The 61853-nt window shown below is 38.1% G+C and overlaps 1 pseudogene; it reads right to left on the bottom strand.

The window, feature by feature from the left end:
- Positions 1-52284: 52284 nt before the first annotated feature.
- On the bottom strand, positions 52285-57342 carry LOC116106451 (annotated as a pseudogene).
- Positions 57343-61853: the final 4511 nt, after the last annotated feature.

Raw genomic sequence — 61853 nt, forward strand, 5'->3', positions numbered from 1 at the left:
CTAGATTGAATCTTTAGCGCTTGTCTAGGGTTGTTTAGTAGTAAGGTTAATTAGATCGCTTGTTTCTTAATTAATTACAAATAAGGAGAGATAGGAAAATTGTTCCAAAGGTGAATATTCAGGGTATGAATTGATTTATTTTTGTATCAATGATCAGTTGTAAGATTCCGATGGTGGATGTTGACCTAGACCAAGTTTCGTTATTTGATTGATTTCAATAGTTTAATTTGAATTGTTTTTCCTGAAATTATTTCTTTTTTACTCAAAACCCCCCAGCCTTGTTCACATAACATTAAACTCGGCTAGACATTCTTTGTGGGAACGATCCCTACTCACACTACTATGTGTATTTTTTAGGGTTTTAATTCTGGGTGCCTACGACAGCACGCCAGATTTTGGCGCCGTTGCTGGGGAGTGATTCTAGTTGATTTTTATTTTGTTCTTGTTTTTTTTTTATTTTCCACAAAAAAAAAAAAAAAAATTGGCAGTATTGTTCACGGCAGGATTTTTGGTGGAATTAGGAGTGGTGTGAGTACCCGTTTCGAAGAAAACGAAATTCTGCATAGGACCCTAAACCCTAAATCTTTAGGATTCACTAGCCTCATCCTCTCGAGGCCAAAAAACAACGTTTGATAGGGTTTTTGGCCAGTTTTGTGTTTTTGGTCATAATTTTTTTTTTTTTCTAGTCGGTTTTCATTATTTGTCATTTATATTTCCTATTTCTTTTATGGATTTTTTGTTTTATGACCAGGTCCTCTCATCTTGGTGATTTAACATTCGACCCAGAATTATAAAGCACTTTGCGCAGGTTAAGGAAGGAAGCTCGAAGAAATTCTGAGGAAAGCAATTTGGCTTTTGATTCCCAATTTCTTAGCAACTCTGATTTAAAGGAGGAGGATGTCATGGCTGGAAATCAAACTTTGAAAAAGCTTCCTGCCCCTGATTTGAATCAAGCACCTTTATGCATAACGTTTCCTGTTTTAGATGTTGCTATTACTTTTGAATTAAAATCTGGACTAATACATCTCTTGCCCACTTTTCATGGCCTTGCAGGTGAATATCCTCACAAGCATTTAAAGGAGCTTCATGTGGTTTGCACGAGTATGAAACCTACAGGGGTGACCGAGGAGCAAATTAAATTAAGAGCTTTTCCATACTCATTGAAGGATTCAGCTAAGGATTGGCTCTATTATCTACCCTCCAGGACTATAACCACATGGTACGAGATGAAGAGATTGTTTTTGGAGAAATATTTCCCAGCTTCGAGGGCGGCCAACATTCGAAAAGAAATTTGTGGTGTAAGGCAGCACAATGGAGAGTCCCTACACGAATACTGGGAACATTTTAAGAAATTATGTGCAAGTTGCCCCCATCATCAGATCAGTGAGCAGCCACTTATCCAGTATTTCTATGAGGGCCTTACATACACTGATAGGAGCATGATTGATGCTGCAAATGGAAGAGCTTTGGTGGATAAAGCTCCCGAGGCCGTGAGAAACTTGATTGCAAATATGGCGGCCAATTCTCAACAATTTGGCACTAGGCTTGACCTTCCTTCTAGGCATGATAATGAGGTAAATATTTCTTCCCTTGAACAACAAATTGCGAGTCTAAATTCTCTTGTTCATCAAATGGTTACAAGTAACATGCAAACAATGAAGGCTTGCAGGATTTGTTCGGTAGTAGGGCATCTAACTGGTATGTGCCTAACTCTTCAAGAGGAGCCTATTGAGCAAGTAAATGCAGCAGGTGGTTTTCCTGGACAACCACAAGGGAAGTATGATCCCTATTCGAGCACATATAACTCAGGATGGAGGGATCATCTCGATCTTAGCTATGGGAATCCATAAGTGAATCAATTGATGACTCAAAGCCACCCAAGTTACCAGTAATATAAGCAGTCATATCCCCCTAGACAACAACCGGGCCAAACTTCTAATTCTGGTATGTCTTTAGAAGATACTGTTAAGTCTCTTGCCACTAATACTTTCCAATTTCAATAGGAGACGAAGGCCAGTGTTCAAAGTTTAGAGGATCAGATGGGATAGATGGCAACCGCAATAAGTAAGCTGGAGGCGCAAAGTTCGGGGAAATTACCCTCTCAAACGGTGGTGAATCCAAGAGAAAATGTAAGTGCAATCGTTTTGAGAAGTGGTAAAGAGGTGGAGATTCCAATAAAGGCAACCCTTGCATTATCGAAAGAAGAAAATGAGAAAAATGTCCTTGTAGACAGGAACATTCCCAATGACAATGGTGTTCCTAAGAGTAAGTTTCTGCCTCTTTCTAATTATAAACTGGTACCTCCTTTTCCTTAAGCTTTGGCAGAATCTAGAAAAGATGTGCAATATAGAGATTTTTATGAGACTTTTAGTAGATGCGAGGTAAATATTCCACTTATAGATGCTATTAAACAAGTACCTCATTATGCTAAGTTCTTGAAAGAATTGTGTACAATTAAGAGGAAACAAAAACTTAAGGGGTGTGAAAAGGTGAGAGTAGGAGAGAATGTTTCTGTAGTGATTCAGAGAAAACTCCCAGCGAAGTGCAAAGATCCACGTATGTTTACTATCCCTTGTATGATAGGGAACACTATGTTTGAGAAGGCCATGATAGATTTAGGAACTTCTATAAATGTCATGCCATATTCTATATATGCTTCTTTGAAACTTGGACCTTTGAATAAAACTGGTGTTGTGATTAAATTGGCTGATAAATCTAATGCCTATCCTAAGGGTGTAGTTGAGGATATTCTGGTACAAGTTAATGACTTAGTTTTCCTTACTGATTTTTATGTGCTTGATATGGAAAATGGTGATTAAACTACTTCTATTTTGTTAGGAAGACCCTTCCTAAAAAAATCCAAGACTAAGATAGATGTTCACAGTGGCATACCTACCATGGAATTTGATGGTGAAATTGTTAAGTTTAATATTTATGATGCCATGAAATATCCTGATGATGATGATGATAATCCTATTTATTCTATTGATGTGGTTGATTCTTTAGCATAGAAGGTTTTTGAACTTGATGGAAAAGATGGAATGGGAGTTGCCATTAGTAAGCATCTTGAGGAAGAGAATGAGGAGTTAGCTTTGAGTACTGATTTGCAGGAAATTGTTGCAACGTTGAATGATTCTCCAAAGTTATAGCAGCAGTCGGGTAACCTTCCTTATATTGCATTACCAATTTCTAATGAGCAGCCTTTACCCTCTGTTTTGCAGGCCTCCGTTCCATATTTGAAGCCTCTCCCTAGTTACCTCAAGTACGTGTTCCTTCCTTGGAGATGGGGGAACGTTACTGGTGATCTTCTCAAGTAAACTCAATGCATTGCAAGAAGAAAAGCCTTGAGTCAAGCCAACGACAATAAACAAAGGCGCTGCTTATGAGGCAACCCAAGGGGAGTTTGTTTTCTTATTCTCGCATTTTAAATTTTGGTTATTTTTGCCTTTTCTTTGCATTTCATCTTACATTGGGGACAATGTTAGTTTTAAGTGTGGGGACGGGATTTAGGTTGTGTTTATTTGTAAAAAAAAAAAAAAAAAAAAAAAAAAAAATGTTTTTTGTTTTTAAGAAGGTATAAGCTTTAAGTCATGTCTTTGAACGTCTAATGATGCATGAAATAGTAACTTGACTTTGTTATTGAGCATGTTCCTTGACTTAGGATGTTAGCAATATTTCATAAAATAGAGTTAATCAGTTTGAATCTTTGTAGTTTGAAACGATATGTCTTGATTAAGTTGTGCGAACTTGTTGACGAAGCAGATTGAGGAGTGTATAACAAACCTTAAAAGAAAAAAAAGATTGTTTCTCTTAAGCTATCCTAAATTTGGGTTTAAACAAATAGGAAAAGAAAAGAAAGGTATGTGGTGAGTCGAGATGGAGCATAAAACGCACTCACTCATAAACACAACCATGAAATGAGATGGAGCATAAAATGCACTCATTCTTTTCAAAACAGAAAAAAAAAAAATATCCCTAGTTTGCTAACCAGTTTGTAGTAGTAAAGAGAATAGTGAGAAAAAGTTGAGAGGTGAGTTGTACATGAATTGGTTGTGCTTAGTTTCTTGTTTGCATGACTGATTGAGAGTACTTGTGGAAAATGATGAAGAGAGATGATGTCATTAGCTCTACTTTATTTATTTTGCTGCTTCCTAAGTTAGGTATGAATATGCATGATTAAATACTGTTTCTATGCCATCATGATGTATTCTTGATATGACTTGAGTGGTATGTTGTTTGAATTAGTTTGCCCGAGGATGTGCAAAGCTAAGCGTGGGGGAATTTGATGAGAATGCAAAATGTCATATTTACCCCCTTAATGTCTAGTCTTTTATACTTATTTATTGCCTAATGTAATCATTATTATTCTATTTTGATTAGGATACAAATGGAGGCGTAAATGCAAAAGAACTAATTAGGTGAATTCGGACGTTTTGACATCAATTATAATCTAGACATAAACTCTCTCATCCGAGATCCGATTGCGATGATTCAAAATGCTGTGGAACCCAAAGAAACAGATCTACAACTTTTATGTTCTGAGTTTGGAGAGAAACTGTAACGCCCCACTTGAGGTACGTAGCTAACGTTTCTTTTTGTCTTATTTGAGTTGGGTATTAGATTATGTTTGGTTGACCTTTGTTGAGTGGTGTGTTCAATACTTGCCCTGAAATTGGTTGAAATAGAAGAAGTTCAGTGTTCCGTGCTTCACCGGGCGAAGAAGAATTTGCCACGGCGAAGAGGTGTTGAAGCCATGGGAGCTGCTGGACAGTTTCGCCGCACGACAGAAGCTTCCTCGCCCGCGGCGACGTGCCAACCAAAATGTTTGTTAAGTTTTAGATATTTTCTTCCCTAAGGGCAATTTGACCATTCCACCCCTAATTAGCAGGAAAAGTGGGGAGTAAAATGTAAGGAATTTTCATGGGAATATGTTGTTATGGGGGTGTGTTTGTAATGAATCAAAGGATATAGATAGAATTCCCAAAGAAGAGTAAGGGCAAAAGGGAATGCTTGTGATAAATTTCATTAAAAGGAATAAGTCATTGCAAAAACTCTTCATTCTTTCTCCATGCGCACTCTCCTTCTTGCTTCCTCTCAATTTCTTTCTTTTGTTCAAGGAGTTTTAAAGGGCTTTTGGAGTGATTTGGGGAGAAAATCAATCTAAGGATCCTAAGGTATGGATTCTTGCTTTGGTTGTGAAGTTTTGTGAGTTTTGGTATATTGAATATTGAGGGTTTTGTTCATTTGTTTAAGAGTAGAGAGAAAGTCAAGGAAACAAGTGAAGAAGAGCTAGTGAAATTCTCCATAACAAGGTAAGTAATCCAACCCAAGTTGAGATTTTAGAATTTTCTTGATTAGGGTTTTTGATAGCATTATGTATGTATGTTATATACAATGTTAATGCCATGTTATTGAGTCTTAAATGGAGATTATTAGTGCTTTGTGATTGTTTATACATTTCAAGTATAAGAAGTGAGATGGGTTGGGAAGGTAGTTTGAGATGGAATTAAAGGATATTGAGAAATCCTTTTTGGAAGTGTCTTTCTTTGGCAGGAATTATGGCTGTGTGAGGGAGTTTCTCCCCATGTTGGATGGATAGAGAAAGACAGAGATATTATTATAGTAGAGTTTTATTCTGCACTTGAGTTGTTTGATGAAATGCTAATGAGGTTTGAGTATGAGTAGTGAACCTTAATTCTTGCAACATTGCATGTTGGCATTCATAAGTGCATAGTGGAGATGAATCATCCATAAGGCATTAATTGTGATTAGAAGTGACCTAAGAAAGAGTAGAAAAGCTTTGTGTATGCACTTCTCTATGAGTAGAGAACTTTGTGGATGCAACTAATCTAAGGGTAGAGAGAATGAGAGTGCTAGAGTAGAATGAATGAGAAGAGTATTAGAATGGGTCATGCTGTGAGTCCTCACCCGACAGTTATGAGAATCGGGTTGATGCTTGTGATCATCACCCGAATAGCTATTAGAAATGGGTTGATGCTTTGTGATCATCACCCATAGTATTAGAAACGGTGGATGCTTTGTGATCATCCCCGATAGTTATTAGAAAGGGGTTGATGCTTTGTGATCATCAACCACATTATTAGAAGTGGGTTGATGTTGTGATCATCACCCAACAGTGATTAGGAACGGTTGTGCTTCGTGATCATCACCCGACAAGATTAGGAACGGTTAGTGCTTTGTGATCGTCACCGAAAGTCATGAGAAAAGGGTAGGTGCTTTGTGGTCTCCACCCGATAGTACGAAAACCGGGTAGGTGCTTGTGATCCCACTCGGTAGTTACTAAGAACGGGTTGGTGCTGTGTGAACCACCCGACAGTATGAAGAGTGAGATGGTGCTGTGTGAACGCCATCCGGCCGTACCCTGGTAAGATTAGTCCATGACGTTTAGTAGAAAACAAAAGAAAAGTGAGGAAAGAATTAAGAGAATTACATACGGGAGAAACAGATAGAGGGTTTATTACTGAGCATTATTTTGTGCTCACCCATTATTTTCCTTTGTGGATGGCAGGATCTAGGTGATGATGCAGTCGGAGGGGCGTCGCAAGCAAGGAGCATAGCTACACTGTTTCTCCTGTTTTTGTCTTTTAAAAGGCTTTTTGTAAATGATGCTCTTTGTGTATAAAGGACGTATTACTTATAATAAAAAGAAAAGTTTGGGCCCATTTTCTATTATTATGCATGCATGTACAGTTTACAGCAGGTGTTACATTTTTGGTATCAGAGCAAAGATTTTGGGATTGAACAGTGTACTATTCTCATCGCCACAGACGTCCTATAGAGTTAATTCTTTCTACAGTAATTGTTTCTCGAGTTCATTGGTGGATTATTTTGTAGATGAGGCGTAGTTATCGGAATCGTGGTAAGGGTGTGGTGAATGAGGAGAACCTTTTACCCACCAGAGTCGATGCCCCCTCCCTTGGATGAAGCTAGAATCGGGGAATTATACAGCAAGTCATGGCAGACACCCAAGGGAGAGTTGAAACCCCCGAAGGTACGCCAGTTGCGATGTCGAAAGAGGACACCAGTACCCCAGTAAGAGCAGAGTTGAACCGATTTACGGTCTTCAATCAACATCAACCCTCAGAGTTTAAGGGTACTACGGATCCAGTAATAGCAGAAGACTGTTTGGGTCCGTAGAAACGAGCCAGGGTTTATTTCCATGTCAGACTGGGAGAAGACGGTATGCAGTTTCTTGTTTCGGGGTGATGCCCGAATTTGGTGGGAATAATGGAAGAAAAAATCATGATGTGACAGTGATGACTTGGAAGAGTTCAGGCAGAGTTTGAGGCCGAGTATAGAACAGAGGACCAAGTTCATGAGAAGGTCAAGAATTTATCAGCTTACAAGCAAGGGATAGTGCCGTGAAAGAGTTTCGGTGAAATTCAATTCTCTGCAAGGTTTGCACCCAGAAGTTAGTACTCCGCGCTTGGACGAAGGGATAAGTTTGTGCACGGTTGAAGCCGGAGATAGCCCGGGATATAATGACAAGTTCCAACCCTCCTCGAAATTATAGTGAGGCTTTGAGCGGGCAATGAAGGCGGAGATTTTTGAGAATAAAATTTCCCGTAGGTTCCTCGACAGGAGGACCAAGGGAGCACCCTCGCCCCCGGAGAGAGAAGAACATAAGGGTGTATAAAGGTAAAGACATGAAGAATCAGAAGAAGAAGTTTAGTATAGACAGAATAGAAGAGAGTGGAAGGATAAGCGGCCCAGACGGAAGGGTTTCCCTTTGCCCTAAATGTGGGAGGAATCACCCAGGAGAATGTCTGAGGAGCACAGAGAGTGTGTTATAGGTGCCGACAGCCAGGGCACATGATGAGAGATTGTAAAGCTCCTCTTCACCAACCACACAGAGTTCAGGAGTACTGCGAATGCCAGAGTGTTTACTATGGACACAGGGGGAAGCAGAGGCCAGTCCATCAGCCGTTACTGGTCAGATTATTTCATTCAGTTCCCTTATATGCTTAATTGATTCAGGCACCACTCATCGTTTATATTTATGGGATGATTGATAGATTAGGTTGAAACCTATTAGAGTGACTCAACCCCACAAGATAGAGTTACTTGAGGGTTAGTGTTCTGGCTCAAGAGATTTGTAAGAGAGTCCATGGTGATCCAGGGTTGAGAGTTATAGTTGACTTAATAGTTTTTGATATCCTAACTTTGATGTGATATTGGGCATGGATTTCTAGCGAGATATAGAGTAGAGATTGACTGTTGGAAAAAGAAGCGAGATTATCTCGATAGTGGAGATAAGTTTAGTTTTGGAGAGGGTCATCAGTTGAGCATGCTGATTAGTAGTGTGAAAGCTAGGAAGATGTTGAGAAAGGGGTTTCAGGATATTTACCCATGTAGTGCAGAGTGGTGATGTTCCACAGCTAGAGATTAAGAGGGTGCTAGTAGTTCGAGATTTATAGATGTGTTTCAAGAAGATTACGGGTTTGCCTAGAAAGGAGGTACGAATTGTAGTATCTAAACTAGCACCAGGGTAGCACCATATCTAAAGCCCTTATCGAATGGCCCAGCTGAGCTTCAAGAATTAAATAAGCAACTCCAAGAGCTTTTAGATAAGGTTTTATCTGACCGAGTCATTCTCTTGGGAAGCTCCAATCCTGTTTGTGAAAAAGAAGAGGATTACTAAGGATGTGTATGATTATAGGGAGTGAATAAAGTTACAGTGAAGAATAAGTACCCACTCCCAGATAGATGACCTTTCGATCAGTTGAAAGGAGTGCAGTGTTCTCCAAAATTGATTTGAGGTGGGTCATCATCAGGTAAGAGTGGTTGAGCAAGATGTGGCTAAGACTGGCTTTCATATAAGATATGGGCATTTGAATTTGTAGTGATGCCTTTTGGATTGACTAATGCCCCAAGCGTTTTTAGGACTTGATGAACAGGGTATTCCATGAGTATTTGGATCAGTTTATTGTTGTCTTCATTAACGACATCCTGATTTATTCAAAGTCAAGGGAAGAACATGAGAAACACTTGAGATTAGTAGTGCAGCGACTGAGAGAAAAGAAGTTGGGCACAATTTTCTAAGTGTGAGTTTTGGCTTAATCAATGTGATTTCCTAGGTCATACCGTGTCGAAGGAAGGGATTTCGGTAGATCCGAGTAAAGTGCAGCAATCCTTCATGGCAAAAGCCGAGAACAGTGAAAGAAATCAGGATTTCTTAGGTTTTAGCAGGTTACTACCGGCGATTTGTAGCGGATTCGCCCAATGGCTAAAACGTTGACAGCTCTTACCAAACAGAAAACTCCTTTTGCTGGTCAGCAGCATGTGAAGAAAGCTTCCAAGAGTTGAAGAAGAGGTTAACAACAGCTCCTGTATTAGTGTTACCACGGAGGGTGTAGTGATTTGACATTTTACAGATGCCTCTCGATCAGGACTTGGCGCCGTGCTGATGTAATTAGGTAGGGTATAGCTGTATGCTTCTCGCAACTGAGGAGTACGAGACCAGATACCCTAGCATGACTAGAATTGGCAGGTGTGGTCTTTGCCTTAAAGATTTGGAGGCATTACCTATGGTGTAAAGAGTAATATCTACACCGATCATAAGAGTTTAAGTACTTCTTCACTCAAAAGGAGTTGAATATGAGGCAGAGAAGGTGGTTAGAACTGGTTAAGGATTATGAATGTGAGATCAAGTATCAACCAGGAAAAGCCAATGTAGTAGCCGATGCTCGAGTAGAAAAGCCTATTTATTCCAGCTTAACAAGCAGAAAGAGTTAATAGAAGAATTATCTAAGGAACAGATGAAGTGGTTCCAGGAAGATTGCCAGTCTGGAGGTACAGTTTTCTTTACTGAAGGAAATCAGAGAGAAGCAAGTGGCCGATGAGTGGTGTCAGAAAACAGTTCAGCAAGGCTTGAGGGCAAGACATCCGAGTTCTTTGTGAGAGAGGCGTCCTATTTCAGGAAGCGGTTATGCATTCCTCCGAATGAGAGTTGAAACAGAAAATTCTTATGGAGGCTCTGACACACCGTACACCGCTCATCCAGGAGCAACCAAGATGTATCAAGATGTAAAGAAAGGCTATTGGTGGTCAGGTATGAAGAAAAGACATATGCAGAGTTTGTAGCTAAATGTCTAACTTGTCAACAAGTGGAAAGCGGAACACCAACGGCTGTCAGGGTTGCTTCAAAATGAGTATTTAGAGTGGAAATGGGAGAGCATTTTGATGGATTTTATCACGGGTCTCCCTAGAGTACAGAAAGGGTATAGACTATATGGGTGATTGGGGATAGATTAACCAAATCAGCTCATTTCCTTCCGTAAAGGAGAGCACCAATGCAGATCAGTTGGCTCAGATTTACCTCAAGGAGATAGTCAGATTGCATGGTGGGCCCAAGACTATAGTGTCAGAAAGAGATTCAGATTTGTTTAGCCTTTTGGATGAGGTTACAGAGGAGTTTGGGTGCCCGTTTAGCTTTCAGTACTGCCTATCATCCTCAGAAGGATGGCTAAAACAAGAGAATGAATCAGGTGCTCGAGGTATGTTGAGAGCCTGTTGCATGGATCATAGAGTATCATGGCATGAGATGTTACCCTTAGTGGAATTTGCCTACAACAATGTTATCAGTCTACAATTAGAATGGCACCTTACGAGGCTCTATATGGTAGACGGTGTAGGTCTCCACTCCATCGGGATGAAGTAGGCGAAAAAGATGAGTTGAGTACCGCTCTTGGGCCAGAGATGACTCAAAACAATGGTTAGAAGATGTGAGGTTAATCAGAAATAGAATGAAACAAGCCAGGATCGTAGAAGAGTTATGCCGACTTGAGAGGAAAAGGTGGAATTCCAGTGGGCGACAAGTGTTTTGAAAGTTTCCCCTTACAAACGAGTAATGTGCTTCGAAAGCAAAGGGAAGTTAGCACCGAGATATGTAGGTCCATTTGAGGTCTTGCAACGAGGGGGAAAGGTGGCCTACGATTGGCAATACACACCAGCATGGACAGGGGGCATGATGTCTTCCATGTCTCTATGCTACGGAAATATGTAAGCGATCCCCTCCACATCCTGAGTGTAGAAGGACGTTGAAGGAATAGAGAATCTAGTATATGAAGAACGTCCAGTTTAGATTTTAGATCGAAGGGTTAAAGAGCTTCGGAACAAGAGTGTTCCGTTAGTGAAGATCCTTTGGAGGAATCACAAAGTGGAAGAGGCCACTTGGGAAGTAGACGGGACATGCAGAATCACTTTCTAGAGTTATTTGTATGAATTTCGGGGACGAAATCTTTTAAGGGGGGGAAGAATGTAACGCCCCATTGAGGTACGTAGCAACGTTTCTTCTTTTGCTTTATTTGAGTTGGTTTATTAGTATTATTGTTTGGTTGACCTTTTTGAGTGGTGTGTTCAATACTTGCCCTGAAATTGGTTGAAATAGAAGAAGTCAGTGTCTCTGCTTCACCGGGGCGAAGAAGAATCTTCGCCACAGCGAAGAGGTGTTGAGCCATGGGAAGCTGCTGGATAGTTTCGCCCAGCGACAGAAGCTTCCTCGTGCGGCGTTCATGCCAACAAAAGTTTGTTAAGTTGTAGATATTTTCTTCCTAAGGGCAATTTGACCATTCTACCCCTAATTAGCAGGAAAAGTGGGGAGTAAAATGTAAGGAATTTTCATGGAGAATATGTTGTATGGGGGTGTGTTTGTAATGAATCAAAGGATATAGATAGAATTCCTAAAGAAGAGTAAGGGCAAAATGGGAATGCTTGTGTATAAATTTCATTAAAAGGAATTTAGTAATGCAAACCTTCATTCTTCTTCTCATCGCCACTCTCTCTCTTGCTTCCTCTCAATTTCCTTTCTTTTGTTCAAGGAGTTTTAAAGGGCTTTGGAGTGATTTGGGGTAGAAATCAAACTAAGGCATCCTAAGGTATGGATTCTTGCTTTGGTTGTGAAGTTTTGTGAGTTTTTAGGTATATTGAATATTGAGGGTTTGTTCATTTGTTTAAGAGTAGAGAGAAAGTCAAGCAAACACAGTGAAGGAAGAGCTAGGAAATCTCTCCATAACAAGGTAAGTAAATCCAACCCAAGTTGAGATTTGAGAATTTTCTGATTAGGGTTTTTGATAGCAATTTTGTATGTATTTATATACATGTTACATGCCATGTTATTGAGTCTTAAATGGGATTATTAGTGCTTTGTGGATTGTTTATACATTTAAGTATAAGAAGTGAGATGTGGGTTGGGAAGGTAGTTTGAGATGGAATTAAAGGATATTGAGAAATCCTTTTTGGAAGTGTCTTTCTTTGGCAGGAAATTATGGCTGTGTGAGGGAGTTTCTCCCCATGTTGGATGGATAGAGAGAAAGACATAGAATTATTATTATAGTAGAGTTTTATTCTGCACTTGAGTTGTTTGATGAAATGCCTAATAGAGGTTTGAGTATGAGTAGTGAACCTTAATTCTTGCAACATTGCAGTTGGCATTTCATAAGTGCATTAGTGGAGATGAATCATCCATAGGCATAATTGTGCATTAAGAAGTGACCTAGAAAGAGTAGAAAGCTTTGTGTATGCACTTACTCTATGAGTAGAGAACTTTGTGGATGCAACTACTCTAAGGGTAGAGAGAATGAGAAGTGCTAGAGTAGAATGAATGAGAGAGTATTAGAAATGGGTCAATGCTTTGTGATCATCACCCGACAGTTATGAGAATCGGGTTGATGCTTGTGATCATCACCCGAAAGCTATAGAAATGGGTTGATGCTTTGTGATCATCACCATAGTTATAGAAAGGGTGGATGCTTTGTGATCATCACCCGATTAGTTATTAGAAAGGGGGTGTGCTTTGTGTCATCACCCGAATTTATTAGAAGTGGGTTGATGCTTTGTGATCATCAGCCGACAGTGATTAGGAAGGGTTAGTGCTTCATGATCATCACCCGACAATGATTAGGAACAGGTTAGTGCTTGTGATCGTCACCCGAAAGTCATGAGAAACGGGTAGGTGCTTTGTGGTCTCCACCCGATAGATACGAAAACGGTAGGTGCTTCGTGATCCCCACTCGTAGTTCTCTAGAACGGGTTGGTGCTGGGTGAAGTCCACCCGACAGCATGAAGAGTGAGATGGTGCTGTGTGAACGCCATCCGGCCGTACCTCCGGTAAGATGAGGCCATGACGTTTAGTAGAAAACAACAGAAAATGTGAGGAAAGAATTAAGAGAATTACATACGAGGATAAACAGATAGAGGGTTTACTTACTGAGCATTATTTTGTGCTCACCCCATTATTTTCCTTTGTGGATGTAGGATCTAGGTGATGATGCAGTCGGAGGGGCGTCGGCAAGCAAGGAGCAATGGCTACACTGTTTCTCCTGTTTTTGTCTTTTAAAATGGCTTTTTGTAAATGATGCTCTTTGTGTATAAAGGACGTATTACTTATAATAAAAAGAAAAGTTTTGGGCCCATTTTCTATTGTTATTATGCATGCACTGTACTAGTTTACAGCAGTTGTTACAGATACTCGCTGAATCAAGGTTATAATTGGGCTTGAATTTGATGCACCTGCACTGCCGATGTTCTGGAACATTCCGCCTTGTCATGCAAGTTAAAGAGGCAGTTTATTATTGGAAGATTTGAAGACCTGTTGCACGCAAGTTACAGCTAGAATCACCACTTTCCTATTTTGTATTAAGACTTTATTTTATTTTCAATTACTCAGATTAGGATAAAGGTTATTTTGGGATTTTAGAATATTTTCAGGAGATCTAAATTTAGTAGAATTAAAATTCGAATTGGATATTTAGAGAGATCAGATTAGGGATTACACAGAGACACACACGCCTCTCCCTCTCATCTTCTTGAACTTTTCCTTTGAATTTTGTGATGGCCATGAGTGGCTAATTTTTATAACTTGGTCGAAGGAAACAAGACCTTGGAATCAATAAACTGTGAGATCAATCTGGTCTTTTTCTTTAAGTGTTCAATTTATGTTTGAGTATTGGATGTTCTTCTATGCAGATTTTCATGATTGTTGCGTTTAATTACTAGGAGGCCTACTAGTTTATTAATTGTTGCAATCTACTACTAAGTTAGATATCAAATCCGTAATTGTTTGATCCCTCTAACTTGTAAAGTAATTAGGGTTTAAGAATTTGTTGCATCAGGAATTATTAAGTCTTAAGAAGAACATTTGATTGAATTAAATGCAACCGCTTGAGTTTGTATTGTTTAGCTTCATCGATCTCTCTAGGTCTTACGACTGCCACTAGATTAAATCTTTAGCGCTTGTCTAGGGTTGTTTAGTAGTAAGATTAATTAGATCGCTTGTTTCTTAATTAATTACAACTAAGGAAAGATAGGAAAATAGTTTCAAATGTGAATATTCAGGGTATGAATTGATTTATTTTTGTATCGATGATCAGTTGTAAGATTCCAATGGTGGATGTTGACCTAGACCAAGTTTCGTTATTTGATTGATTTCGATAGTTTAATTTGAATTGTTTTTCCTAAAATTATTTCTGTTTTACTCAAAACCCCCCAACCTTGTTCACGTAATATTAAACTCGGCTAGACACTCTTCGTGGCAACGATCCCTACTCACACTACTACGTGTATTTTTTAGGGTTTTAATTATGGGTGCTTACGATAGCACACCAGTGCTATAGCACGGTTGATTCTAGACTAAGTGAGCTGCAACATGGTGATAACTTCCTCTTCTTTAGTTCAAATCTCACATCATTCCTCAAAAGTCCAGAGATAGTGATTTTTTAGCACAATAACGATGAAATCTGGAGAAATGGTAAACATATGAAATGTAGCCCTTTGAATCAGCTTTCCAATAGTCGAAGTATCTTTTTAAGGTCTACAGTTCAAGTTATTGTCGGAACACCAAGGCTTGCTCAAACTAAAGCGTAACATAGAATCTCCACTTAACTTATTTAATTCAACTCTGATTCTTGATCCATTTGTTTCTACTCATCAATCATTTTGTTGCCAATATGATTCTTCATCCGAGCATAACATTTAGCACTAATAACCTAAAAAACATTCAAACACACCCGTGATCCCATAAAAGACAATTAGGAAAGTATTGAGCAACTTTACCAAATTAAGCCTAATTTCTCACAAATAATCCCCATAAACCACTAAGTAAACGTGTATTTTCAAGCTCTTATTAGCAAATAAAAATGATACATTCAAATCATTCTTGCCATTGATTAGGAAATTGTAAAACCAATTAGGCTATGCATTTACTTGCATTAGAAGTGATCATGGAAAAGAATTTAAAAACATATTGTTTGAATCATATTGCAATGAGCATGGCATTGAGTATAATTTCTTGTCACCTAGGACTCCTTAACAAAATGGAGTTGTTGAGAGGAGAAATAGAGTTTTGGTAGAAATGGCTAGGACCATGTTGTTTGAGCATGACATACCTAGATACTTTTGGACCTAAGCGGTTAATACTTCTTGCTACATCATTAATAGAGCTATGATTAGACCAATCCTCAAGAAAACTCCCTATGAGCTATTCAAAGGGAAAAGACCAAATATTGCATATTTTCATCATTTTGGTTGCGAATGCTTTGAGCTTAATAATGGTAAGGACAACCTTGGAAAATTCAATGCCAAATCGGGTGAAATGACTTTCCTTGGTTATTCTTCATATTCAAAAGCGTATAGAGTCTTCAACAAAAGAACTCTCTTAGTTGAAGAATCTATACATGTGCTATTTGCTGAATCTTTTCTAAGAATGCAGGAAATAATAATGAAGAATAGATTGATGAGATGATGAAAGAACTAGAAATCAATGATGAAGCAACACCATCAAATTTCAACAAAGAAGGAGAACATCAAGAAGAGGTTGAAAATACCTCAAGGAAAAAAAAAAAAGGAGATTTCTTTTCCAAGAGTGAGAGATGAAGTAAAATGTTAAATTTGGTGCCCTAGAGCCAATCAATTATTGTAAAATTGACTTTTTATAATAATGTTTATTAATCAGTAAATGGCAATTTTCTTCAATATCATGTAAATCATAATTATGTACATTGATATATGTCCTTAGGATGGTAGAACCATGACGAGGGTATCAAGTGTTTCAAATCTTGATAGGGAGAACCCTATGATCACATATGGTGGCCATTCTAGAAATGTCCGTAGCCCTAGTATTAATCTGACCAAGGACATAGATAATACGGTAAGGCTATCATAGTGTTGAACGACCCTGTCGAAAGATAGTGACTAGTCTCACTTGTCAAGGTTGTTTTCCAACAACCTAGTGTGACACATGGGTGCTTGCTGTAGTCAAGTTCATTGGATAGACCTACCAGAGGATTCCATATAGATGGTAACCCTAGTGTTTATGGAATAAATCCTTTAACGAATGGTGGGGCGTGTGATCCTTAGGCTTGAGATCACTGGAGCGCCTTGAGCACCCGATTGGTATAGTTTGACACTAGCCTAACGTAGTTCTATTCAAAGCTATCAATACAGTAGTGATTGGCTACATTGAGAAGTGTATCAAGACTATGGTAGATCAACAAAGGATTCATCACTCCTGGGTACGGCAGAAGTTATCTCATGACGCAATTCAGTGAATGGCAATGACACTAAAGTTGTGGCCATAGTGGGATTAAGTTGTTGCTCAATCCAATTTATTATTCCGGTCATTGCTCCAGTAACTGAATACAAAGATATCGATGATATTTGAGGTTGAGACTATTTCTGTACCTTAGCCTCGATGAGATAACGAATGATGAAAGGATTTGATTGCACAGTAACCATATCGTTGACAGGCTGCGATTTCGCTTAATCTGAATCTCTCGGGTGGCCTTGATGCCTTGCTAGAGGCCAATCTTGGTCTGCGTGTAGTGAGACGATTAATTGGAGTTAATCGCGATACTACTCTCTGCCAATATGATGAGGGGCCTATGGGTCACACACTTAGATGACAATTTAAGAATCAGTCTATGAGAGGGGTATTTTCATCTTTTAGGACGAAGGGATATTTTAGTAATCTCATAGTGCAATTAAATTTGCTGAGGTTGTTGCCTGTATTCAATTTTAATATTAAAATTAAAATTAGTGAGATTATATTTAAATATATGTGCGCATGCATTTAAATGGATTATTATTATTAATTAAATGTCAATATGTTATTGTGTATATATATTAATTGATTTTAATTGTAATAATAATTAATTCAAATTTAAAATACCAACTAAAGGGTGTTTGGTTGCAAGGGTGAACTAGGGTTGGAGCCTATGGCTATTCTTAAGTAGAATAGGGTTTTTAATTGTTGCACTATATAAGTGCAACTTAAAATTAAAAATTCAATGATTCATTCAATTAAATAAAAAAAAAAAAAAAACCCTAGCAACCCAAAAGCTCTCTCTCTCTCTCTCTCACGTTCTCACTCTTTAGTGAAAAGGAAGAATTCTTTTCTGGATCTTCCTTGATTCTTGAAGCCCTTGGTTATTCTAGCAAAATAGTCAAGGGTTTTACGGATTGTCTTCGTGTGGACAGTGTGAATGCGTTTCTACTTTTAATCGAGCAGCTAAATCAAATCCAAAGATATTTTAAGGAGCCTCCAAACGTGCGTAAGTGTTCTACATCCTTGTATGGGTTTTTTATTTTATGCAAATTAATTTTATACGTTTTAAGTTTATGCATGTAAACAATATAATCTGTGCCTAGATTTTGGGATGTGTAAGTAATTTTTCGTTTTAAAATACATTTTTCTGTTGCGCGAAGACGATCACTTGCCAACATAAAAGATGCACAAATCATCGGTGATACCACTCAAGGAATGTAAACAAGAGCATCAATGAGGAATACATGCCAATTTGTATAGTTCTTGTCTCAAGTTGAACCTAAGAAAGTGGATGAAGCACTTAGTGATAAAAGTTGGGTTCACACAATGCAAGAGGAGCTAAATCAATTTGAGAGAAGCAAAGTATGGGAGCTTGTACCAAGACCTAAAGATCATCAAATCATTGGCACCAAATGGGTATTCCAGAACAAGATGGATGAGCAAGGTATAGTGGTAATGTAATGACTTCTTTCTACTCATATGCTTATAACATATATTTAATAAAAATACATGTATAATTAATATAAAGTAGTTGGGCCCATATTTTTCTTTACTTAATATATACATTATTTACATAGTACAAAATAACATGTACAAAAACTATCAAAATGGTGGACAGTGTAGCCGTTTTTCTTCGCTTGCTAACGTTCATCTGACCGCATCCTCACCCATTTCCTACAAAAAAAACATAGAAAATGACGGGGTGAGCACAAAAATGCTCAGTAAGTAAATCCTCTACACCCCTATCTCTATGTACCACTCTTTAATTATTTCCTTACTCTACCCTTTTTCTTTCTTTTTCTTTCTTTCTTGTTCTTTCTATTTTCTTCACTGTTTCTATTCTTTCTTTCTTTCTGCTTCTTTCTTTCTGTTTCTTGACGCAAACATGATAGAAACCATGATAACAATGCATGAATGAAATGTACACGCAGTAGTGCATAGGAATGCATTCTCTTTCTTTTCTTCTATTTTTCCTTCTACTCTATTCTTTTCTTTCTCGTGTTTTCTCATCCTTTCTCATTCTTATTCTTTCTTCTTCTATGCCGATCGGACTTAGTTGATGCATGGATTCGGAACCCTTGGCCATGTGAGTGTATTCTCTTTCTCAAGTATAGCCCTCATCCGCATGCACTCTCACGGGCTATACCAATTCTTGTTCTCATTCTCAGGCCGCTCACTAAAGGCGGCGTACATGCAGGAATATCTTGCTCATCACTCACGAGCTCCCCATCGCACAACATATTCTTTTCTCTTGCTCTTTTCTTTCTTTCGCTTGTGCTTATTCTTATAGTACTTTCTTCTTAGAATTCTTTAATCTTTCTTAAGTATTCCACATATATAATTGTATACATATGGATGGCTCATGCTTGAATTCTAAATGTACTCATGAAATGCAAATATGCAATGTTGCATAAATAAAGGTTCTCTACTCATACTCATGCTTCTCTTAGGCATTTCATCAAACAACTAATGTGCAAACATAAACTCTACTTTAACTATAATTCTATTTGTCTCTTAAACCATCCAAAATGGGAGTAAAACTCCCTTGTATCATCACAATCCCAATCAAGGAAAAACACTCCCAAAATTTTTCTCAAACTCTCCCAATTTCAACCAAACTTCAATCCATCATCATACAATCAAAACACTTCTCATAACCCAAATATATTCAACAACAAGCATAAATAAACACCAATCTCATCTTAATTTCTCAACAATCATAGCATATACATCATAAAGTAATCTCTACTCAATTGATTTCTTAGACCTTAACTTGGGTTGGATTTACTTACCTTATGCTTGAGTAGTCTTCATTAAAGCTCTCTACTCTTGTTGGACTTTAGCTTTCTCTTATTTCCTAAGCATAAACTTAGTAAGAACTTAACCCTTATATAAATAAAATTCATATCTAGAGTAGGAATTCTTACCTCTTGTTGCTTAGGATCAACTCTTATAAAAAAATCTCACCAAAGCCCTCAAAAATCCTTGGAAAATTGAGTGAGGAAATTGAGAGAAAATGGAGAATGGAAGAGGCGTGGAGGAAGGGAAATGAAGGGATTTAGATAACTAAACCCTCAATATCACATATAGTAACACTCTTTCCCATTTTCCTTACTCTTTCTTAAATTCCATCTTTGTCCTTTAATTCTTTACAAGTACCCCTATTCTAAACTATTTTCCATAAATTTTCTTGCACTTCACTCCCCACTTTTCCTACTAATTAGGGGTAGAATGGCCACTTTGCCCCAAAGGAAAAAAATCTCTAGAAACTTTATCAAGAAGTTCAGCCGGCTCTTTGCTGCGTGAAGACTTTTTTCTTCGCCCCGCGTAAAATTAGAGAACCTCGCGCCATAGCGAAGATTCTTCTTTGCCCTGGCGAAGCCTGTAACTCCAGATTTCGCCAAGTCTTCACCAAATTCAGGCAACCACTTAACCAAAACAACATACAAGTTTAACTAAGGGCAAAACAATCAACACTAAGGGCAAAATGAACATACATTGCTACTACCTCAGTGGGCATTACATTTCTCTCTCTCTCCCCCCCCCCCCCCCCCCCCCTCCCCCTCTCCCCCCTTAAAAGAATTTCGTCCCCGAAATTCAACCGAACAACTCTGGGTAATGGTTCTGCATGTCTTGCTCTACCTGCCATGTGGCTTCTTCAACCTTGTGGTTTCGTCAGAGGACTCTCACTAACGGAATACTCTTAGTTCGGAGCTCTTTAATCTTCTTGTCTAATATCTGAACTGGACGCTCCTCATACACAAGATTCTCTTCTAAGTTTACGTCCTCTATGCTCAGTATATGGGAGGGATCACTTACGTACTTCTGAAGCATCGAGACATGGAAAACATCATGCACTTTGTCCATGCTAGGTGGTAGTGCCAATCTGTAGGCCATCTTTCCTACTCACTATAATACCTCATATGGACTAATGTATCTCGGTGCTAACTTTCTTTTGCTACTGAAACGCATCACACGTTTGTAAGGGGAAACTTTTAGAAAAACTTTATCACCCACTTCGAACTCAACATCCTTTCTCTTCAAATCGGCATAACTTTTCTGTCTGTCTTGAGCTTGTTTCATTCTGCTTCTGATTCAGTTTACGTCTTCTATCAATTTCTGAGTTATGTTTGGCCCAATAGCCTCTCTCTACTCATCTTTCTCGCCTATCTCATCCCAATGCAGTGGAGATCTACAACGTCTACCATACAAGGCCTCATACGAAGCCATTTTAATCGTGGACTAGTAGCTATTATTATAAGTAAACTCCACTAAGGGCAACATCTCATGCCAGGATACTCTATAATCCCTACAGCATGCTCTCAACATATCCTCAAGTATTTGATTTGTTCTTTCTGTCTGACCATCTGTTTGAGGATGATAGGCAGTGCTAAAAGCCAATCTTGTACCCAAGTTCCTCTGTAAACTCGTGCCGAAAGCGGAGACAAATCTGGAATCTCTATCTGATACTATCGTCTTGGGTACTCCATGTAATCTCACTATCTCTTTGATGTAAATCTGGGCCAATTGATCCGAAGTAGTGCTCTCCTTTACTAGAAGAAAATGGGCTGACTTAGTCAATCTATCCACAATCACCCATATAGCATTATACCCTTTCTGCATTTTAGGAAGACCTGTGATAAAATCCATTGAAATACTCTCCCAGTTCCACTCTGGAATACTCAGTGGCTGAAGCAACCCTGACGGTCTTTGGTGTTCTACTTTTACTTACTGAAAAACCAGGCATTTAGCTACAAAGTCTACAATAGCTTTCTTCATACCTGGCCACCAATAGCCTTTCTTTAAGTCTTGATACATCTTGGTTGCTCCAGGATGAGCAGTGTACAGTGTGTCATGAGCCTTTGTCATAATTCTCTTTCTCAACTCATCAACCTGAGGAATACACAACCGATTCCTGAAATGAAGGACACCATCTATTACGTAGAAATCTAGTGTCTCACTTTCATGCACCCTCTGAATTATTTTCATATACCATTCATCGGCTACTTGCTTTTCTTTGATCTCTTCCAACAAAGTAGGCTGAACCTCTAGTCTGGCAATCCTTCCCGAACTCACCTAAATCTGCTCTCTACACAACTCTTCTATTAATTCTTTCTACTTAGTAAGTCGGGACAGATAAACTTTTTTGCTCAAAGCATCGGCTATTACATTATCTTTCCTCGGCTGATACTTAATCTCACATTCATAATCTTTGACCAGCTCTAGCCATCTTTTTTGTCTCATATTCAGCTCCCTCTGAGTAAAGAAGTACTTGAGACTCTTATGATCGGTGTAGATATTACTCTTGGCACCATAAAGGTAATGCTCCAAATCTTCAATGCAAAGACCACAGCTTCCAACTCCAAATCATGCGTAGGGTATCTTGTCTCATACTCTTTCAATTGCCGAGAAGCATAGGCTATAACCCTACCTACTTGCATCAACACAGCACCAAGTCCCTGCAGTGAGGCATCTATATAAATATCATAATCCACACCCTCCTGTGGTAACACTAACACAAGAGCTATCGTTAATCTTTTCTTCAACTCTTGAAACCTCTCTTCATAGGCATTTGACCATACAAACGGAGTTCTTTGTTTGGTAAGAGCTGTCAACGGCTTAGCCAGCTGAGCAAACCCTACTACAAATCGCCGGTAGTAGCCTGCTAGTCCCAAGAAACTTCTGACCTCTTTTACTGTCTTCGGCCTTTGCCATTCAAGGAATGCCGTCACTTTACTAGGATCGACTAATATTCCTTCTTTAGAAATAGTATGGCCCAGAAATATCAATTGATCCAGCCAGAAGTCACACTTAGAAAACTTGGCATACAACTTCTTTTCTCTCAATCGCTGCAACACTAATCTTAAATGTTCCTCATGCTCTTCTCTCGACTTAGAATAAACTAGGATATCATCTATAAAAACCATTATAAACTGATCCAAGCAGTCATGAAATACTCGGTTCATTAAATCTATAAAAATTGCAGGGGCATTGGTTAATCCAAAAGGCATCACAACAAATTCATAATGCCCATATCTTGTACGAAAAGCAGTATTAGCTACATCTTGTTCAACCACTCTTACTTGATGGTACCCCAACCTCAAATCAATTTTGGAGAATACTGCAACTCTTTTCAACTGATCAAACAAATCATCTATACGAGGTAGCGGGTACTTATTCTTCACTGTTACTTTATTCAACTCTCTATAGTCTATGCACATCCATAATGATCCGTCTTTCTTCTTTACGAAAAGTAATGGAGCTCCCCAAGGAGAATGACTTGGTCGGATAAAACCTTTATCTAGGAGCTCTTGGAGTTCCTTTTTCAATTCCTGTAACTCGGCTGGGCCATTCGATAAGGGGCTTTAGAAATTGGTGTTGTTCCTGGTGCCAGTTCAATACTAAACTCTACCTCTCTTTCTGGAGGTAAACCCGGTAAACCTTCCAGAAACACATCTAGAAATTCTCGGACCACTGGCACATTCTGAATCTCTGGCTGCGGAACATCACTACTCTGCACCACATGAGCAATATACCTAGAACGCCCCTTTCTTAACATCTTTCTAGCCTTTATACTATTGATCAACATACTCAATTGATAGCCCTTTCCAAATCCAAACTTATCCCCACTATTGAGATTAAATCTCGCTTTCTTTTTTCGACAGTCAATTTCTACTCCATACTTCCCTAGGAAATCCATACCCAAAATCACATCAAAGTCGGGCATATCAAATACTATTAAATCAACTATTAATTCCCTACCTTGAATCACTACGACCTCTCCTAGAAGCATCACATGGGTCAAAATACTAACCCCATCAGGTAACTCTATCTTAATGGGTTGGTCTACCACAACAGAGTTCAGACCTAATCTTTCTATCATCCCATGAGATATAAAAGAATGAGTGGCTCCAGAATCAATTAAAGCATATAAAGGAACTGCATGAAATAATAACTAACCAGTTACAGCTGATGGACTGGCCTCTGCTTCACCCTGTGCCACTGTAAACACCCTGGCATTTGTACCTTTATAAGTCTGTGCTGCAAATGGAAGAGGAGCTTTACAATCCTTCATTAGGTGCCCTGGCTGCTGACACCTATAGCAAACATTGCGGCCTAACTCCTTTAAACACTCTCTTGGGTGGTTCTTCCCACACTTTGGACATGGGGGAAAATCAGTAGTTCTAGGTTGCTTACTCTACCAATCTCTTTTATTTTTCTTTGACTGGAATCTTTTCTTATTTCTCATTTCTTTGCTTCTCGCAATCTCAGCTCTTTCTTTCTGTGGAGCAGGGGATGGTTCACTCAGTACGGTTATGGATGACCCTTCTGTACTGAGCTTGTTTACAAAAATCTCCGCCCTCAAAGCCCGCTGTAGGTATGAGGGGGCTCGGCTCTTGCTATAACATCACGGGTTGTTTCTGGCTTTAACCCATGAACAAACTTGTCTCTTCTCAACTCTGGGGTACTAACTATTCTGGGTGAAAATCTTGCAAGGGAATTAAATCTCACCGAATACTCTTTCACTGTACTCAACCCTTGCTTCAATTAATAAACTTTTGTATTTTCTTATGAACCCGGTCAACTGTTCTATACGCGGCATCAAACAACCTTCTAAACTCTCCCCAAGTCATCACAGACACATCATGAGTGTCTTCCATCAATTCCCACCAGATTCGGGCGTCACCCCAAAACAAAAAACTGGCATACCAGATCTTCTCTTGGTCTGTCATGGGAAACAATGCCGTCATACGCTCCACGGGCCTAAACCATTCCTCTGCCACTAAAGGGTCCATTGTACCTATAAACTCTGATGGCTGATGTTGGCTCGGAAGCCCATAAATCGGCTTAATCCGGTTTTGTACTTGTGGAGGTACTGGCCTTTCTCTTTCTGCACCCGTGGTCGATACTTGTACAGGAGTCTCAACTCTTCCCTGACTTTCTACTAAAACTTGTTGTATAATACCTCGAATTCGGGCTTCATCAAGGGGAGGAGGCGTAGGTTCTGGTGGGTTAGAACATTCCCCCGTGCCCACTGTCCTTCTACTACTGGCCCGGTTCTACACCTCATCTACAAGACAACCATACTTGCATTAACTTAACTAACACTGTAAGTAAGGAAAGAACTAACATACAACAGTTGGCTACGGAACGTCGTGGCGGCGAGAATAGCACACTGTGAAATCCCAAAATCTTTGCTCTGATACCAAAAATGTAATGACTTCTTTCTACTCATATGCTCATAACATATATTTAATAAAAATACATGTATAGTTAATACAAAGTAGTTGGGCCCAAATTTTTCTTTACTTAATATATTTACATAGTACAAAATAACATGTACAAAAACTATCAAAATGGTGGACAGTGTAGCCGTTTCTCTCCGCTTGCCAACGTCCATCTGACCGCATCCTCACCTATTTCCTGCAAAAAACATAGAAAATGACGGGGTGAGCACAAAAATGCTCAGTAAGTAAATCCTCTACACCGCTATCTCCATGTACCACTCTTTAATTCTTTCCTTACTCTACCCTTTTTCTTTTTTTTCTTTCCTTCTTGTTCTCTCTATTTTCCTCATTGTTTCTATTCTTTCTTTCTTTTTGTTTCTTGATGCAAACATGATAGAAACCATGATAACAATGCATGAATGAAATGTACATGCATAGTGCATAGGAATGCATTCTCTTTCTTTTCTTCTATTTTTTCTTCTATTCTTTTCTTTCTCGTGTTTTCTCATTCTTTCTCATTCTTATTCTTTCTTCTTCTATGCCAGTCGGACTCAGTTGATGCATGGACTCGGAACCCTTGGCCGTGTGAGTGTATTCTCTTTCTCGAGTATAGCCCTTATTTGCATGCACTCTCATGGGCTATACCAATTATTGTTCTCATTCTCAAGCCGCTCACTAAAGGCAGCGTACATGCGGGAATATCTTGCTCATCACTCACGGGTTCCCCATCGTACAACCTATTCTTTTCTCTTGCTCTTTTGTTTCTTTCTCTTGTGCTTATTCTTAGAGTACTTTCTTCTTAGAATTCTTTAATCTTCTTTAAGTATTCCACATATATAATTGTATGCATATGGATGGCTCATGCTTGAATTCTAAATGTACTCATGAAATGCAAATATTCAATGTTGCATAAATAAAGGTTCTCTACTCATACTCATGCTTCTCTTACGCATTTCATCAAACAACTAATGTGCATACATAAACTCTACTTTAACTATAATTCTATTTGTCTCTTAAACCATCCAAAATGGGAGTAAAACTCCCTTGTATCATCACAATCCCAATCAAGGAAAAACACTCCCAAAAGTTTTCTCAAACTCTCCCAATTTCAACCAAACTTCAATCCATCATCATACAATCAAAACACTTCTCATAACCCAAATATATTCAACAACAAGCATAAATAAACACCAATCTCATCTTAATTTCTCAACAATCATAGCATATACATCATAAAGTAATCTCTACTCAATTGATTTCTTAAACCTTAACTTGGGTTGGATTTACTTACCTTATGCTTGAGTAGTCTTCACTAAAGCTCTCTACTCTTGTTGGACTTTAGCTTTTTCTAGCTTCCTAAGCATAAACTTAGTAAGAACTTAACCCTTACATAAATAAAATTCACATCTAGAGTAGGAATTCTTACCTCTTGTTGCTTAGGATCAACTCTTATAAAAAATCTCACCAAAAGCCCTAAAAAATCCTTGGAAAATTGAGTGAGGAAATTGAGAGAAAATGGAGAATGGAAGAGGCGGTGGAGGAAGGGAAATGAAGGGGATTTAGACAACTAAACCCTTAATATCACATATAAGTAACACTCTTTCCCATTTTACCCTTACTCTTTCTTGGGAATTCCATCTTTGTCCTTTAATTCTTTACAAAGTCACCCCTATTCTAAACTATTTTCCATGAAATTTCCTTGCATTTCACTCCCCACTTTTCCTGCTAATTACGGGTAGAATGGTCACTTTGCCCCAAAGGAAAAAATTCTCTAGAAACTTCATCAAGAAGTTTAGTCGGCTCTTTGAGCGGCGAAGACTTTTTCTTCGCCTTGGCGTAAAATTACAGAACCTCATCATCGCGGCGAAGATTCTTCTTTGCCCCGACGAAGCTTGTAACTCCAAGATTTTTCCAAGTCTTCACCGAATTCTGGGCAACCACTTAACCAAAGCAACATACAAGTTTAACTAAGGGCAAAACAATCAACACTAAGGGCAAAATGAACATACATTAGCTACGTACCTCAAGTAGGGGTTACAAGTAAGGAACAAAGCAAGGTTAGTTGCCCAAGGCTACTCTCAAGAGGATGGTACTGATTTCAATGAAACCTATGCCCCCGTTGCTAGATTAGAAGCTATTAGTATGTTACTTGCTTATGCATGCCATTTAAATTTCAAGCTTTTTCAAATGGATGTTAAAAGTGAATTTCTAAATGGTTTCATACAAGAATAGGTTTATGTGAAACAACCACCCAAATTTGGAAACCCCGATTTTCCCGAACATGTTTTTAAACTCTCAAAAGCACTTTATGGTTTAAAACAAGCTCCTAGAGCTTGGCATGATAGATTGAGTAGTTTTCTTGTTCAAAATGGTTTTTTCAAAAGGAAAGGTGGATACTACCCTATTTACTAAAAGGCATAAGAATGACAATTTGGTAGTTCAAATATATGTTGATGATATCATCTTTGGTGCTACTAATGAAATCCTTTGCAAGGAATTTTCAAAGATGATGCAGTGTGAATTCCCGATGAGCATGATTGGAAAACTTAATTACTTTATCAGATTACAAATCAAGCAACAAAAGGAAGGGATCTTGAATTAATCTAAGTAAATTCATAATCTCCTCAAGCGTTTCAAGATCAATGAGGTAAAAGATCACATCACTCAAATTGGAAGCCGATGAGAGAGGAAAAAGTGTTGATACTAAGCTTTATAGAGGCATGATAGGTGCACTTTTGTATTTAACTACATCTAGGCCAGACATATTGTTTAGTGTATGCATGTGTATACGTTTCCAATCATGTCCTAAGGAATCTCATTTGAATGCTGTCAAAAGAATTCTTAGCTACTTAAAAGAAACTCTAAATATTGGTATCCCAAGATCATCTTTTAGTCTTATAGGATATTCAGACGCTGATTTTTGAGGCTGTAGTATGGATAGGAAGAGCACTAGTGGAACTTGTCAATTCTTAGGAAGCATGCTAGTTTCATGGTTCTTAAAGAAACAAAATTCAATTGCTACTTCAACCACTGAAGCTGAGTATGTGTCAGCTGCTAGTTATTGTGCACAATTTCATTGGATGAAGTAACAACTGAAGATTTTGGTCACAAAATGCATAACATTCCTATTCATTGTGATAATACAATTGCTATTAATTTGTCTGAAAATCCTTTACGTCACTCTACAACAAAGCATATAGACATTAGGCATCATTTCCTACGTGATCATGTTAGCAAGGGTGATATTGTACTTGAATTTGTTGATACCAATCACCAATTGGCTTATATTTTTACTAACCCTCTTGATAAAGAAAGATTCTTCACTATTCAAAAAGAGCTTGGAATGATAGATGCAAACCAGGTATGTTCATCATCTTATTTGATTATTTTATATGTGAAATTGATTGAGATGATGTGTTTTATATGCATATTATGTTTGAGTTGATTGTGATAACATGCGTTGTGTGATTGTCTTAGCATAAGTCAAAATGCAACTACTCTTACATAACCCCATTAGTGATTTGATCCATCGGATTGCAAAGATAAAAGGTTGGGATTATGAGTTGGGTACTCAAAAGTTTGTTTTTGCAACAACCCGTATATGGAAATCTATATATGTTTCTCCAGAGGAGACTGATAGGGTACATTAGATGATAGACTTAAAAATCACCAAGTGGCGAGTCTTCTCACAAAGATAGAGAACATATTCAATTCATATGTAAGATGTGTCTTGTAATTTTAACATATGAAAGGCACATTGTTGATTAATATATGCTTGTATGTTTGAATGATACAATCTTGTGGTTGATATCAAACTTGGCACTTTTGCTCAAATATGGAAACTCCTCAAGTGATTGGAATATCAAAAACATTGGTTGCTAATGATGTTTTGATCAGTGTACAATTAGAGTACAAAAATTTCAAGTTTTTCTAAGTTGAAACAATCGTGCCCATCAGTGGAATGATCACGATTGTTTCTAAGTATAAAAGAAATACTTAGTCTTTTTGTTTAGGGCGTTCATGGAGAGATAGACAGCAGTTTTTACATTTTCTTAGATTTATTTTTGAGTGATTTTGGATTAAACAAAGTGTGAAGATTTGAGGTGAAACCAGTGGATTCGTCAATTGGTGAGATTCTTTTCCTTTTCTCTTGTGTCCATGATGTTGAACTTGGAATTTTTCGTTTCTTTTAATTGTTTTATTGATTTAGCCATGAACTAACCTATTTTGGGTTAGGGTTAGGGTTTTGATGTAGTTCGGATTCTAATGGGTTAGAGAGCTGATGATTATTAATTTCATATGATTTTGCTTTGATTGTGTGATTATTCTGTATTTATTGTTTTTATGTGATGAACATGATGAGATTGAGAGATAATTCATGTTAAGCTTCTTGGGTAATCACCATTGTATTATTGGATGCTAGAGATAGATTCAAGAACTAGTGAAATCAATCTAGGATTGTTGTGCTTAATAAGCTTAGATTTATTAACTTTCAATTTGTTGGGTGCGGAAGGTTAATAGGGAAGAGTAGGAAAACATAGTGTGAGAAGGAATGTTGGACACCTTAGAGAGTTCAATTTACAATCAATGCATGTGAATATGAATTTAGTTTAATTCTTTAGGTTTAACCCATAGAGTCCGAATGAAGTCAAAACCCTACCCGTTTGTTTGAATTGATTTTATCCGTATTTTAAATCTTGCTTTCATAGTTTACTTTTATTTTAGTAAATTTTGTTTTAGTTATAGTTTAAATTGCTCCCTTTAATCCAAAAGAATTCGATTGCTTCAACTTGAAAACGGTAGAAAACTTAGTGCTTAGCAACAATCCTCGTGGGAACGATACTCACTCATCACTCTATTACTTGTGCTACTAGTATACTTGCTACATTTGCATGTTGTAGGAAACACGCATCACAGGTCACAAATTAGCAGGGGTAGAGACTTGTAATCCCGATAATGGCCAGCTGATGAACATGATAAGGACATTGGTTGTACAGGTGGTGAAACAGAATGTGGCTGAGTTAAGAAACGAGTAGCAGGCGAACCATAACCTTGATCAGTTGTGCTTCACAAAGGTTTCACCCACAGAGCGGAATAACTCTGCTAGCGACCAATCTGGTTCATCGGCAACAAAGAGCGACCATCACCCCTAACATCATAGGGCACCTTCCGCTTATGAGAGTGAGTCCCAAGGGCAAGTTAACCCCCGGAGGTGACCAGGCAAGCAGCCCATAGGGGAAAATGAGGACAATGGTCACTAGAGGGATTCTCGTCCTAATCGACGAAATGCCCAATGCTAGCGTGCTGGTTTTAACCCATGCTAAAGACGAGCTCAAACCTCATAAGCCCGCGAGGTCAGCCATGCACGCCAATCTGGTAATAATTGACGTTTCGATTTTAACCAACGTCGCGAGCAACACATCGAGAGGCATGATAGCACCTACCATCCCAGCCATCATGACTCCACCTCGTGTATTAATGTGCATGACACAGTAGGCTCGTAAGTAACTGATCTCTGGACTCATCTGTTCGAGGTAAGGCTAAGTTAGAATTCTTATCACAATGAGGGTTTAGATCAGGTGTAGATAATGCTCAATGATATGAGAGCCCTCAAGAACAATTTGATGGAAGAAACAGTAAGCTTTCCATTCACGGAGGAAGTCCGTCAAACACTGCTTCCCCAGGGATTCAGAGCACTTGAAAACAAGTTTGATGGGAAAGAAGATCCCAAAGCCACTTCGATTCTTTCAATGACCTAATGAAACTACATTAGGTCTTTAACTTGGCGAAGTGCTGATGTTTTGCGGTCACTTTAGTAGGAGATGCCAAGAGGTGGTGTAAAAGGCTAAAGGCGAACTCAATCTAGTCATGGCAATAGTTCCCTTCGCTTTATCTCCAACAATTCCAGGGGAGGAGACAGTTTGCCATTCCGCTTATTTATTTGAGTAATGTTCGTCAAGAGAAAGCTAAAACTCTGACCTTGTACTTAACGAGGTTCCAAAACGAGTAGTCCAAAGTTGCATATGCTCTTGAAAAGTCAATTCAGACCTTATTGGTCGCTGGGATAAGGCTGCAAATGGAGTTATGGAAAGAACTTCAGAGTGAAAATCACGTTAGTTTGGCTAAATTCTATCAGATAACGGCAAAACATCAGCGAGTTGAGAGCTCACTAGCAACCTTAGCCTGTAGTTCCTCAACAAAAGCCTTTAACTAGTGTCAAGACTGCCTATCAGAGAAAAGGAGAAGCCAAGACCGAGGTGACAAGGACTAAAACAAGTACCAAAAAAGGCAACGTATAAGTCCTCATCGGGAGAGATAGCCTTTTCCTTGTTATGCGAAGTATACTCCCTCGACAGAAGATGTGGCTCATATCTATAAAGTCTCCCGCAAGGTAGGAAACTACCTCTACTAGAAAGGATGAGAGGAGCACTAAGGAGAAGGGACCATTAGAAGTACTGCAAGTTCCACAAAGATATTGGGCACAATACAATTAAGTGCCAAGTTTGAAGATGCCATTGAAGACTTGATCAAGAGAGGGCATCTAAAAAGTATGTAAGAAAGAATCAAGCTTGCGACAAGCTGAGCGAACAGGGAAGTCAGACCCAACAAATCCATTCGAACAATGATGTATTAGTGGGAATGATTTATGGAGGACCCAACATTACAGGAAGCTCTAGGCATTCTTAGAGCAATATGCGAGAGAAACCTGGACAGGCTCGGTTCCCCGAGTAATGAACTGTGAAATAAAGTTGTCGAAGCGGCCCAAAATGGAAAGTGAGGTGATAGGCTTCACTAAGGAAGAATGTGACCAATGGCCTCGCCACAACCATGATGCGATTGTAATCACATTGAGGATTGGCAATGCCCAAGTCCTCTGAGTAATGGTCGACAAGGGCAGTGCATCGAACATCATCTTCTTGGAAGCTTTCCGAGAAATGAGGTTCACCGAGCAGGATTTAAGAGCATGTCCATCGCCACTGTATGGATTCACCAGCGATGGTTTAGTCTCCAAAGGAACAATCAAGTTGCTCGTGATTGTTAGGGATAAGTCTCATATAAGGACAGTGATGGCAGAGTTCTTAGTGGTCGATTGCTCAGCCACCTATAACATCATTGTAGGAATGTCGCTCCTGGATGACCTGAGTGGAATCACTTTAGTACAATGTCAGGCTATTAAGTTCCCAACCCCGGATGGAATCAGAGTTATAAGGAGTTGCAGGAAAGATTCATGAGTGTGCTTTAATCAAGCCATACATACAGTACAAAAATGGGAACTCCCGAGGACCATAATCGTCACTCATTCCGAGCCAAAGCCTAGACCATTGGAAGACACCATAGATCCTCATATTCACAAAGAAGAGCCCATAGCATGGTCGATAGAAGAGCTATGAGAAGTGCCTGTCAGCGAGGAAGACCCAACTCGTGTTTTAAAAATTGGGAGCAATTTGAGTGGCGAGTTGGTAGACATTTTAGTAGGGTTCTCAAGGAAAAATCTTGACGTGTTTGCTTGGGTTCATGCAGACATGGTGGGGATAAGTTGACCCAGAAGCTCACCCGATAAGGCAGAAGAGGAGGTCTATGGATTCTGAACGATCTCGAGCGCTCTAAGATGAAGTTAATAAGTTCTTGAACATCAACTTCATTAGAGAAGTAAAATACCCAAAGTGGCTCACCAATCTAGTATTAGTGAAGAAATCGAATGGCAAGTGGTGGACTTGCATCGATTTCACATATCTCAACAAGGCCTGCTCTAAAAACAACTTTTCGTTACCTCGGATCGATGGATTACTAGATGCAATAGCAGGGAATGCACTACTAAGCTTCATGGATGCATACTTGGGATACAGTCAAATCTTGATGTATCAGCCCAATGAAGAGCACACCTCCTTTATTATTGACCGAGGTATTTATTGTTACAAGTTTATGCTATTTGGCCTGAAGAACGCTAGGGTGACCTACCAGCGATTGGTGATATAAATGTTTGCCTATCAAATTGGCAAGACCATGGATGTGTATATTGATGACATGCTCATCAAATGAAAGGTCGTCAAAAGCCACATCGACCAACTAGGGGAAATGTTTGGTATCTTCAAGAAGTACCGAATACGGCTGAATTCCTTGAAGTGTGCTTTCAGAGTAATCTCGGTGAAGTTCTTGGTTTCCTAGTGAATCAGCAAGGTGTTGATGCCAACCCAGACAAGATTCAAGTTCTTTTGAAAATACGAAGTCCAACCAAAATAAAGCAGGTTCAGAGTTGGACAGGGCGAGCAGCCATACTGAGCAGATTTTTTTCCCTAGCAACTGACAAATGCCTGCCATTTTTTGAAACCTTAAAGGGCAATAAGAGTTTCAAATGGATAGAGGAGCACGAGAAAGAATTCTAGGAGTTAAAGAGGCACTTGGGGTAGCCTCCTTTGTTATCCAAGCCCGTCTCGGGAGAGCCTCTACTATTGTATTTATCGATATCTAAGTCCGCGATCAGCGCGGCTTTGGTACATGAGGAAGGAGGAGTGCAATGGCCATTGTATTATGTGAGCAAGCAGTTGCTCGACATTAAAACAAGAAATCAATAGATGGAGAAGCCTGCTTATGCACGCATCATAGCCGCTCAAAAATTACGGCCCTACTTCCAAGCACACTCCTGCATGTGTTTACAAACTTTCCACTAAAAAGGGTAATGCAAAAGCCCGAGACATCGGGTAGGTTGATTCAGTGGACTATGGAACCGAGTCAGCATGACATTAGGTACCTTATAAAAACAATGATCTAGGGACAAGCATTGGTTGACTTTATATCGGAGTTCTCATATTAGCCCAAGGGGCAATCAAGCTCCACTGAAGCAAGCACCTTAGAAGAGAACAGTTCAGTGGAACACAAGCTTGATAGCTTGCAGTAGTGGACCTTGTATGTAGATGGGTCCTCAAATGAAAAGGGGGCAAGAGCTGGGCTCCTTCTTGAAGGTCCTAAAGGGGATCAAATCCAAGCTACAATTAGATTTGGGTTTGCCGCTGTAACGTCCACATTGAGGTACGTAACTTAACTTATGCCCTTATACCCTTAGTTGATTTTTTTTTGTTAAAGGTATTTTGAGAAAATGTGAAGAAAATGCCTTAAAATTTCATGAGGGGTAAAATGGTCTTTACACTCATAATTAGTTGAAAAAGTGGGCAGTGAAAAGAGATAGAATTTCATGGAGAAGTTAATGAAAATGAGAGCATTATTGTAATTGACTAAGGGATATAGTTGAAATTTCATAGAAAGTGCAAGGACAAAATGGGAAAGTAGAAGTAATAAATGAGATATCTTGGGTTCATTCTTGAAAACCCTATCATTGTCTACTCCCTCACATGCCACTTTCATCTCCCAACTCTTTCATTTTCTTCATCAAATTTCCAAGGCAATTTAGAGGATTTTTGGTTGGATTTTGGTAGATATTCAATCCTAAGCATCCAAAGCTAAGAGTTCTTGTAATATGATGTAAGATTAATTTTTTAAGTGTTGAATTCTTATAGTTATATGCTTAGGGTTTAAGAAGGAGAGGAGATCTACCCAAAGAGAGAGTTTCTAGTGTGGAACTACCCAAGATAAAGGTAAGTAAATCAACCCTAAGTTTGATTTGAGTAAGTTTGTAGAGATTTGTACATGTATGTATGTGCTTATGTTTTTGAGAAGTTTTGTTGAGATTGATATTTGATGATAATTAAAATTCAGCCATGAGAATGTAAACTTTGCCTATATGGTGATTGATGGAAGTTTGGTTGAATTTAGAAAGAGTTTGAGTAGACTTTATGGAGTGTACTTTCCTGAGCAGGTTTAGTGTTGATTTAAGGGAGTTTTGCTCCAAATAGTGGTGGCTTGAGAAAGAAGTAGAAGTGTAGCCAAATTAGAGTCTGAGTATGCATGCAATTTGTTTGATGAAAATCCTAAGAGAAAACATGTTACCATAGTTGCCTTGTCACAGCCGTGACCTTCTGAGTGATTTTTAGGCATCTTACCGATTGAATTGGGTTAAGACCTAAACATAAAAGTTGTAGCCCTGTCTCTAATCTTTAAAAACAGACCAAGATCGTAGCAATCTGATGTGTATAACTTGAGATATGCTTTCTTGAATATGACCTGTGCAGAATGACTACCTCAAAATATTTTTAGTCTAATAATCTATGATTGATTTCAAGTATGGGAATGTTGTTGGTAAAAAATACTAGTTCTCTAATGATATTTTTATATGCCATAATGCATTCTCACATTCTCACATTTGCATTTAGAAAGAATAGCAAAGAATGAGCATAGTTCCATGCACATACGCATGGATGAGAATAGTAAAGAATAAAGAAAAAGAAAGAAAAGAAGTAAAGGTAGAAGTATTATCTAAAGAAATATACTTAAAGAAGAATTCAAATCTCAAATTTTACTTAAAGAAATGTAAAAAGAAAAGAGAAGTGAAGGTTGTTGCGATGGAGAACCCGTGAGTGACAGAGAAGAATAGTCTGACATACACGCCGCCTTCAGTGAGCAGCCTCAGAATCAGAAAGAAGTAAGTGTATAGTTCGTTAGAAGTGTATGTGGATGAGAACTGTACCAACAGAATTTACCTATATGCACGCCGCCTTTAGTCAGCGGCCTCAGAATCAGAAAGAAGAGTTGTATAGTCTGATAGAAGTGCATGTAGATGAGGACTGTACCTACTCACATGGCCAGGGTTCCGAATCCATGCCTCAACCGAGTCCGATCGGCATAGAAAGAAAGAAAGAATAAAAAGAAAGAAAGAATAGAAAGAAAGAAAGAATAGAAAGAAAGAACATAAAGAAAGAACAAAATAGAAAGAAAGATAGAACAGAACAGAAAGATAGAACAGAACAGAAAGAAAGAACAGAACAGAAAGAAAGGAAGAATAGAAAACAAAAAGAAAGAACAGAATAGAAAGAAAGAAGAGAAACAGAAAACAGAAAAAAAATTGCATTCTTTATGCATTTATGCATATGCATCATGGCATTCATATTATTTAGAATTAGTTTCTCCAGTTCTGCTTACTTGTTAGTAAGTGAGAAACAAGAATATAGAAAGAACAGAGAGAAAGAAAAAGAATAGAGAAAAAGAAAGAAATGTGTTGTAAGGAAAGAAATTCAGAAGTTGAACAACAAAGAGAAAGGAGTAGCCTAGTGGGTTTACTTGCTGAGCAATTAGTGCTCACCTTGTTGTTTTCAATGTTTTTGCAGGTAGTAAATGAGAGGCGGTCGGAAGGAGTAGGCAACACTGTCGAGACTATTTCGAGAAGTTTTGTTACATGATGTAAAGTTTTGTTTAAAAAAAATTGGGCCCATTATTTTAAACTCATCTACATGTATATTTTCTTATATATATTTAGTGAGTTTTACTTTTATTTTACGAGTATTCTAGCTAGAAAGAAAGCATTACAGCCGCCTCGAATAATGAGGCAGAATATGAGGCCATGCTTGTGGCAAGCTGCCTGGCCAAAGAAATGGGGGCAAAATCGATCAGAATCTACGGTGACTCCTATCTTGTCGTTTATCAAGTCTCTGGGGAATACCAAGCCAAAGAAGACAGAATGGAATCCTAGCTCCAGAAGGTGAAATCCGAGCTTGAGCACTTCAAAGCTTATATAATTTAGCAGATTCCAAGGGAAAAGAACTCAGTGGCTGATGCTTTAGCTCACCTTGCTTGAGTGATGAGAAAAGAAACAACGGATTCCATCCCCATTAAATTCCTGCCAAGTCCAAGCATCCTTGAATCAAAAGAAGCGATTTTGGAAACAGGGCAAAGGTATAGCTAGATGGATTCTATAACAGCATACTTAAGAGATGGAACAGTCCCAGAGGGAAGAAATGAAGCCAAGACTCTTCGAGCAAAATTAGCTCACTATATACTTATCAATGACAGGTTATATAAGCGAGGCTACAACTCCCCACTTTTGTGGTGCGTTGATCATGAGGATGCAGAGTACATTATGAGGGAAATTCATAGGGGTATCTATGGAAACCACGCCAAGGGCTGTTCTTTCGCGTACAAGGTGCTCCGCCAGGGATACTATTGGCTGACAGTCTTTGATGATGTAGTCAACTTTGTGCGAAAATGTGACAAGTGTCAGAGATTCATAAATATTTTGCGAGCTCCACCCCAAAAGCTAACTACCCTTACAAGCCTGTGGCTATTTACAATTTGGGGAATCGATCTAATATGCCTTTTACCTCAAGGAAAATGAGGTGTCAAGTTCGCGATAGTCGTAGTCGATTACTTCACCAAGTGGGCAAAAACCGATAATGGGAAACGGTTTGATTGTGAAGATTTCTAATTGTTTTGTAAAAGGCTCTACATTAAGAAAAATTTCTCCGCTATCTACCAGCCTCAAGCTAATGGTCAAGTAGAAGTAGTTAATAAGGTGATCAAGCACACCCTTAAGGAAAAGCTCGATTCCCTTAAAGAAAGATGGGTAGATGAGTTACCTGAGGCTTTATAGTCATACAGAACCATGGCTAGAAGCTTGACAAAAGAGACCCCATTCTTGCTTTCTTTGACAAAGAGCAAATGGGGATTTGCTTCATTTCAAGTTAGACTTGATTGAGGAACATGGGGCTATGTCTTAGCTAAGAGTTGCCTCATACCAACAGCGAGTGAAGAGATACATCAACTCAAAAGTCAAGAACCAAGACTTTGGGGTGGGTGACCTAGTTCTAAGAAAGGTCATCCCTAGAACACAGAATGCGAACTTAGGGGCACTTGGGCCCAAATGGGAAGGCCATTTAAGGATCTTAGAAAAGTTCACCCTAGGGACCTTTCACTTGGAATACCTTAATAGGGGAGCTATTTTGCGAGCATGGAACATCAAGCATCTGCAAAGATACTATTAGTAACAACTCGGGTCCAATACTGTTTCTCTATTATCATCAATATTAGTAATGTAAGGTTTCTTATGGCCAATACTTGTTATCAAAAAGAGGAGCTTGAGTGTCTTTGGGAGCTGGAGCTTGAGCACTATCCTTTGATGGCTCGCCTAAACTGAAGGTTGAGTTGGCAAGGTTGGGTCCTCAACCTCTTGTTTGATCTTGGCCTCTCTTTTTTCACCTTCTTCGTTGCCTTCGCTCTCAATGGACTCAGAGCTTTCTGAATAAACAAACTCCATGCCCGCTACCCTAGCCTTCATCCTTGTTATCTCATTTTGATATATTGAAGAGAGGAAGGAGAAATCCAGCGACGGATGAGCCTCCCACAAGCGTTGGACTAGATAGACCGACGTCTCCCAAGCATGGTCCCTAACTTTTTCCTTAAGCTCCTTAACCTCCATCTTGAGGTTCACGACGTCTACCTTGGCCTCCTTGCGGTTTTACCCTTCGATGCATAGGTGAGTTGATACGTCCAAGAAAGTGGCCTCCAGGCCCAATTTAGCTTCTTGAGACTTGACAAGCTCGTAAACCAGCTTATTATTAGCACCCTGCTATTGTGCCAAGTCTTTGTTTGTTTTCTTCTTGGAAACCTCGACCTGAGAGAGTTTGTCAACAAACTCTTTCTCTTTGTCAGCAAGGACCTCAACTTGCTCCTTCTTCAACCAATCAAGCTCAACCCACAGTGACTCATTGTCCTGCTCCATCGCCTTGGCCCTCACCAAGGCTTCTTCTTTTGCTTTCTTCACTTCCTCCCGGCCCTGATGCAAGCCTTGCAGGGTTGCGTAGGTCCCATCATAGAAAAGCCTGGTTTCCATGCAAGCCTGAAAAGGAAAAAATAGTCAGTGAAATAAAAACGAGGAAAAACTCAAAGAAAAAATGGAAAGAGCAAGCTGTTAGTACCTTGATGACCAAGTTGCATGTGCGATAAAGTAGCTTGTGAGGAGGGGATGACTTGAACAGCTCATATTGTCACTCAGACAAGGTGTCCCTAACAACGGATGCCCCAGCACCCAAGTGCTTAGGGAGCTCGCTGATTAGCCTATCAATTTCAACCTTAACTATCTTAGTTAGCTCCTCCTCGTCATGTCACCAAGATAAGCTTCCTCCATTCCCTTTTTTATTTGGTGGTCTCAACTGCTGGAGTCATCTTTCTCTTGGCAACAATTTTGACCAGGACCTTCTTCGAGCCCCTTGTGGGCTTGGAAGTTTTCTTTCTCGAGCCTTCCAACTACTTGGACATCTTCTTCTTCCCTGAGCTCTCTATTGGCTCGGTAGTTTTCTTTGTCAAGCCTTTTTGGAGCTCAGGAGTATCTTCCATAGCAACTACTTGGGTAGCAATTGCAGGCTTCTTGGAACGTGGGGTCTCCCCAAGCTCACCACCATCTCGCTTAGTGGCCGGTCGCGAGGAACCTACCTCTAATACTCTGGTAGGAAGCGCGGGCTGCTTCTTCATCGAAGTTACCAGCTAGTTCTTAGTAGCTCCGCAAGCTACCATCTTCTTCTTTAGATTCTTAGGCCTGTCAACCCACATATCTACAAAAGCAATAGAGTTATTAGTGACCTAATACAAGAAAGACATAAAAGGCAAGCTTTCAAACACTTACCTTTTCCAAAAAAATGGTATCAGATTTGGCAGAGTCATCGCAAAAGTCGTACGCTTGCAAGTGAGAAAGCGTAATGAGCTAGGTGACATCGCGCTCACTAGAGTAATGAGCTTGGAAGCTCACTAAAACGTCAGAGCCGCTCTCGATGCTCTGTGTTCAGAAAATTCTAGTCAATGTTCACTGTAAAATAAAGATTATAATTCTGGTTTAGCTTGGTTATCCGACTAAAAAACCTTAGTTTTGTATGGATACCAGAACACTTACTAGCATGAGGTAAAGGTGCTATTCTCCCTGGCTTGGTAGAAGAAATATTGAGAGTCCCAATTTCCTAACTTTTTTGGGACTCCGACCAGACCATTTAGACCCGTTTTCCTCGCCTTGGAGAGGTAGTAAGTCTGGTCTTGACTCTTTTTCAATCTATACAGATGGACAAGCTCGTCCACTGATAGCTCGCCTATGTCTACTATTTGGAAAGCTAAATACAATTCTACAATAATTATATACGAATTCCCTGTGAGCTGAAAGGGAGCAATGCCAAATCTTCTCAATACATCGCCAATGAAGAAGTGAGGTGGGGCGGACATACCACACATCAAGAGGATTTCAGAGATCGCCACCTAACTCGTGGGGGGACCTTTTGGGGAGAGATTTCTCAGAGCCATCAATAGGAGTTAGGTCGCATAAATATCCTTTATGCGACCAATGTCCTCTGAACTAATCGAGGAACTTGGCTCCTTCCTAAACCTAAGGGCTGGTGGGGGTATCTCAACAGAAGTGACATCTGAAGAGCCCTCAACATCACTATCTGAGCCCCTCATAATGACCTCCTCAAAAACCTCTTTTGGGATCCTTCCCCGTAAACAACTGAGGTCATCGGGGAACCCGATTCAAACAAACGCTCAATACTGCAATCGTTAGACAAAGACATCGTATAAGCTACCTCTGGATGCCTAAAACAGAAGTAACCAAGTGTTAGAGCTTAGACCACAAGCAACCTATCAACCCTTGCCTTCATTTCAGGCATCCAGGAAAGCTCGCATCAACCTAGGGATGCAAATGAGCTATCAAAATTCTAAAAACCACCCATCTAAACACTCTTAAAACCCTAGTTACTGGGCCTAAAAAAACCCTAAAGAAGCTAATGTGGCCACGATAATGGCCGCCCTCAACATCAAGAAAACTTAAAAGAAAGAAGAAGACTGAAGATGAGAAACCTTACCAGAATATGAGCTGTAATGAGAACTCACTGGAAAGTCGTCGTAAGTTTGAAAAGCAACGACTGAGAAAAGAAAGCAAATGACTTTTGGTGTAGAAGAATTTGTAGGAATCGTGTCATGGCAAGCGTGGAATAACAAAAATTTTTTTTGCCATGGCACGATCCCCTTACCCAAGATCACGATACGATAAACTAATTCACATAAAATTATCCATACAAGGATAGAATTTATACCTTTGTTGGCGGCTTCTTCTCTGGATCTCGCTATTGACCCAATGTAGGATCGAGCTTGACATTATCCACACAAAAGTAGGCTTGGGATCACCTTAGGATTGATTGCTATACCAATCAAAGGGCTTAAAGGAGTTGGCGGAAATTTAGAGAGAGAACTCTCTAGGGTTGGCCGCGGCTAGGGTTTTTGGGAGAGAGAAAAATAGTTTAATTTTTGGTTAAACTATTTTGCAAAATCATTCATAAAAAACTCACTATCTAAAATGAAAAGCCATGCCCCTTTTATATAGTGCAATTCCAAATAAGAATTCAACTAGGATTGCAATCCTCGAATTCCTATCTTGGAGAGATAATCCCAAAATGGGATAATAATATCTCTTAAGGATATTATCCAATTAAAGGGATAATAATATCTCTTTAAAGATATTATCCTATTAAATATAATCTTTATTAATTAAATAAATATTTCTATTTATTTAATTCCATAAATATATATATTCTAATTAAATAAATATCATTTATTTAATCCATATATATTTAATAATTGGGTTTTAATACATATTTAATTAAATTAAATATATATTCTCCATATTAATTAAAATTAATATGATTCCAGTTTTGCTAAAAATTCTTCCAATAAATTGGATAATGGCATCAACCCCTTAGCAAAATTACCAAAGTGTCCTTTTCGCCCATAATGACAAAAATGCCCTTAGACTTCCAAATTACCAAAATACCCTTTTTAGCCCAAGGACAAGATTGTCCTTCCATTTTCGTTTGTCACTTAACTACTTTCTATGTGTGTGACCTGAATGCTCTTTACTTCGCTAGCAATGTCCCGATAACTAATTAAGTATCAACCAATTAGCGTTTTCGTACACCAAAGAAGATTGGCCTTTAGCAAGGCATCTTGATTCCCTAGTAAGTAAAGAATCAGTGATTTAGGCTTTCCTTTTCTACAATATGGTTATCGTATAATTCAATACATTTCATCATCTTATATCTCATCAAGGTTTGAGGTACAAAAATAATGTCTACCTCAAAATGCTACCTTAACGTGTTCTATATTTGGTTCTCGAATCTGACGACTATATAAAATTGGATCCGAGCACTAACTCGATTCCACTATGGCCAAGGATTTGAGGTCGTAGTTCTTAATCAAATATCTCGCCGAGATAAGATCTCCTATAACCAGGAGTGATGAATCCTTTGTTGATCCACCATAGCAATAATGTACTTCTCGATGTAACCAATCACCACCATTCTTGTAATCCCTAAGACATTGATATTTACACATGACACTTTGGTGATCTCAAGTCGAAGGACCACATGCACCACCATCTATAAGAGGATATATTCCATAGACACTGGGTTTACCATCTTGTATGGAATCCTCTAATGGGCCAGTCTAGTGAACTTGCACAAGCAAGCACCCATGTGTTGCACCAATGAGGATATATTCCATAGACATTGTGTCCTTGGTAAGATATATACTATGACTATGGATAGTTTAAGAAGGGCCACCATTTGTGCTTATAGGGTTCTCACAATTAAGATTTATAACACCTAATTCCCTCGTCATTGGTTTCAACCTTTCTAAGGACATATACTATTTTCTTTACACACAGTAAATAGATGCTATAGTATATATGCTCATAAACAAGCATTGCCTTTTATTCATTTATAAAATGAGTTTGCAAGAGCTAAAATATTGGCTCTAGTGAACCTACTCTAACAGAATCCTTGCAACTGTGTTCTAGCGAAAAAGCCCGTTTTTATAGTGATGAGTGGGGAGACAAAAGGGCGGGATTCGACCTAAGCCGTCGATCTGTGACAAATCTTAACCCTTTATTTGTCGAGTAATCTTGACCACTCAATGGATCCACATGTCAGTCATCCACAAAGGGTGATCAACTATCAGAATACTTTAATCATAATTGTTATCTCACGTCACCTCAACTCTGTGAGTGGGCAGATGTAGTTGCCCACGTGTGACAAAAAGTAACTGCAAAAGTCAGCCACATTTAATGCGACATGATTGTGTGGAAATTACCTGTTTTACCTTAATTTCAAATTTTAAATTCATCAAGAACACCTGAACAAAAGCTAAGTCTTGCTTATGTCAATTGAAACAAAGGCCAATTCACGAAGCTTGGCCCTTAGACCTAAGGCTGTATGTTTTAATTGAATTTTTTGGGAATGTATGTTTGTAGGTTTGTGTGCCCTTCCTTTCTCATCTCTATTGTACATTCTTTTCTCACCTTATTCCCCTTGAATATAATTCGAGGTTTCCAAATTTATCAAAGTAAAATAGAATAGTTTTATTTAAATTTCTTGTGAATTTGTAATATTATGTACTTGAAGACGGAGCAAAGGAGTAACATTCATTCCCAAAGACTCAAGAATTTACATTATTTAGTACAGGACCCTAGGTTGACCCACTGGTTCCTTTAGGCTTTAATTTATGCTTAGAATGCATGATTAAGGTTGAATGTTTCACATGCCTAATTACGTATTAATAAAAATGGTGAGACGCTTAATATAAAAACCCCTCAATTGGATATTAAGTCAAAAGTAACTTCACGTCTTCCATCACTATGGGCTTAATCAAACCACTATTTGTCGTGGCCTTGTTTGCCCACGTGAAGGGTACACTTCTACTAGTAAGAGGTTAAGTTACATTGATGTTTTTCCTTAATAATGATGGGTTCAACTTAACTAGTGTATTTTGCTTGTTTGCCTCCGCGAAGGTTAATAAATATAATAGAGGCATAGTGGAGAAGTGCATTTGATTGATGCACGTGGTGAAATGTAGTGTCCACTCTACTGATCTGAGAATTATACTTGAGGACAATGGTTGGTGCCATTGAATTGTGCAATTGGTTTGCTGGCCTAGTTTACATTTGAGATTAATAGTTGGTTCCATTAATTGGTGTAAATTAAGTTTATTGACCTACCTAATCAACACATTTTGGTTTGTTCGCCTCCGCGAAGGTTTAAAATGGAATTGATGGGATCTCAGCCTACTAGGAAGACCAACGGGCCTTCCCAATATTAATAGTAAGGGCTATTGACCTTGAGGAAAATAGTGGGAGCATTTGTTTAATTAAAGACACGATTAAACAAATGATTATAACATGAAATTAATTCTGTAATATTTGCACTTGTAGAATCATATCAAAATGGACAAGTCCAATTAAATGTTGCGATCTTTAAATCGAAAAAGAACATAGGCTAGATGGTAGTAATTTTATAGACTAGTATAGAAATCTTTTAATTGTACTTGAGTATGAAAATAAATACCATCAACTGGGCTCTATCTCAAGAGCCTGATTATAACATCACCCAGAAACAGCTGTTCAGGCACAAAATGGATGAGGGTGTTGAAGTTGGCCCTCGTGTATTCAAGATGATTGGGTATATTGAGAAGCTTAAGACCTTGGGTTTTGGTTTGGACGATGACTTAGCAATCTACTTATTCTTGCAATCCTTTCCGTATTCTTATTCTGAGTTCATGGATAATATGAACACGAATGAGAAGACTCTCCCTGAGCTCCTTACTATTTTAAGGACTACAGAGTAGGACATTAAAAGGTCCAAACCAGTGTTGATAGTTGACGTTGGCATTGGTTAAAGGAATGGTAAAGGCAAGGATAAGGCTAAGGCTAAATCCAAGCCCAAGCCCAAATCCCAAGATACTCTAAATCCCGTGGGAGGTGCTAGTGAAGATAGGAAGGTTGTATCCTTCTACTTTAGCAAACTTGGCCATTGGAGGAAATATTGCAAGGCCTCCCTCGAGAAGAAGTCAAAAGCTTCTTTATAAGGTATGTTAATTATTGAGTTTAACCTTTCCCCTATTACATCTTGTGTCATTAACACTAGATGTGGTTTTCACATTTTACCAATGTGTAGAGACTATAATAGAGTAGATAGCTCACCAAAGGAGAGGTAAACCTACAAGTTGGATATGTACATATTGCTACATTAGTTGTAGGGACCTATTGTCTATCTTTGCCTACAGGGTTGATCTCAGAACTTATAGATGACAATTGTGTTCAATCAGTTTCAAAGAATTTTGTTTCTGTGTCCACTATGGACAAATGAGAATATTGTTTTGATTACTAATGGATTGTTGTCTTTTAGTTTAAATAATATTTTTTATGGAATTTTTTCATAATAGTTTATAATTTCTTAGATTAAACAATAAGGAAATTCTTAAAGTAATAACTATGCTAGTATGGCAGATTAAGTTAAACATACCTCATTCTAGGGTTATGCCTTAGATGCTGCATGTGTGAACCACATGCCATTATCAATAAATAAGACTTCATATGAACTATGGAGTGGGCATAAACCCACATAGTCTTATTTGAGAATTAGGGGTTGCAAAGCTTATCTCAAGAAATTGACGTCAAACAAGCTTGCCTCAAAATTTGAAAAGTGTATCTTTGTGGGGCATCCTAAGGAAACTGAAGGATACTACTTCTACCATCCAGAAGAGCAGAAAGTATTTGTTGCTCATACTGGGGTCTTCTTGGAGAAGGAATTTTTTCAAAGAAGGACTAGTTAGAGGAACATAAAACTTATTGAAGTTCTGATTCCCCAAGATATATGTGACGAACGACGAGTTGATGTGCCACAAGAAGTGGTTGCACATTGTGAGGAGGTTGCTCCATAGCATATGGAACAAAGTGAACCACCTCAAACGATACAGGAGCTGTGTGAATCTAGTAAAGTACGTTGTGAGCTCGAGAGTTTTGGATTTCTCGTGACTCAGCACGGCAACGTATTGGTCTAACAAGACAATGAAACCAGAGTCTACATTGACATTGTATTAAATCCAGATTTTGCTAAATAGCTTGAAGCCATGAAGTCTGAGATGCACTCTATGTACCAGAACCAAATATGGACTCTGATGGGTCCACCTAAAGGAGTAAAACCCATAGAGTGTGAGTCGGTCTTCAAGAAGAAGACTGACATGGATGGTAACGTGCATGCCTACAAAGCACAGCTGGTTGCCAAAGGTTTCAAACAAAAACATGGCATCGACTATTATGAAACCTTTTTGCCAGTTGCGATACTTAAGTCCATTCGGATTTTGCTTGCGTTTGCTTCATACCATGATTACGAAATTTGGAAAATGGATGTCAAAGCTACTTTCCTGAATTGGAATCTTGTAGAGGATGTCTATATGACACAACCCAATGGTTTCATTCTTGAAGAGAAAGTTGGCAAGATATGAAAGTTGTAGAGATCCATATATAGACTCAAGCCAGCTTAAAGGAGATGGGATATGTAACGCCCACATCAAGGTATGTAGCTTTACTTATGCCCTAATACCCTTAGTTGAATTTTGTTAAAGTTATCTTGAACAAGTGTGAAGAAAATCCCTTAAAATTTCATTAGGGGTAAAATGGTCCTTTCACTCATAATTAGTTGAAAGTGTGGGGAGTGAAAAGAGATAGAATTTCATGGAGAATGCAATAAAAATGAGGGCATTATGGTAATTGACTAAGGGACATAGATGAAATTTCATAGAAAGTGCAAGGGTAAAATGGGAAACTATAAATAATATTTTGTTATATTAAGAGTTGAAGAATGAAACCCTAGCCATTTCTTCTCCTCTTTCACGCCTCCTTCATCCCCAAATTCTCTCAATTTCTTCAATTCTTTTTCAAGGGAAATTCATAGATTTTGGGTTATTTTTAGTGGAATTTCAATCCCAAGCATCCTTAGGTAAGATCCTTGCACTAAGATATGAGTTTTAATTTTTAAAGTGTTGAATTCTTATGATTTGTGTTCATAGGATTTAAGAGAAAGAGAGTTGGATCAAAGAAGACTATTGAAGTGTTAGATTCCTCACATCTAAGGTAAGTAAATCCAACCCTAGTTATGATTGGAGTAATATTGTGTAGAGAATTTCTTTTATGCATGTATGTGTTTATATATGAAAAATTGTTGATGGATTGGATGTTGAATGATGGTTAGAATTTATCCATGAGAAGTAGTGTTTGTGTACTTGATATTTGTGTTAGGAAACGATCCATTAAGGCAGCGGAAAACAAAATCAATAATAACAAGGATCGTTCCATAGAACCAAGATCAGGGTACAATTTTACAATTTATATCACAATAAGAATCTGTAGAAAATTAATCTAGAGTTTAAGAAACCATACGCACGTTTGGAGGCTCCTCCAAATTTTTCTCTAAACGTTTTTGCTACTGACCCAAGTGTAAGGTTGAACTGATGTAGTCCATACGAAGACAATCGCAAGGAACTAAAGAGGGATTTGCTAGATCCCTCTTTAGCCTTAAGAATCAAGAAGAAATGAAGAGTGTTGATTTTAGGCAAAAACCAAGTCTAGCGTGGGAGAGAGTTTGGGGCTGTGTGGTTTTCTCTTTTACAATGAAAATGAACTAATGAAAAAACTCTCTTTTTTTCAACTAAAACATTTCTTGTATAGTAATATTTTAATTGCCCTATTCCCATATGGAATAGGTTTGGGCTCCAACCCAAACACCCTATGTTTCCAAACACTCCCAATTAGATATTTATTTTAATTTATCATTATCTTCAACTAAAATAAATTAATATATATTTAATATATATATTAACATTTAAAAATAATGATAATTTATTTAAATATATGCTAACACATATTTAAATGTAATTTCACTTATTTAATTTTTCTAACAAATTAAATAAAAAGCTACGGCTTTAGCAAATTTAATTGCACTATGAAATTACCAAAATACCCTTTCGCCTAAAAAGACGAAAACGCCCTTCTTACTTCCTGAGTCTTAAATTATCTTCTATGTGTGTGATCCATAGGCTCCTCATCGTACCAGTAGTATATAGTATCGCGATTAACACCAATTAATCGTCTCACTAATACATAGACCAAGATTGGCTCCTAGCAAGGCATCATGGCCACCCGATAGATTTGAATTCAGCAAAGTAACTACCTGTCAACGATATGGTTACCGTATAATTCGATCCTTTCATCATACGTTATCTCGACGAGACGAAGGCATAGAAATAGTGTCAACCTTCGGTTACTCTCGATATTATGTATTCAGTTTTTGGACCAATGACCTGTATTATAAACTGGATAGAGCAACAACTCAATCCCACTGTGGCCACAGTTTTAGTGTCATTGCCATATACTGAATTGCACTATGAGATAACTTCTCCCGTACCCAAGAGTGATGAATCCTCTGTCTATCCACCATAGTCTTGATACACTCCTTGATGCAGCCAATCACTACCTTATTGGCAGCTCTGAATAGAACTGCATTAGGCTAGTGTCAAATTGCACCAATCGGTGCACAAGGCGCTCTGGTGATCTCAAGTCTAAGGATCACATGCACCACCATTCGTTAGAGGATTTGTTCCATAGATACTAGGGTTGCCATCCATATGGAATCCTCTGGTGGGTCAGTCCAGTGAACTTGCTGTGGTGTATTTGCCTACAGCAAGGACCCACGTGTTGCACCAGGTTCTCACCAAACAACCTTGACAAGCGAGATCAGTCACTGCCTTTTGACAGGGTCGTTCAACACTATGATAGTCTTACCGTATTATCTGTGCCCTTACTTTAGAATAATACTGGGGGTATAGATGTTTCTAGAATGGCCACCATATGTGCTCATAGGGTTCTCACTATCAAGATTTGAAACACTTGATACCCTCGTCACGGTTCTACCATTCTAAGGACATAAATCAATACATATTGCAATAATAATGATTTATGCGATATAGAATAAAATGCCTTTTATTATTGATTAATGAACATTATTACAAAGAATCAATTCTACAATAATTGATTGGCTCTTGGGCATCTACTCTAACAGTTTGATGAGAGTTTGGATGAATTATGGAAGAATTGGAGTAGAATTTATGAAGTGTAAATCCTGGACAGGTTTGGCGTTAATCTTAGAGAATTTTGTTCCAAATTTTGGTGGCTTAGAAGAGAAGTAGAAGTGTAGCCAATTTAGAGTTTATGTGCATATAAAGTGTTTGATGAAATGTCAAAGAGAAGTGCATACATGATTATGGTTACTTGATATCTTGAGATGAGTTTGTAGATGGTAGAGAATGACATGTTTACACTTCATATTGCATTATTGCATCCAAACATGTGCAATTACAATGAATAATAAGCATGAGCCCATCTACATGCATACATACTCATAAGAGCATTAAAGAATATTAAAGAACAAAGAGAAAGAAAAGAGAAATATTCTATAATTCAAATATGAAATTTTAGTTAAAGAAGTGTAAAAAGATAAACGAAGAGAAGGTTGTTGCGATGGGGAACCCGTGAGTGACATAGCCCTGCATGCACGCCGCCTTTAGTGAGCGGCCTCAGAATTCAAAAAGAAGAATTGTACAGTCCGTTAGAAGTGCATGTGGATGAGGACTGTACCCAAAATTAGAGAATACACTCACACGGCTAGGGTTCCAAATCCATGCCTCAACCGAGTTCGATCGGCAAGAAAGAAAGAAAGAAAGAATAGAAAGAAAGAAAAGAAAGACTAGAAAAGAAAAGTATAGAAATAAAGAAATACAGAGAAAAGAAACAGAAAACAGAATAAGAAAAAATAGAAAAACAGAAAAGAAAATGCACATTCTATGCATTTGTGCATTTGCATCATATCTATGCATGGTACCATGCTTACTATCATGAGTAGTGAGAAATTAGAAATTGAGAAAGAATAAAGAAAGAATAAAGAAAGAATAGAGAAAGAACAGAGAAGAATAGAGAAGTGTGATGTAAGGAAAGAAATTCAGAATTTAAGAAACGGAGAGAGAAGGGTAGCATGGTGGGTTTACTTACTGAGCAATTAGTGCTCACCCCATTGTTTTCAATGTTTTTGCAGGTAGTAGATGAGATTGCAGTCGCTTGGAATGTCAAGAAGCGGAAGGGTTTTGGCAACACTATTGAGTGATGTTTTGTGACTATATTACATTATGTATAGTTTTTTATATAAAGAAAAATTAATTATGGGCCTATTATTTTATACTCATATATATATATATATTCTTATATTTATTTTATTTTATGAGTATACTAGCTACAGAGAGAGAGCATTACAGGATATTCGTTTTGACGAATTCATCAAAGGGTTTGTCTTTGTCAAAAACGATTATGAGCCCTATGTATATAAGAAAGTCAGTTGGAGTGTAGTTGAATTCTTGGTATTGTATGTTGATGACATACTTCTATTGGGAATGACATAAGAACTTGCAATCAGTAAAGACTTAGGAGAAGTAGCCTACATCCTTGGTATTAAGATCTATCGAGATAGATCACGTAGGTTGCTTGGTCCTCAGTCAGAGTACATACATTGACAAAGTATTGAAAAGATTCAACATGGAAGAATTCAAGAAAGGATTCCTTCTAATGTCACATGACATTTATCTTTTCAACGACATGTGTCTTAAAACACCAGAAGAGAGAGATAAGTTGAGTAGGACACCATATGCATCTATAACTGGATCCAACATGTATGTCATGTTATGTATTCGGATTGATATCTGATGTACGATATTAATCGAATCTAGGCAAACGTCACTGGATCACTGTTGAGAACATCCTTAAGTACCTGAGAATGACTAATGACATGTTCTTAGTTTATGGAGGAGATTAAGAGATCACTATGGAAGGATACAGTGTTTATAGATCACAAGTTGTAGCGAGCTTGAACCCTTTAAGCAAAGCACTATGACATAATCTACCATAAAAAAACTGAGTATATTGCATTATTCAATGCAACCTAAAAGGGTGGTTTGGGTCAAGAAGTTCATCACTGATCTTCATATGGTTCTTAGCATTGTAGATTTAACAGTAATTTACTATGATAACAATGGAGCTGTTTTATAGGCTAAGGAACCATGGTCTCACCAATAGTCCAAACACATACTTAGTTGTTTCCATCAGATCGAGAGATAGATCATAAGAAAGATGTGCAAGTTTGCAAAATACCTACCAATGATAACATTTCATACCCGCTGTCAAAAGCTTTGTCGCAGTAGAAGCATGATGAGTGCTTTGTGTCATTTGATGTTGTATACATAAATGATTGACTATAGTGCAAGTGGGAGATTGTTAAAGTAGGTGCCCTAGAGCCAATCATATTTGACTCTTCATTATATCAAATAAAGGCATTTCTCTATATCATGTAAATCATATCCTTATATGTTTTGATATATGTCCTTAGAGTGGTAAAATCATGACAAGGGAATCAAGTGTTTTTAATCTTGATTGTGAGGACCCTATGATCACATATGGTGGCCATTCTAGAAACGTCCATAGCCCCAATATTATTCTGACCTAGGGCACAAATAATACGGTAAGACTATCATAGCGTTGAACGACCCTATCGAAAGGTAGTGGCAGGTCTCACATGTCAAGGTTATTTGGTGACAACCTGGTGCAACATGTAGGTGTTTGTTGTTTACAAGTTCACAAGACTGACCTACCAGAGGATTCCATATGTATGGTAACCCTAGTGTCTATGAAACAAATCCTCTAATGGATGGTGGTGCATGTGATCCTTAGACTTGAGATCATCAGAGCGTCTTGTGTACCTATTAGTGTAGTTTGACAATAGCCTAACGTAGTCTTATTTAGGATTATCAGTGTGGTTGTGATTGGCTGCATTGAGAAGTATATTGAGGCTATGGTGGATTAATATAGAATTCATCACTCTTGAGCACAGGAGTGAGTTATCCAATTGTGCAGTTTGGTTAAGTGGACACAACACATAAATCTATGGCCATAGTGGGATTGAGTCGTCGCTTAATCCAATTTTAATTTGGTTGTTGATCCGATAACTACATATTAACACATCAGGATAACATCTGAGGTTGACGTTATTTCTATGCTTCAACATGATGGGATAACAATAGATGAAAGTATTTGTATTGCACGGTAACCATATCGTTGATAGGTATCAGTTCTTTGCTGGTCTCTACTTGTTGGGTGGCCATGACACCTTGCCAGAGACCAATCTTGGTCTATAAATAATGAGAGGATTAATTGGTGGTTAATTGTGATATTGCTTACTACCAACATGATAGGCAACCTATGAGTCAGAGAATAGTAGATTCTAGAAGCCTTATTAACAACATTGAACGGCAACTGAACAAAATCCACTAAACATCAATCTGAAACAATTACAGTACTGAAGCGAATCATTAAACAAAAGCATGATGAAGCAAGTTTCCTATCATTTCATTATAAATCATAACACATGATATTTTGTAACTCAATTCGCCATAAAACCCTAAAAGGATAACAATATGTACAAGCCTTGTTAACAACATCCAACGCGGAGTGAGCAGAACTCCACCCAACATCTGTCAACAACAATAACAATACAAAATAGAACCACTCTTGTTCAAATGAATGCTACAACATTAATCCAAGTCCAAGGAAGCTATAAACACAAATAACAATGGAAACAAAGAAACCAATCGTAAATGCACATACACATACACATCAAAAAATCAACACTCTATCACAAAAAAAAAAAAAATTCACACCTTTGTTGCCACAAGTCCACTAATTTGAGCCATATCACACATAAAAACTGCCCCACATTGATCTGCAACTTGTGTAAACCTTGCATAATCCCCCACTCCCTCAGATACAAACTCCCTCCACAAATCAAAATCTTTGGCCTATACTCCAATGCCCTCTCCTCCAACTTGTCATAATCAATATCACCCGTCTGCGGATTTACCTTATACATCAAACTCTCAAAGAAAATTGAAACTGTAGACACGTTCCTCCCATTCTACATATAACATCCATGGCTCGCGTTCCCTCGTGACGGTGTATCGAGTCCCATAATTCTATCACCCGGCAACAAAAGCCCTATATAAACAACTAAATTTGCTGAAGTACACGAATAAGGCTGCACATTCACACCCCAATTTTCATCATCTAAATCAAAAGCCCACAATGCCCTTTCACAACAAAGCTTTTTAATTTCATCAATAAACTCATTACCATCATAATATCGAGCTCCAGCCATACCTTCAGAGTACTTATTGGTTAAATGACTCCCTACAGCATCCATAACCGCTCTACACACAAAATTTTCTGACGCTATAAGCTCAATTCCATTCCATTGACAAATCTTTTCCTCCTCTATGATGGTAAAAATTTATGGGTTTGCTGTTTTTAGTGTCTAGTTGCTCCAAGACAGCGTCGTTTTATGGCATTTGACGTAAAGGGCTGACCCAGAATCCAAAATTCTTGAAGGGTCACATCAGGTTTTGTGTCAGATGGAGAGGAAGAAGGGCAGGGGAGGGCTAAAGAGAGAGTGCTTGAATGGTCGTGGCGGTAGGACGATGAGGATAACGATGATGATGATAAGTTTATTGGAAAATTTAAGAATGAGAGCAACAATAACAACAGCAGAAACAACGGCAAGATGGGGTGAAGAAGGACAAGGAACAATGTTTTTTGATGAGGAATTTCATGGGGTTTTGGGTGAATTTTGATTGTTTGGAGAAATCGACAATGGTGAGTGGGAAATTGAGACTTGAGAGAGGGGAGTTTTGGCTGGATTTTTTAAGTGTCTACTCTTTACAACTGAAATTTACAAGGGGGCGTTGGAAATTACTGTTGTCTTTTTATTTTTATTTTAACAGTTTTGATTAAGAAAATCAACTAAAAAAATTTATCTATCTAAATCTAAATCTATATTTATATATTAATATAATCATGAGACATACCCTGTTTGATTGACATGTAAGATTTTTTTAAGCTCTAAAATTGCTTCATTTTGACATGTTAGATAATTGTCTGACATGTGACTGCATGTGATTGGTGATGATGTGGAATATGTATATTTGGTTACATGTGATTGGTGATGATTTAGGATATGTGGATGACTAGGATTTTTGGTTACATGTGGCTTAATCTAACTGATGTTTGATATTTTTTAATATTGATGTGTAATAGCCACTACTACTCAATAGATTATAATGAAATACATATAAAATAACATAAAGAAATTGGGCCCAAGTTTTTCTTTTATTAAACATATATACATACTCTTTACAAACATACGCGTTTTTACACAAAATATATATAACGTATACAAAAAGTCATCAAAACATCAGGGACAGTGTAACCACTCCTCCTCGCGCGCCGACATCCATCCGACAGTGTCCTCACCTAGGTCCTGCAAAACATGGGAAAACAACGGGGTGAGCACTAAAATAATGCTCAGTAAGTAAATCCTCTACTCATACTAGCCCCGTAACTCTCTTCCCTAATTTCTTTCCTTACAATCCCTCATGCAATTTCCTTTGGGTTCCACTCTATTTATCTCTTTCTCTTTCCCTTAGGAACTCTTTTCATATTCTTTTCATAATCACACCCCATCTCACCGGGGCACGGCCGGGACTCACTCCCGCTCTACGTGACCTCTAATCACTCTAGCCGATCGGACTCGGTTATGCATGGATTCGGAACCCTTGGCCATGTGAGTATATCTCTCTCTCTCTTGGGTACTCGGTATAGCCCTCATCCGCATGCACTCTCACGGGCTACACCACTTCTCTATCTGATACTCATGCCGCGCTCTCAATGCGGCGTACATGCGGAATACTCTACCCATTACTCACGGGTTCCCCATCGCACAACCTACTCTTCTTTCTTTAACTCTTAAAGAACTTATACTCACATTCTATACTAAATCTCAAGCTACTTCTCAAGTGTATAAACAAAGGTGTAGAGCTATCTCATGCTCCCTAATGCACTAATGAAATGCCAATTACAAGATTTCCTCAAAACAGTCATTCTGCACCAGTCACACTAAAACGGACATAACTTGCTATACACCTCGGATTACTACGGTTCTAGTCTCGTTCAAAGCTTAGAAACAGGGCTACAACTTCTCTGTTTTGGTCTCACCCAGTTCGAACCGTAAGATACCAAAAATTACTCCGAAAGTTACGGCAGTGATAGGCAGATTTCACTTAGGCATTTCCTCAAACATCTCATGTGCATATAAACACCCTACGAAATTACTACTAACTTCATTTTTCTAGCCATCCAATTGGGGAAAAACTCCCTCAATTACTCATAATCCCTGTCAAGAAAAGCACTCCCAAAAAGGATTACACAACATCTCTCAAACTTCATCTCAAACTCCATTCTCAATACACATATCACAACACTCTCATATTTAATCAATCCCAACTACTAAGACTAAGCACACATCTCATCTCAATTTCAGTAGGTATACCAGGTACATACATAATTAAAATAAGTCTCTACTCAAAGCTTAGTCATAACTCAACTTGGTGGATTTACTTACCTTGTGCAAAGATGGGTTCCTTGGCACTTTTCCTTCCTTTTTTTGTGACTTGCTCCTTCACACCTCAAAACAACCACAAGGGCAGCAACAACACAATAAGACCTCACTATAATACAAGAAAACTCACTCTAAAGCATGAATTCTTACCTTAGGAAGCTTAGATGAAATCTACTCAAAACCCCTCTTAAATCCCTTAGAACTCTTGGAAAATTGGGTGGAGAAATTGGAGAATAGGGGCAATTGGAAGAGGCGGTGGAATGAAATGAATAAGGGCTTTCTCTACCCTTTACTCTTTTAGTTCATATTATAAGCTTCATTTCCCATTTTGCCCTTGTCCTTTCTTGAAAATTCCATCTATATCCTTTGATTCTTTACAACTACACCCCCATACAAACACAATCTCTACTCAATTTCCTTCATTTTACTCCCCACTTTTCCTACTAATTAGGGGTAGAATGGTCATTGTGTCCCAAAAGAAGAATTCTCTAGAAAACTCAAGAATCTTTGTTTTAGGCTCTTCGCCGCGGCAAAGCATTTTTTGTCGCCTCGGCGAAATAGGGCAGAACCTACCCGTAATGCCACTTCTCCTCCTCGCTGCGGCGAAGCTTCTTCTTCACCCCGGCGAAGATTGGATTTCCATCTTCACCAAAACTCAACCCATTTTCAAGGCAACAATTCAACCAACTCCACATACAAACTCAATTTAAGTTAAAACAATAAACTTTTAACTAATACAACAAATCTTAAATACGTACCTCAAGTGGGATATTACATGATGACACATATTACATTGAACTTTTAGTAGTAAATTAGTTATAACTGTTAGGAAATAATCTAACTCATGGAAGTGGAAGACAAAACTTTTAAAGCATAGATCATTTCCATTAAACCAAGATTAGGGCACAAATTTTATAGTTTATATGTTAAATAAAAAATCTACAGTAATATGAACGATCAAAGTAAAGTTTAGAGTTCATACGCATGTTTGGAGGCTCCTTCAAACTTGTCTCTGAATCTTTTCGCCACTGATCCAAGAACAGGATCGAACCAGCGGTAATCCACAAGAAGATAACTCGAAGAGCTAAAGAGGGATTTGCTAGATCCTCTTTAGCTTCAAGAACCAAATCAAGAATCAAAAAAACTTTGATTCAATTAACCAAGGGTGGCGTGAGACTTGGGAGAGGGCTATGTTTTTCTTTCAATGAATAATGATTGAATACTTGTTATATTTCTCTCTATTCTTATCTTATGAAAATCACAAAAACCTTGTACTTATATAGTGCACATGAAACCCTATTCCAATAAGGAATAGGCTTGGGTTCCAACCCAAATAGCCCCTATATTCAAACACTCTTAATCATGATATTCTGTTTTAATTATTATTATTTCCAATTAAACCCAATTAATATATTTATAGAAATATATTAACATTTAATAATAATAATAATAATCAATTTAAATATATGTGCACATATATTTAAATATAATCTCACTTGTTTAATTTTAATATCAAATTAAATATAGACAACAATCTCAGCAAATTTAATTGCATTCTGAGATTACCAAAATACCCTTTCACCCTAAAAGATGAAAACGCCCTTGCACAAATTGATTCTTAAATTATCTTCTGTGTGTGTGACTGATAATCCGTAAATTATACAGTTTTTATTTAATCTTTTTGTCGGATTGCAGGTACTTTCTAGTGCATTTTTACCTGAATTGGTGCTTAATTCTTTACTTTTCGTGTTTCAGGTTAAAATGGACTCTTTGAGCGAATAAAGGCAAAATTTGATAGTTTTGACTCAGAATTGAAGGATTTCAGAAGATAGGAGAGTTCCGGAGTAGGACAACGCACGATGAAGCTTGTTTCCAAGGTGGAGAGTCGAAAATCGAAGAATCGGACGAAGAGGCAAGCAGAGTGGCAGTTCTGTAAATTTCAGAACTTTTGAAGGAGCTTCGCCCCGGCGAAGAAATTGTCTTCGCCGCGGCGAAGTTAGGCAGAGTCGAATTGGGATTTTTCATTCTTCGCCGCGGCGAAAGTCAAATTTTTCAGTTTTGTAAACGCACAGTTTCGTGTGTGCGTGTTTTTGGCTGGGTTTTTAGACTAAGTATAAAAGAAAAACTTTAACTTTTTGTAAAGGACTCCCAGCTGTTAGGTTTAGCCGTCTTTTACATTTTCCTTAGAGAAAAAGCTGGAGTTTTTCGGATTGTTAGAGAGAAGGTTCAGATTTTGACTGGAAGATTCATCTTTTGGGGAGATTTCTATTCTTTCATCTCAGTTTCATTATGTTTATTCTGTTTACTTTTATTTTCCGTTTTTATTCTGTTAAATTAGCTATGAACTAATCTTCTATGGGTTAGGGTTTTGATTGTAGTTTGGATTTGAAATGGGTTGAATATGTGATTGTGCTATTTCCATGTGAATAAGCTGTGGTTGTGTGTTACTCTGAAATTAATTGTTGTATGTGATGAACATGATGAGATTGAGAAATAATTCATGTTAAGCTTCATGGGTAATAACCATTATAGTATTGGATGCTAGAGATAGATTCAAGAATTAATGAAATCAATTTAGGATTCTTGTGCTTCATGATTTAGAATTATTAACCTTCAAATTGTTGGGTGCGGAATGTTAATAATGATGAATAGGAAAACATAGCCCGAGAGGGTATGTTATCATAATAGTGAATCCGATTTACAACCATTGCATGTGAATGTGAAAATAGTGTAACTTTTAGGTATAACCCATAAATAATCCAAACGAAGTCAAAACCCTACCCGTTTTACTTAAATTGAATCTTTGTGTTCCATTTGTTTTCCCTTTTAAGGATTAATTTCTTGTTAGATTTTATTTTGTTTTCTTTCAATTACAAATTGCTCCCACAAATCCAAGATTTTCGGTTGCTTCAACTTGTTAACACCATAGGAAACTTAGTGCTTTGCTACCAGTCCTCGTGGGAACGATATCCTACCCATCACTCTATTACTTGAGCGACTAGTGCACTTGCTAGTTTTGCATGTTGTAGTAAACACGCATCAAGACTTGGTCTACGTCCACGCCTCAAAGCTTTAAAGATTTGAGGATTCCACTATGAACCTTCGACCACCAAAAGGGTCCTTGAATACAACTTACATGAATCTACGCACACCTAAACCTTTCAACTTTGTCAAAGCAAATAATATTTACCTTTCAAACGCATTAAAAAAAATAAAAAGCATATTTTTGTCCCACAAAGATTGGGAAATCAGGGCTCAAAGAGTGATAACAAGTTTAATTCACAAAGTTTTGAGAATCATTAATGAAGCATTAATCTTAATATCATCTTTTTGAGCCCTAGATTCAGCCAATTTTTACAACTAAGATCAATAAGAAATTTCCTAGGCTAATCTTCACGTCCACGCCTCAAAGCTTTAAAGCTTTGAGGATTCCACTATGAACCGTCATAGCATTTTCGAGTTGCTAATTATGATGCCACTCGATTTTACGTAAGTAAACAGAGTGTTTTCACTCAATACGAAAGTGCAAACCTCTTCCTATTTGTGAAATTCAATATATTTAAGTCACAAAATTTTTCTTAAAATGCTTTTGTAGTGTTTTCAAATTGCCAATTGCGGTGCAACTCGAGTTTATGCAAGTAGACCATGTCCTTCACTCAATACGAAAGTGCAAGCGTCATCATATATGTGAAATTCATTACATATATGTGTCATAAAACTTCCCACAAAAGGATTTCACAGCGTTTTCGAGTTGCTGATTTTGACGCCACATGATTTTATGCAAGTAAATCATGCCCTCCACCCAGTACAAATGTAGAAATCTCGTCGCAATTTTGAAATTCACAGTATATATGTCACAAAAGTTCTCATAAAAGGTTTTCGTAGCATCTTCGTGCCGTTGAACATAACGCAACTCAATTTCACAAAAGCAAACCGTGTCTTACACTAAATAAGAAAAAGCAAGCGTCATCGTAAAAGGCTTTCATAGTGTTTTCATGCTGCCGATTGTGACCCAACTTGATTTTATGCAAGTAAAACATGTCTTACACTTAAAAGGAAAGTGCCAATCTCATTGTGACTGTGAAATTCACTATATATATGCCACAAAAGTTATGGTAAAAGGCTTTTGTAGTGTTTTTTAGTTACCAATTCTGATGCCACTTGATTTTATGCAAGTAAAACATGTGCTTCACTCAAAACGAAAGTGCAAACGCCATCATATTTGTGAAATTCACTATATAAATGTTGCAAAAGCTCCCGTAAAAGGCTTTCATAGCGTTTTTGTGCTACCGATTGTGACGCAACTCGATTTTACTCAAGTGAACCGTGTGTTTCACTCAAAACGAAAGCGCAAACGTCATTGTATTTGCAAAATTCACTATATGTATGTCACAAAAGTTCTCGTAAAAGGCTTTCATAGCATTTTTTAGTTGCCGATTGTAGCGCAACTCGAGTTTATCTAAGTAAACCATGTCCTTCACGAGTTTTATGATGCTTGCTCCCTTGTTTGTTTCAGTGAGTATAAGGTTGCCTTGTTGTTGGTGGTTTTGGTTGTTTTGCAGGTTTCGTGGTAGCCTTGTCGAAGGTGTGTTGTGTCTTTGTTGTTGGTTTGTTCTTAGTACATGTTTTGGTTAGGCAACCTTGGTTGAGGTGTGCATTACAGGTAATCTTTTGTGATTAGTTGCTTAGATTAGCAATTGGTTAATAGTCATAGCAATTACTGGATTATGTTGTGCCTAACATAGGGCTTGTCCGTGTTAGGCTTGGCCAATTTTATGGCCTTTGTAAAATTCTTTCTCCTTTTGTAATGAATATTTACTTAGGCCCCCACACCCCACACCCCCCCCCCCCCCCCCCCCCCCCCCAAAAAAAAAAAGAAAAAACAACAAAAAAAAAGTCTTTTTTTTTTTTTTTGTTAAGTAAGTAATAATATTAAAAAAGAGGAGAATATACAAAGGCCTAATAAAAGGCAACCAGACTATTTTGGGACATGTCCCGAAAATAGGAATCAAAAGAATCAAGCCAACAAACGGCCATCCGCTCTTGGGGTTTATCTGAAACCACATAGGGAGATAAACACCAAGAAGAAAGCAAAGAGAACACTAAAAATTCCACCTACCATAGGACACCTCCCTAGGTTACGATCATTAAAAGAAAAAGACGAGATCAAACTCTTTACAAATGATACAAATACAACCAAGCAAAAACCATTCTGCGTAACCCTCCGTAATCCAGTCTTCAAACGGTGTCGGGAACTTGAGGAACGTCTTTGAAAATAGATATAGGGAGGCCCCAATCATTTGCCAACTTCCTATTGCTGTAGGATGCTTTTACATTCCTAAAGTCCATAGCTTTGTATCTCACAACACTTTTGATAGCATCAATTATGGTGAAGGGATCCTTATAGTCACCCCTAATTCACTCAACAAGAAACAGAAAGCATCGACGTATATGTGAAATTCATTACATATATACGTTGTAAAACTTCTCGCAAAAGGATTTCATAGCGTTTTCTGCTGCCAATTCAGATGCCACTTGACGTTATGCAAGTAAACCGTGCCCTCCACCCAATGCGAAAGTAGAAATGTTGTCGTAATTGTGAAATTCACAATATATATGACGCGAAAGTTCTTTAAAAGGCTTTCATAGTGTCTTCAAGTTGCTAAACATGACGCAACTCAATTTTATGAAAGCAAACCATGTCCTATGCAAAATAAGAAAGTGTAAGCATCATCGTTTAGTGCGCATCCTTTTTTTTATGTTTATTAAGTTTAGATTATTGTTGATGAAGGGAATGCTTAAATTATAAACTGGTGGGTAGGACATGGTACCAGATAATGGCTGAAATTGGTCAGCAGTTGGGAAGTAGAATTGTTGTGCTTGCATGTTCTTAGTAGGAGTATTAAGTCTTGTTGTTTCTATTGACTGGATCTACTTTGTATTCTGAAATTCTTTCTTGAATTATAGTTTTTTTATCTGCTTAACTATGAATGTGGGTTATTTTTGTGTCAGGATTGTTTTCTAGTTCTTGAGTATTCTGGAATTACCAAATTTTCAACAAATGTAAAATTGAAAGTCTTTTGTTTCAGGTTTTGGATTAATGAACTTGATATTTTATTGAAGTTTGCATAGTAGTTTGGTCTCTTTTCTTTTTTTTTTCTTCATCTACTGTTTTGATTGGGAGTACTCTTTCCGCTTCTAATTTTCTCTGTTGGATTTTTGTTATGGATGAAGTGGAGATGCTTTTATGGTGCTAGCCATTTGGCCATGGAAGACATTTCAATAGTGAATTTTGTATCCATGTTACAAGGGGACGAACTACACTTGAGAAAATTTCTTTGTCATCACTAGTTGGACTATTCATCAGTTGATGTTGGTAATAGAGTTCAAAAGATGAGAGGAAGAGAAAGTGGTTGAAATGATATTGCAGAAAAGAGCTTTAAAGAATGGTTAGTTGCTAGTAATATCTAGTTTGACGGTAGTACATGTCGTAATTTTTGCGATCAAATTTCAATGTTCAAGATTTGGCGTAGCCACCGGGTTTACCAACAAGTATGTGCATCCTGCCATTCTATGTCACTAATATCATACCGTGATTTGGTGGGAGTTGCATATACAGAAGAGGAAACAAAGGCAATGGCAGCTGAGATTGAGGTGGTTGACAGACCTAATGATGAAGGTGAGATGTTTACACGTAAACTCAGTGATCGTTTTCCTCAGCCATATGCCAGTGAACAAGCTGCTAGGTTTGCAAATGGAGGGGCATATCCTCCA

Source organism: Pistacia vera, unplaced genomic scaffold, assembly GCF_008641045.1.
Source record: "Pistacia vera cultivar Batoury unplaced genomic scaffold, PisVer_v2 Contig517, whole genome shotgun sequence".
In the NCBI taxonomy this organism is placed as follows: Eukaryota; Viridiplantae; Streptophyta; class Magnoliopsida; order Sapindales; family Anacardiaceae; genus Pistacia; species Pistacia vera.